Here is a 71,994-nt window from a genome sequence, read left to right as displayed (position 1 = left end):
AAAAAAAAAAAAAACACAACCCCCCCACCCCCACCTCAATCTCTTCCTCCACCCCTCAAGATATCCTTTCTAATCCTATAAAAGCATCTGTCTTTGATTTCAAGTGGAGTACCTGCTGTGCAGGATGCAATGCCAATCCAATTTGCGTGCAACAAAACCAAATGGGTTGAAATGAACTCTGCATTTTAAAGATGTTTTTGTTTAATCATTACCGTTACTCCTCTTTAATGAATGCATTAATCAAGCAAAACTTCAAGCAAAAACGGAAAGGCTCATCTCAAGAAATGAAAAAACAAACCACTCCCCCCCATTTCACAATATCCGCTACTGTCAAACACTGTTACACTTTCCTTTGGCAGAACTTCAAATGCATACTATTGTAGGTTGTTTGGAGATGCTAAGTATAAGCAGCAGCTCCCTCAAGAAAAAAGTGAAGGAGGAAACAGGTGAGCTGGCTTGTAGTCTTAGTTCTGCTACTGAACTGATTTATGATCCGGTACAGAGAATGTATAGCCCTGAGTTTTCCTAAGCAGCCCTTCAGATACCCTAGAATTTTATTCTATTTTAAAGGAATAATGAAAACAGTCAATACTGCTTTGTCAGCAACATGTAAAACCTGTGTACATAAAATTTTTTCAGCCTTTAGAAATTAGTTTATTTCAAGGGTGGTTGTCAGTAAGAACAATCCAATATTCAGATGATTTCTATAGGACAATAATAAGCATATGGCTGGCCTAAAGAGAATGGTGTTTTTAGAAATTAAGGTAGGTATGTATGTGCTCATTCCTTACATAAATTCAGCCACTTCCATTATTTATCTTACTATGTTTATCCAACTTTTTGAGACAGGGATTGAGATGAATTTGCATGGGAAAACATGGACAAAGAACAAAAAAAAAAGGGGGGGGGGAGAACACCACAATTTTTTCAACCTTGCATTCCCATCTTCTCCATCACCCAGGCAGAATTAAGGATTTGCTGAAGCTTGACCATCACGATACACTGGCACAAGGCAAATACCACTTCACAAATAAACTGGAGATAATTCAATGCAACTCATTCACATGACAAATGCATTTTATATAAATGCTTTTCCTTTATATGGATTTTCCCTGCTTGTCATCCTAATCTCTCATCAATCTCATGTTTAAATTCACTATTGCCTTCTTGCTTCAGTTGTGCATTATATTTCTTTCACACATTTAAGGTATTAATACTGGTCCCTGCCACCAAGGTGCAACATGCAAGCCTGATGAAAAGTTGTCGAGAGATGCACCAGAACTCCCTTTTAAAGTGTTCATTACAGAATTAGATCCTTTCTGAAGAAATTATCCAAAAGCACTCCACTTAAAGGATCATAAAATTTTAAAATAAATTTTATAATTTTTWAAAAATATTTATTTTATTTAAAAAAAATTAAGATAAATTTTATGATTAGGTCAGAAGCCTATGCACAAATTTCTTCCATTGCTTCCATCAATTTTATCTCAACATGGAAACAAAAAACTGCAGAGGAACAATCAGATTTTATTTCACTTAATTTGCAGTTTGGCAATGAAAAACATCACATTCTCCAGTACCAAATGGAGTAAGTGGAATATAGGAATATTACTGCAAATTATTATAAATTAATCTTTGCTTTTTCTAAAAGAAAAAAAAAGCAGATTTTCATGTATTCTCTTGATTCCAAGGTGTTCCTATTCTTTTTTCATATTTCTGAACAAAGCCAGGAAGTAAAGTTGGCAATACTGTTGCACAGCAGATAGTAGCATCAGTGCAACAAAATGTCTAACTACAAGATCAGTCAGTGCCATTTCTGGAATTGAGTGGGTGAAGGACTCATCTGCACAATCATACAACATGCAGCCATTAAACAGAACTGGGCAGGAAACTTCTTCCATCCTATGAAGTAAATGCCTGAAATTCATTGGTGTTCTTATTCTATCTTATGACAACTACATAACAGCTCAAAGAATTATTATTTTTTATCTAACCTGTTGAAAATTATTCCAGAAGAGCCCACTCAGTCAGTAAAATGGAAGATTCAGATCCCCTAATGAGCAGGGCCTGAGTTTGATCACCACCAGAATCAGAGAGAAAAGGGAATGACACAACTTGTTTCAGTCTCACTACAGACTCCAGATGAACCAACGTATGTGAGTCTTGCACAAGATAATTTGAAAGAGTTGTATAAAAAGTTTCAGTTGTGATTATTTCCCAACAATTTTTTTTTCTGAAAAACCCCTTATTACCCCTAACAATAACATTTATTCACAAATTATTCCAGTGTTATGCATTCAAAATGATGGCTAATATTTTCCTTACTCTTTCTCCCACCTTCTCCTTTTGAAATGTAACTAAAAGATATTCCCATTTTCTTCTGAGAAAGACCCATTTTCCTGATTTCAGCTGTTGATAGGTATGAAACAACATGACATGGGGGGGGAAAGGGGGGGAGAAAAGGAAAAGAGAGAAAAGTCATCCCAACCTTCTGTCAGGCACTTTACAGCATAATGAGCTATGATGAAAAACAAGTCAAACACTGAGAAAAAAGAAAGCTTGGAAATCTGATCTTACTGACGGGATCCGGAGTAATTAATTATAACCCATGTGACCACTGGATGTCCCCACCGTTCCTCAAATGCAGCAGCGACATCATCTAACTGGCAGTTGCAAAAACAGAGAATTTGACAAAGAGCAGTGAGCATGCAAGGACACAGGTAGTGATGATTCCCACAGAAATATGTAATCAAATCCCCACTGAATGCAAGCATGCACACCTGCATGTGCATAAGCAAACTGGAGAGTAGTTCACAAATATTGAAAAGAAACACTCTTTGAAAACAGTTTCCACCAAGTTCTTAGTTTCTAGACAATGCTTAATAATGCAACGGTGAGCAAGGCTGGGTGACAGCTCCTCTCAGGGAGCCGGGAAAGCAGAAGTGCTTTTGATGAGATGTGCAGGAAGCCTCAGTTGGAGAGCAGAGTACAACAGAGCAAATGGAAAAAACTCTTGTGCCATAAAAGGTGAGGGGAAAGGGGAGCAAGAACTGGGATGCTGACAAAAGACTGCCGAGCGCCAATCAAAAGGATGCAAAAGAGCTGAACTAACAACAGAACAACTGAAATGCCATGSGGTGTTCTTCAAAACAAAGGTTTGAAGGCATTAGTGAGGTGGAAGCTGGAGGAGGCAAGGAGAAAAAAAAAGGAGGGGGGAAGACTACTTCACATACCCTTTTCAAGGTTAGGTCAGATGAGAGTTTTAAGTTCGTGTGAAGGTATAGGAAATTGAGGTGTTAGCATCAACTCATCTTTATTTATTGCTTTGTCATGTGACAAAAGGTCAGTCCCAATTTCTGCTCAGAAAAACAGCAAGTGCCTTGCTTTACTGAAATAAGGAGGAACAAGATTGTACTATTTGTTAGGGAAAGAATTTCCTACTAATAGATTCAAAAGCAAATTTCAAGTCAACTAGGTGACTTTTCTGCAGACTTAGGAAAACTCAAGCTCTGAAAGCATGTGACTTACCCCACACTTGTACTGAGAGGCTGCATCTTGAAAAGCTCTGAATACCTCCTCTGTCCCCACCTCCTTTTGTTAGCACAGCTCACTGATGTTAATTGTTAAACTACAAACCTATGGGAAAGGCAGCAGTTGCTCATGAAAAATAATATATGAAGAGTTTTCACCCTGTGAAGTTAAGTGTTTTGTTACTCCTTCCTCTTCATCCTTTCTGCCCTTCCTCCTATTTCTAGAAGTCTGATCAGTGAAAGTCTAGGCCACAGCTGACTTCATCTTAGACGACAAAGGAAGGCATAAAAACCTGCAAGAGCACAAGTACTAGCAGAGATATGCTGAACACAAATACAAACAGAATACAAATATCTAAACTGCACATTTAACTGTAACATGCTAAACTGGCTAAACTTCTGTAATATTTAGTTACAAAAGCTATTCAGACAAACAGAAACACAGAACTCAAGATAAATTCTAACGCCTAAATGTCTGGAAGGGTTTACCAGAAGGATATAGTGTTCTGTTCTATATTTTTCCCTTACATACTGTAAAAAGGATTACTGGTCTGTCTACAGCATGGCTATTCTTTTGTTCAGATTTCAGATGTTCACAAAACAGAGCCGCACTGAAAAGGCAGATTTTTAGGGGGAAAGCCCTGGGGGAGAGAAATGCATGAATATATTTGAATAATAAATTAATTTGAGAATTTCATGGTTTGCAATTAAATTAATTAGGTACTCTGAATTATTGGCCAGCGACTCTTCAAGCTTGTTCTACTCTGTTTGAAGCAATGTATATATATGTGTGCCAGAAAACCTAGATAGCTTTCGGTCCCTCCGCTAGATCTCTTCTATGCTTTTAAATCAGCAATTGACCCTAATGCATATGCTTTGTATGAAGAATAAAATGGCTAAAGTGATTTGCTGAGATTTAATGATAATAATAAAAATCAATACCTGTTAGGCTGACTTCTCATAGTTAATATTCTTTTTTTAGGCACATTATCTGACAGAGAGAATTCATTGTGTATATTTCAGTGTTCCAAAAATTAGAGTTACTATCATGACTCTTCATCCAAAGATCTGAGATTGCTTAAAAATGTCAGGGCTGCTTTATGACAGCTGTTCAAATTCTGAGCAGTTTCTTTACAGCTTCTGGCTCTCAAGGAGGATAAGTAAAATYTCTATTCCCAAGACCTGATTACTTTCCCAGTTTTAAATGGAGACTGTGTACTCTCATTTTTAGACTCTTTGTTGGAAAGCTAGTTCTCTGGCTCCTCCTATACTTGCAAGATGTTACATTTCCACTTAACTCCAAACTGAAGTCAAGTAAGAGTGCTCTGCACTCTCCAGTGCAGAGTTTTTGCATTTTATTATCAGATTTTACAATTGGAAGTTAGCCAAAATTAAGACCTATGTAAGTTTAAATAAATCCCAACAAACAATTGAAGTCCATTAGGTCAGACACTTTGGAGCCCAAAAGTTCAAGCTGTCTTCAAAGTTCATGATCCCATTCACTCTGTTTGCCCAAGAACCCAGAGGAGAAAGAGTTTAGCTATTAGTCTTAAGGCTGTGAAACTAAGACAGACCCTTCATATCCTGCCTGATTTCTCCAATTTTAATATTATCATAGTCTGAAAATTCTAAGGCCCACCCTAAATTAAATCTTTTGCCACTGAAGATACAACTAAACCCTGTTAGTGTTTACAGAGAATTACCAGAATCATGCCTTAAGTCTACTTATGAAAATATAACAAAGAAAAAATCAGAACTTTGCTAAGTTCCTCCCTAGTGCCTCCACAGAAAAGATTTTTCCCCGCAATCTGAAAGACAACTGATTGCAAAAGTATTCAGGTGTCCACAGAAGTAAAAATGTCTTAGGCCAAGTTCGCTCATACCTTATTTCTACGGCATTTGTTCCATATTTACGGTTAGCTTGGAAGAGAAGAATTTGGCCCATAGTTGCTCCAGTTAGCTCTGATTAAGGCAGTTTTGGCTAGATTTATGTGATAAAAATGCATCCTGAAATCACTGTGTAGTCCAGCCTGAAACATTTGCAATGCCTTGATAGAGCCCTTTAAGCATGATAAACTAGAAGAAGACTACAGAGTAAATCCTGTATTGCACTAAAGAGTCTCACAAATTCAGTTTTAATTTTTATAAACAGATTGCTTCTTGGGTTGTTATTATTAGTGTGAGCTGGACAGCTTGAATTAGAGAATAATTTATTCCCTGTGCATTTCTAATTACAGAAAAGAGGTTCACTCATTGACACACTTGTCCGTCTTGTTCTTTCCTGTCTTTCAGGCATGGCTGATTGCAGTTAAATAGACAGACCAGCACAAACTGCATAAGAAACACAACTCTGTCAAAAAAGGACTGAAGTGTTACCATTAATTATTCTGGACCATGTGCTCATTTACAACAGATCTAACATGAGAAATATTCTCAGAGGTGTCAAACAGCCTCAGTTTCATAGGTGCATGGGGGTAGCACTGACTAAATGTTTGAGTGACTGGTAGGACGTGACCTGCCAGAGACCCTAGAAGCTTGGGGATTTCATGTGCAATTTGTGTTTCAGCATTCAATAGATAATTTAAATTGGGCCACTCTCTCTGAGCATTTCTGAAGGATCTACATGCCTGAGTCTGCATTGGAACGGTGTGAGGATCTCTAAAAAAAAAAAAAAAAAAAAAAAAAAAAAAAAAAAAAAAAAAAAGCGCATTTATAAGCATCTGCCCAACTGATTATTTGGGACTCACTGCTTCTTACAAACACTTAAAGAAAATGAAAACATTGTTTTGTAAAGAATGTCAAAAGGTAGGCGTAGCAATTGCTGAATACATAGGAAGATGTCTTGAAAATACTATYGGGACTGGGGGAAAGAGCCAAAACAATACTACCATGATTTAGTTAACTACCTCTGCAACATGAGTTATTTTAAATAACAGGGCAGAAAATAGTCCATTAATCGAAAGAACAAATTTTGCAAAGGCAAGGATTAGTTGACAGTTAATTCAGACTGGAGCTGAAAAGAGAGCACTGGAATTGTTATATAGGTTTTACCCTACAAATATTTCAGCCTGAAATTTCCCCCGCAAAGTCATAGACATTCCCTGGTCCTTTTTCACAGGATACACATGCAGACCTTTTGTCATACAAGGCTTTATGAGATATTCCCACCATTAAATTTTAGTTTACAAACAGTCTAAGTCTAAAGAGCATTTGCACTAAGTAACAACTCTTTACAAACAATGACAAAACTTGCTTAAGGGGTTATCATCTGTCAGCAAGATATTGGAAAAAAAAAAAGATCATAGTTTAAAATCTCTCAGGTTTCTACATTTGTCACCAGATATATTCAATATTTAAAAAGCAACAATTCAAGACAGTAGGAAATCACCATGAACCAATGTAAAAAAATTCAGAATTGCAAGTAATGCTGGATTAGCAGCTTACAGTACCATTTTCTTCCAACCTTCAGTTTACTGTTCAACACTTGTTTTGAATTTATACTTTTGTTTAGTATCAAAGATTTCCTCTTTCTGCTAGCTAGCTAAATAGACAGGATCTTCATATCTTCTATTCATCGACCATCTGAAGAGCAAAGCTGAGAGAATTTACAGTGCCTTTTTACTAAGTGATACTTTAACTACTATCCCCAACCCCATCAAAAATCTTGCTTCTGAAGTTCAGATAACATGACAACAATGAAAACATTCAGGATTTTGTTTCAAAAAGATGCTTTTTACTAGGCTACAAAGCTGATACAACCAAAAGTTGACTGCTTTAGGGTTTGGTTTTTTTTGTCTGTTTAAGTGTTTTGGGTTTCAAAACATTTCCTCTCCTGATTTGAACATAGAAAAAAAAAATCTTTATAATTTTTTTCATGAAACAGACGTGTGTCAAGAAAACACGTGCACACTTGTCTTCAATCTCCATCCAGTCAGGATACTCTGCTGAGAAGAGTACAAGAGACTCGCTTTCAAACCTCAGCTCAGTTTTTCCACGCTAAGTTATTCCAGATGTGGTAAAGAAAGCACTTAAACATGCGTTTCCCATATTACAAGAAAGGATCCTAGCCGTACAGTTAATATCTAAAATATTTTCTAAAACACTTTGAAGTGTTTTAGATAATTGGAATGAATGTATTTTGGCTATATACCAAATTGTGGGTCTTTGAAGGGGGTAGAGTACGCTCCTGTCAATCTCTAGGTAGAATAACTCTACTTTTTTGTTTTAATCTAAAAAGTATGAAAAGATACCAGTCATACGATATTTAATGAAACTTTCCGTTGCCTTCTTTCTGAGGGCATACGCACCCCAACCAAACATGCAGACTGTATCTACCATTTGGCAGCCGTCATGTGCACTATCCAGTACTCTGCAGAGATGAAGTGTCTCCAGAACATAGAAAAATATATCAGATAAATTCCTTTTAGACTGGCTACCACTGTACATAGAAACCAAATAACTAACTTTACAAAGTTAACCTGCACCAGTATTAGTAGACTGCAAATGGTTCAAATGTCAGCCTTCTCTGAATCCAGGAAACTTATATTTAGGGATACAGACAGAGACTGAATCTAAAAAAAAAAAAAAAAGTAAAGTACTGAACAAAACATTACTTCTATGGTGAGATTTCCTAGAGACTAGATAGGTATAAAAGATGATACTTTTTTTATTCTATTGAAAACAGAGACACGGTGAGAAGACTGGTGGATCTAGGTTTTAAAAAAAGATTAAATAAAAACACCCTTTCAAAACTTTGTGGAAGGTTATGTTTGCCCTTGCTAAGGTAACCATACGTTAGAACGAGCAGACACCAAGCTGAAGTCTAAAAGCTTTAGTTCTGTTCCTCGCTTCTGTTCCAGGGCTCCACAGAAGACTTTCTTCTATGTAATCTTTCCAACTCAGATCTCCTGCAGATGATGACCAAGACTGAGGAGCCGAACAAGACTGATTTTCACATAAAATGGGTCACTCACCTCATTCTTCTGTCAGTGGAACAAAGCAAGTGATTTTAGAAAATTTACAAGAACTTTCAAGATAGTAGCAATGGTTGGAATAGTAGCTTAGTTGGAGCAATAGTAGTTCCAACTAAAAGAAGGAAAAAGAAAGCCAACACAGAATCAGAGAGTTCAGTTTAATGCTGTAAAATTACTTGCAAGGTATTTTAATCTGACACATTCATGGTTCTTTATAAAAATAAATATATAAATAAATAGAGTTTTGAATGTTATTCTTCCTTTCACAGGCAGGGAAACTGACTCAGATTAAATAACTTGCACAAGGACACTCATGAAATCTCTGTAATGTCTGATCTGGGTTCTATCTTCTGACTACTACTGCTGAGTCTTAACAACTCCCTCTTTCCTCTGCAAAGCTGCAGGCTTCAGCAAACAAAGCATTCCTTATAGCTAATTGGTATTACATGGAAACTCAACTGCTCTTATTTACAAAACTACAGATTTATGTCAAGCAAAGCCAATTATATTTAATGTTTAAACTATTGCAGGTGCTCAATGACATTGTTGCTAGGCAGTAGAAGTGAAATTGCTCTTTTCATGCATCTTGTTCCAACTGGGAGCATGTGTTTTATCATGAGTGCAAACTTAACAGATGGAGATCTTAATCCTTACCAGTGAGCTCTTTTTACCCCCGCCCCTCTCAAAATGGTGTCCTGTGCATTTAAACTTAACTGAGGTGCTCAGTGAATTGTCTGGGACAGAACTTGTCTTTCTGTATGTGCATACAAGAATGCACATACATAAAACATGTTTTGGTTTTAATTTAGTTTTGTTTTTTTTAGGGTTAAACAAACCCATACAAAACCAGCAGTAACCAGTGATACACATGGCTATTCAAGTTTAGTAATGACCTCCTCACAGCACAGAACATACCCAAATAGTTTGGGCAAGAGTTGGTCAGCTGGTAGACAGCTGGGAGCATGCAACTGAACCAGGATGTTTGTGTTTACTCACGGCCTGGGAACCTTGCTTAGGAAGCAATTTTTTCCACAAGCTACTTAAAAACTATAATTCTTTATGATAAGAGTGAAAACATGCATTAACTTGTGCAATGCAACACAAATAGGTGATCTGAAACACAGGCAAACAGATCTGAATATTTTGTTATCTCCTATGCAAATTGTCACAGATCAACAAAATGCTGAACACAAGGCGGCTATCCTAATGTTTTGCAGCTGCTTGTTACATTGTTTCATATGCACGCACATCTCATTTATTCTGTCCCTCCATTTTTTCTAATGTATTAACCAAGATGCTTGAAAAAGCTTCTTTTCAAAGTCAAGACTGAATCTACAGAATACTTTATATTAATTTCATTGTGTGCTGGGACAAGATTTAGAAAAATTAGGCAAAGCYGCAGAAATCTAGACATCAGTCATCCTTTCCTTTTGCCATCCATCCAAAAGTCCATATACATAACTAAGTCTGATAGGAAAAGCTTTTCTCCAGTCAACATGGGGAAGGTAGAAAGTTTTCTGTAGTCAAATAATCATCCCAAAGCCCATTCTAACTCTCCTTATCATCCAAAGTACCTCTTTATGATGGCTGCCCAATTGCTTCTTTCTTCATGGCTGAAAGCCTTTGTTGCATGATTGCATGACAGGGAAGTCTTCCCTAACAGGAGTCAATTAATCCTTTCTTTTTTGCAGAATGAAAGATCTACATCAGACAGCAAAATAGCAGTAGTTGCATTATGTTCTATGCAGCCACCAACCCCCAGATTTTGATTTCTGTTAAAGAACAACGTTAGGTAGTTTGAGTTCACTCAGTCTGAGCATGCATCAGATGAAATATATCCACAGCTAAGTTCACTGCATGCAGAATTGGGAACTGAATCCAGGATCACCAGAACCACAAGTTTTTACAAGTTGATTTTATCATCACAAAAACTAAATAAGTTTTGTCTCCAGTCACTAGCTGGACAAAAGTTACCAGGCCAGCACATTACGAGGCCATGCCCTTTCCCTCTAACATTCAACACTAAAATGAACATAAGCAGGACAGGTTCCAAAGACTTAAGAAGTCTACTGCTTTGGAAAGCTCTCTGTCCTCAGAGAAACCTGGTCAAAACAGTGAGAGAGCAGAACAGCCCACTAAGAGTCACGGTAGACAGATTTTATATCATAAAGTGCTAAACTAATGAACGTGATTATGTGGCACACATATTTTCACCAACCAGGGACCTGACTTGATGACCAAGGAAATCCTTCTATTCTCATATGCTAAGAGAATCAAACATCATCAGGTTTTAGAATTTAATTCTCTACTGAGCTAAGTAAAAAATTAATACAGACTATTTTCCTTAAACTCCTATTATGTGAATTCATCTTCTCTATCCTCAACCATTTAAAAATGCAAGTCAGRCCCAATCTCATACAGTTGACCAGAAAAAAATTAAATCTAGAAAATTATATTTGGGCTCTTCATCTCAGATCCAATGATATTTGGGCCTTCAGCTTTCATATTTTCAAAAAAATTTTTTTTCAAGTGCTACAAATGATAGGCCAGCCTCTGACTCCAGAGACCAAGGGACAGGCAGCCATTTAAAAAAAAAAAAAGTGTACCAAGGCCTGGCTGCAAGTTGTACTCAGCACAGGTGTGTAACTGCTAAGAACCTGAGAAAGAAATTTCCTTGCCAGTGGCAAATACACCAAATAAGACTCCAATTTTAATAAGTTCAACTTTTATCTAGGTTTTTTGTTCTCCTATTGTTCTAAACTCACGTAATTTTTGTATTTTGGAAAAAATAAACAAACAACCCCCCCCCCAAAAAAAAAAACCCCAAGCCCCCCACAACCCTCATCTCCTCCATCTTTACTCATTATTTCCCATGGGACATATGTCAAATGCTTTACTGAAATGAAGGCATGTTATCTCTGCCACATTTTGTTTAGAAAATGAGTTCTCATTAAACACAAGCATTAAGGTAGTCTGGCAAATTACCTTTGATACATTTGATGCATTTTATTCCATTTTCCTTTTATCAAATGACTTCAAATATTCTCTTTTAAATTTACAAAAACCTTAAACGCTAGTGAGATCAAACTAACAGCTCTGAGCTGTCCTGACAGCCTTCCTTCCTCTTAGATATAGTTACTACATTTTGCTTTCCCCTGCCTCGGTTCTATAGCTGCACCATTGAACACAGTTAACAGCAGAGAGGCTATTTCCTTTACTGTCTCTTTCATAGTTTCAGCACACAAGTTACCTCTATGTCACTTTAATGCATTATATTCCTTAAATGTAGTTTTCCCTTTGGTACAGCATTCCTCATATCAGTAAGCTTTCTGACTTCACTTCCATTTTCAGTACAATCACCTTTACATTAAAGTGTTCCTTTGGTTTTGGGGTTCAATATGTACCCTTATTGCATAAGGACCCCACTTCTTTCCTTATGCTCTTTTTAGTAATACGACTTAAAAAAAAAAAAAAACATTAATTACTAGATTAGCATGACTTACAATGGCCAGGTCAGCTAATTTTGGCAGTTTAACACTATTTAGACAGAACTCTTTTTGCTAATCATTTTTTCCCGCACTTGCGACTGCATCTACCCTTTCCCACTCTTCCCTTCACCCTCTTCAACTGGGCTACCGCTAGTAATTTTTATGTAAAAATATTTTAGTCTCCAGTTCTCCTACTAGCACTTCTCTGTATGTCATCCTTCAGTGATGACAAATCCATGGTGCTTCTGCCAAAAGAAAGACTAGATGCCTCAGCATAAACATCTCAAGCCAGACTTTATGGGTTTGTTCCCACTACATAGTTTCTAGTATATTTTTTGATAAATCTCAAAGCAATTTGCAAGGAATGTTAGTCTGGTTGTGCCTGTTTCACTGAAGGGGAAATTAAAGTAAAGTGACCTGCTGAAGTTTGGATAGCAGATAAGTAACAGAGCCAGGAAGACCATACAAGTATCCCACATTTGCAAGTATCAACCAGCCAATACTGCCTGAAAAATTATTTTTAAATGATGCTGTCACAAAATAATTTGCTAAACAAACATATACAAGAGTTTATTCATTCTGAACCATTATTAAGTACAAACACATGTGGATACCTATCTTCCTATACAGATTAAAAACCTCTTTCCATGAGTCATGCTAAGCAGTGAGCTCTCATTGTCCCCAACRTGCATTATGACAGTGCAGCATCCTACAAGAGCAAATTCTATGATGCTAATATTACTTTGTAAACTTATAAATAACATTATTATTGCTAAAGTAATTCATAAATATCATAAATACATTGGCAGTTCCACTGAAGTATGCCAGGTAATATAGTGTTAGAAAGCTGGTAGACTAAATTTTGATTGTATTTCCTAACAGAGTGAAATTTTATCAGGTTGTCTCCATAGGAGACAAAATGGAAGAATGGTCCAGGACACTGTCATAAAACTTGATGGCTTTTTCATGCTGCAAAAGTTTTTCTTCAGGAAGACTTCCTCTGAACTCTTTGGTGTACTCCTGATTCAGATTGTTGTATCTGGGAGGGGGGATAGGGAAGAAAAATGGTAAAACAATTATCCTTTCTGTGACTGATTTCACCCATTGCTTTATTAGGTAATATTTTGCAAGTTGCTGTGTCTTTTGGGTCCTGGGTTTCTAGCAGCCAAGAAAATAGGGTAGCAATATGGACTTTCCTGAAGGATTCTAGGATTTAAGGATGAAAAGTGCCAAATTGGATGCATGTATTAATAATAGTAGTATTGTGCAGTTTTAATAAATTTAAAAAAGAAACAGGAATTAATATCTGGGATAATGTTCAAAAATACTCAGCGCTTTGCAACCATGGTTTTCTCCGAGAAGTTTGGTAAACTTTTTCTAATTCAAAGTTCTGAAGGCTGATTTTTCCCCCCTAAGTTAGTGTTTACCTGATAACCCCTCATCCTTTTTCCCCCCCTATGCAAAATGACAGGCAGGAGAATTTTATTTGGCACAGAGTGAAACAATTACATTTGACCTCAAACAATATATTTCACATTAGTTTTGGTTGCCTTCTTGAAAAAAAAGCTACATTGATTTTGAAGTGAAATGTCATTTTGAATTTTTTTCTTTTTAATTTGTCTAGGAAGACTTAAGAGGAAATTTGGTGACTTTCAAAAACCTGTTAATTTGTGGCAAAATTATTTGTTGAATTCAACCTAATTTCATGACCACTTTTTGACAAGCCAAAACTTCAGCTTTCATCAGGAAGCAACAGTTTACAGAAGAATGAAATGCCATTGTATAAAAGGAAAACAAAAAGTACATGGAGGAGAAACAGTTCCAACCACGGCTCAAGTCACAGTTAAAACAAGAAAAACAGAACAACCCCCCCCACACACCAGAATTGAGAACTAACCACTAGAATAAATGGACAGCTGTGTTTTGTGCTACGCTCGAAAGATTGACAAGATACTATGGTAATCTTCGACGTTGCAAAGTTAAAGCAATATGTAATAGAAAAGAAAAAATCTTTTTCTCAAAATTCTAATCAAATATTGCCCTTAGAAATCTTCCATTACTGTCATTGTCAATTCACGACTCCATCAAAGTTTCTGAAAATATTTTCAGAGAACTGCAGCACAGCGCCGAAGAGACAGAGTGCTTCTTGCACATGTCCCTTCCCCCTTGCAATGATATGGGTTGCTTTCCATTCCGTTATTGAGTAAGAGTATTGCGTACAAAACTGATAAGAATTAGCTGTGATTTATATTCTAGAATACAGTAGGCAGGCCAACTCTCAAACCATCCTGGATGCAAAGCTGATCGCAAATGTGAATCTGTGCATTATACAGTTTAAGCTCTATAGGTGGCTCAAAATTGCTTCCCACACGGAAGCTAACTGAACAATCATATTGTTTCCACCAGAAAGTTGCATTTATCTTATTGCCCAGTACTGCATCAGGAAATATTTGAGCATTATCCTGTTGAGACCACTGCATACAGTGTTGACCAGTAGTCTTCTTGCAACCCCCTCACCTGCTATCCTATGATCAAGATATATGCTCTTGGGGACAATAGCAATGTTTACCATGTATTTGTACAAAGCCAAGTGCAGTGGAGTTCAATACCATGAGTAAGATATCTTGGTGCTACGGTCTTAATTCCACGCCAACATATTTATGGACTTGTGCAAAATCCTCTTCTTTCTTCAAGACATTTTTGTATTAATAAAACCCTTTAAATATTTAAGGCTTTTTTTTTTTTTAATCTTACCATATCATTTTTACTGTGCAATTTCTCTTTTCAAGGCAGAAGAAAAATACTGAAGTCTGAAGCCTGAATGATAATGTATGATCTACTACTACCAATTCTTCATTACACACTAGCTTACAGATTTTACAAGAATTTCTTTCCATACCTGCTAATGAAACATCAAACTTTCATTTTCTCACACATACCTGTGTGCAATTGTCCAGAACCCCAGGGTGTTCACCATCATTAAGGAAGCCAAGAAGAAGAAGAATCTCTCCAATTTACCTTCATGCAACAAGTGTGGAAACCAGTTGCCTGGTAAAGCAGACATTTGAAGCAGAATAGTTTACCTTGCAGGATGAGACATGGCTCACATGAAAGACATGAAGATAAATTTGTGTAAGACAACCCCAGCAGGTGGTTGCGACACGACCCCAGCCCCATAGCTATTCATACAGACTTCATTCTCACAGCATCTGTGTTTTCTGAGTCCACAGTGTACTATGCTCCTGCTTTGCAGACAGGCAATAGAGATCCAGAAAAACAAAAGAACCTTCCTAACAAATGTGAAGCATAGTGGAAGACCTAGATTGGCACAGATAACACTTTAATGATGGTGCYGTCTTTCCTCTTCATTATCCTGTGCACATAAGTAGATGAATATCAAAAGTGTAAATTTTAGGAAGAGCCAGAATTAAGGTCACCTGTAGAAATCCTTAGCCACTCTCCTCATGCTTTTAATAGGCTCTTAAAAAAAAAAAAAATTTTTTTTCACTGCCTTGGATGGTACTCAATTACCAAGATGCTACCTTGTTCACTTTACCTTCCTTTATGGCCTTCCTTAGCCAAGTCATTATCTTGTACACTACATTCCTTTGCATGAATCACAGACTTTTTACTACCAAGGCTTTTGCCAATAGAGCATCTGAGACATTTTGGCAGCTTAAACTCTACTCAGTAGAGGGTATTGCCACCCATAAACACCCAGAATCTTTCATGCCTATATTCTTGTGTGTTTCAGTTTGCTACTATACTGCTTTCAATGCTGTTCACTGCAAACCCTCTACAAATAATAAGCTCAGGTGGTAAATACCTATGGAAATCAAGATGCTTAACAGGAAAGCAAGCCCCAGTTCCTTTGTGTCTGAAGACTCAGTACTTGAAGTACCACAATCTACTACAGAAACACATAAAACCAAGAGGAAAAAGAAATTACAGTGGATATAAAATATCATTGTCAGCTCTACAGCAAGATAACAAGCTCTTACACTATTTGGGAATACAGGTTGTATATTGCCTTGAAGAAAATAGAAATAGTGTCTACACAGCAAGTAGTGAAGTGCAAGTATGTAGAGTGAAAAAGCTGGTGCTGAGAATCCAATGCCAGACTCTATACTACTCAAGGGGGGGTTATGTCAGATTAGTTCCCATTAACAGCTGGAACACATCAGGCACAGGCATTTTTTTTGTTTAGTTTCATCCAAAATGAATGCAGTTTTTGTGCATGAAGATCACACTGTGATGCAAACTGATATACAAATATGCGGAGATGTTTGGGAGGTTCAATTCAAAAGCACATTTCTAGTCTGAACTAAAATACTAACATAGATGAGCCCAAAAGCACTTTCCTTTGCTCCCTGAAACTTCAGCATCAAATCCTCCCCCATCTGAATAGGGTAGCTATTCACCACTTGGATGGGCTAAAAGAAAGGGGAGGAGAAATAGCCTTCTTTGGCAAAGCTGTATGGTACAAACCTGATAGTCTTAACTAATCATTAATTGACCACAAGTGCCATCCATTGCTATTCTTAGCTCATCAACTTTTTTCTAATTAGATTTAGAGAGAAGAAACAGTTCTGCAACTCAGGAGGGCCACCAGTCAAAGGATCACCCCCAAGACATTTACATTTTTCTTTTTCCTCCACATCTCAGAGTTGTAAACACATTTCTTTTCAAAGTGGTTACCTTTAGCTCTCCTGGGATCAACAGGTAACAACTGCCATCAGTGCAGTAGTTTTCCTCAACTCCTCCACAGTTTGCTCCATGCCATGCTATCTTCCTGCCTGTCACCAAACAGCACCACCTCACCTCTGCATGTGCCGTTCCTTTTGTAGCATTATCTCAGAGAGAGTTTTAAAACGTATCATTTAACATTGTCAGTTGACTGAGCTCCTAGGTACTATAACTTCATTTTAGTAGCTTATAAACTTTTACTGTCATAATTCACAATCAGGTAGTTTTTCATTTTACATCCCCCAGTGGCCGATAGAACTCAAGGAGAGAGAAAGAGTGTATCTGATGAAAGAGAAAGCAAGCATGGGGCTCTGTACTACAGCTTGTCAAAGCAGAGTTCACACTGTCTGTTAGATTATTTACATCGGCTAGTCTAACTATATGAGCAGCAGGAGTTTCATAATGGAACTCAGTTTACAATGGAATCTGAACAGAAAATATGTACTTAAAATAGTACAGAGCTGTAGAAAAAAAAAGAATCTATCAGCTTCTAAGAGAACAGAGTAAAACAGACCTTTGAAACTGGCTTAATGCTAAGAAAGATAACATATTCAAGCATTGAAAGTGGGAATTGTTGATTTTATCAAGGTGAAATGCTAGCCTGGGAATCGGGAGATCTACTCCCTACTTTTACCACCAGCCTCCTCCATGACCTAGGTCAAAGATCATTGTTCTGTTTCCTCTCTTTTTTAAAAAAATTGTCGGTGTTTAAATATTAAAACCAAGACAATCACACAAAGCCTTTGAAAAATCCAGTATTACAAATCAGCAACAGTGTAGGCAGCAGCAAAGATTTACTTGAGCCAGAATTAGAGCGGGCATGATAAGATTCCAGCTCTATGTCTAGATTATTGCCCTAGTCAAAGCAAAAGGCAGAAGCAGGGCTTTCTTTTCCCTTCTGTGAGGGATAACGCTGTGGTGGTGGGGGCTCCTTCCTCTACACACAAGCAAGGGTGGCAGCATCCAGATTCTTCTCCTACTGCCAAAAATGTATTTTCATGAATGGGTACAGCAAAGAAATTTAACCATTTCCTAGTTTCAATCAAAAATATTTAGTTCTYGCTATTTTTTTAATGGAAGTTGGAGTTTTTCATGGAAGCGGGGAAGACGCGAACTATATTTTCTTCTGTTTACTTCTGTGGCACAGAGAATCCTCCACTGGCATGAAGTTTATAGGATAACAGCCACTGGTGCTGAAACTTCAGCCACAGGTTTCAGGCAGTGAAACTCCCTTTAGACACTTTAACACCTTATCCCACTAAAAGACAAGCTGTCTGCAGATTCCAGCATCTTGCATTGATTGGGTTTGGTTCATATTTTCAGGTTTTTACTCTCAGCCATGAACGCTAGGAACTTATCGGGCCAGTTTGGTTTTGATGGAATAAGATGCCCTGGGCACTACTGTTTTGAAGAGTTCAGAACTTTCTCWTCCTTTAATCAGCATGCAATATGCTAACAATTCAGTTTTCCCCAAAAGACACTGCCTTTGGGTTCTGTCAGTCCTTTACTTTTCTATGGAGATTGCCAACGGAAGTGCCAATTACAAGGTTGGTTTGTCACGCAGATAATTGCTCACTGGGAATTAACTTTCTAAAACAAGATCCTGATTTCCATTTTTATTCCAACAATGGAAATACTGCATGAATCACCACAGGGAATCAGAAGTTTCCTTTAGCTGTGTATATTTTAAAAGAGCCTTTAAAAAGCCTTTTTGGTTAGAGGTGAATTGACTATGCTTTTCATGGCAAATTTAGAACAGATTAAGAGACAAAGACCAGGAACAGTCCGAGGTCTTCTTCCAGCCTGCTGCCACACACTGCTGAAATGAAGCATCTGGTGAACTTTCACAGACGTTCTGCAGTCCTATCAATTTTGCATCAAAGATGCTCGGGTAGTATGAGAAGGAGCAATATTATAAAACACCCAGAGAAAACACCTGATCCTATAAACACAGGGAGAAAGGTAGGTGAAGCAGTGATCGAGACATGGGCAAAAACACCTTCCTGTGCTGCTCCTGGGGGATGACTGACAATGACAAAAAGATAGTGACACTAGCCATAAAAGAAGATGTGGAAAGGACTGTAAGCCAATGTTTGCACATATATTAGTGCACAGAAGGTATCTACTACTATGTGGCATCCTTAGAGTTCTCAAAGGATTCACAATGAAGCCCAAAGTTGCACAGGTAGGTATTCAGTTCGTTTACTGCTACCACCATAGAATTTTACTTTTGGGAAAATACAGAAGGAGCACAGGAAGAACATCCTACAGGTAAGCTTATTCTGTGTGAAACCCACATTTTATAGCTAATCTGCAACTATAGACCATGATTAGAAAAAAATTGTAATTCAGACCTTAGAAAAGGATTGTATCTCCTTCAGTCATTTCATCAAGTTAGGGGATACATGAGTGTTTAATCATCTCCAAATTAAAAGTCTCAGTCTGCCTCTAATCCTTATTAGCTAAGTAAGCACTGGTGGACACTACCATCTGGACTGCAAGAAATATCTTTTAGCTTTATCATCTTTGGTATTTAAAAATCACACAAGGCTCCAAACTGGARGGGGGAGAAAAAACCCTCACAAAAAAAGACAGTTCCCTGAAAACAAGCAGGAAAATTGCATCTGGGGCAGTTTCCTTCCTCTGACTTTTTTTTTTCCTCCTCATATATTTACATTAATATTTTTAGAGAAACATGTTCTGCAATGATTGGCATAGGAGGACAGGTTTTGCCTTGCATCTTCCTCAGTTAAAATGTTAGGAGAGGTAAAAGAACTAAAAGAAAGCAGTTTCCCAGCTTGTACTGAAAATATCACTGTCACCCATCATCTGTTTGCACTCGTCAGATTTCAAAAAAAAGCCTTATTTTATCATATTCACACCACCCTCCATAGATGCGTTAAAAGTGATTAATGCAGCTTAGACTGTGACTGATATCTGATCAACTTTGCCAATAAAAAAAACCAACAAAATTTAAGCTAGTGACATGAAACAGGATATAAAGGGGTTTAAATAATTTTGTCAACACCCTCCATGCTTCAGCACTTCACAATACACTTTGGAGGGTACTGTATCCTGAATTGCTTCATGGTAATCACGGTCCCATTGCTTAGAGATGGGAGAACCAGAAATAGTCTTGGCTCAAGTTCTAGAGAAACAAGAATCAGGGAACAAGCCAAAAGCACCATAGCCAAAGAGCCACACATTGAACCTTGCTATATTTTACAAAAGCATTGCTTAAACACTGCCTTCTTGTTTCAGCAAAACAGAAGGAATTTTGATTTCGGGTCTAATTAAAGAGAGTTCAGCTTTTTCTGGGGGGGGGGGGGAAGAGACATTCCTCCCTCCCCCCAGCACAGTTCAGGTTGCTTTGCTTTCCCCCCAGTTCCATAAATTGTCCAGATACTGAGCGTTTTAAAAGCTCCTTAAATAGAGTTGAAAAAAACCCAAACATGAGTGATGACAGCTTAATTTGTGTCACTACCTAAGAGATGTCACCATTCTATTCTCTCAAGCACTGTCATCTTTAGAAGGTTCAATAGGTAACCACCCAGGTTTTATCAATTAGAAAAGGATTATGTTGCTGATCTTTGTTTTTTTTCATCACAAGAACACCACAAGAAGTATAGTGAAAAATTTGGAAGAAATATAGTATTTGATACTACTTACAGAAGGGACATAACAACACAGAACAAGAGAATTTTGTACAGCRTTTCTCTTCAAACTAGGAAAAAAACCTAACAAACCAAATCCATTTTTTTGTTTTAAATAACCTATACCCAACTTCAGAAGTCTGATCCCAAGCCTACTTTGGTTTATGAAACTGCGGGACTAAAGTCTGGCAAGGGTGGATAGAGGAGAGGAGTATTCTAAATCTTCAGTCTGAGGGGTTATTTAAAAGCCGTGAATTGTGTCAATTGTGGTAATTTTTAATAATTCATCTAGTTCTAGCAGCAAAAACTGGGAAAGAGAAAGCCAGTGAGATGCTACATATTTGTAAAAATAAACTGTGGGGACCCAATAATATACTGTTTACATGCAAATACAGAAAGTAATCCCTAAGGGTTCTAACTAGATAATATGTTAAATATTTTTCGCTACATTTTCACTACAGCTTTTCAAGCTTTGCATAGGAATTCCTCTACATAAGGACTTAATCAGGCCAATCAAAAAAAATCAGACTGTCACCAAATCACTTCTGAAATTGCCATCTGGAGCAAAAGTCACTGTTACAGTGTGGTCAGCTCCACGTACAGGAATGATAGTTCTGATGATGTAAGGAAAGACATAAATTAGATCTTCTTTCGGAACTAAGTAGACACAGCTTTTTAAAAGTGAGAAGTACTTTAGCCAGAAAACTTTTTTTACTTAAGAATCTTAAGCAAAATAGGAGAGAACATGGCAACCCCAGTTTGGGTGGAACTGGGAGAGTTCAGTGGGGTTTTTTTGGTCCCAGCATGGATGAGAATCTGAAGCCTTCAATAAAACAGTATTTCTAGTAAGAAACAAATATTTTCTTTTTGGTCAATTAAATATTTTCATCCAGATCAGAAAAGAAATTCACTTTGATATAAAATTAGACAAAAGCTAATAAGTTACTGAATTGCAAACAAAGCAAAAATCAATTTCCTATTGTACTTTGTATAAAACAATGCTATAACGGAATAAGTGATATATATATAGCGGCATGACATAGTCAAAATGTTTTGATGCTGACATTATGATAGATTATTTAGCAAAAACAATAAAAATAGCAGTACAGGTCAAAAGACATTCATTTGTTCAGATCTTGGGAGCTTGTATTAAAATTTCTCGTCATACTTTTACTTTCCCTTGTTTTTCTGCTGCATGTTTTTTTATATAGAAAAAAGAAAAATAGAAGAACTGAAACCGAACTGTGAGCAGTTCCAAATTCCTGCAGCAATTGTAATTGCAGCTGTCTTGCATTACAACCAGCAGTTGTGCTCTGTAAGAAAACAGTTCTCTGTAAGGCAGTAACAATGAAGCTTATGTCTGTCAAGCATCTTTAGAAGTAGTGCTTCAACCAGGAGAACTGTATTTTACATACATAAACATATGGATTCTGGTCCTTTGCTTAAAGGAATCCAGTGCCTTTTTTTTTTTTTTTTAAACTTACTTACAAAATGTATCTTTTATGTATTGAACAAACATTTGTCGGCAGAGGAAAAAAAAAAAGAGAGAGAGTTAAACAGAGGAAAAGCAGACTGACCTCTCTTCAAAGTTACCAATCTAAAGAAATCTCCAGGTCTGGGCTTACACTAGATACTCCTCAACAGACTGAATCTGAAAAACTTGTTTTAAAAGATAGCAGGTTCCCTGGGAACTGCAGTATTTTTCTGGAAAGAGTAAAAATACAGTACAAGTATATTGTCACAGAAACTGAATGTAGGATTTTGGGTTCTTCCAGCAGCTAGGCAAAGGGGGAAGGGTAAAGAAGAGGAGAGAAAACAAGGGGGTCTGGGAGAGTAAACCCCTTTGACAGCTTTGAAACTCTCAGTCCAACCTCCTTTCCCTTAAGACAAGGAAAAGTATGTTTTTCATTCTTTTTCGCGTTCTTTGAAACACTAATMTTGCTCTCAAGGCCAGAGGATTCCATGTAAATGTGGATAAGGCACATGTATGTGTATGTGTGTATTAGATGTTTTAATGAGCAAAAGGTACTTCTTGTCTTTCAGAACAGAAGTACAGAGATTGGAGGTGAGGGCTTCCTACAAGATGCCTTTCTAATTACTCCACCTATCAAAAGTGAGAAGACTCATTAAAATTAGATGAATACAGCTGCAAGTCTTCTTCCTATCTTAATTCTATCTTAATTGTGAAAGCAAATAAATAAAACGTTGGCATCTCCTCTTATTCTACTGTATTCTTCTCCGAATCAATAATCGATAGGATTAGAAAACAGCTCAGGATCACAGCACATGAGCACATTCTTACCTTGAGTGCTCATGTGGACTGTCTGAACAATGAAAGCTCCCATAAAGCAGCCAGCTCCATTGAAGAGGGTTAAAAAATGCATGGAAATCCCTCGAATTCTTTCTGGCACAAGCCGGAACGATAGTAAGGAACCTGTAGGAAACAGATACAGTTACTTTTTTTTTTTTTTTTTTTTTTTTTTAAGTTAGGCATGGCAGAAGACATTATATAGAAAAGAAAACCCAAGTGTCTCTGTAATAGGAACTTTCCATATTTTAAACATAACCTACTTGCTGCAGAAGGGTAATCACACTTGTTAGTATTCACCTTATTAACAATGAATTCTCTAAACTATTTGAACAAATCTCTGTAAAAAAAAAAACCTACATAAAACTAGTAATATTCCACAAGTATGTAATATTCTTCCATCCAGACAGTTGCTTTCACCTTTTAAAACCTCAGGCATAACAAGACAAGAAAAACACTGTAGCCATGAAGTGTGAAGAAAGCAGATGTGATGTTTAACACCTGCAGAACAGCAGGACCTCATATGCCAAAGTCAGTACAGCAAGGCCACTAATATATACTTCTGAAGTTCAGAACACTGCCTTAATTTGTTTCAGGTTGGACAATGCTCCTCTTTCCTAGAAGGCAACCCTCAAAATCACTAGCTAATATTGAAGACTCTTTGTCCCCCACTTTCTTGCCAGAAGACTAAACCAGAAAAAGCAAAAACACAGGAAAAAAGGAAGATGAAGCTGTGCTTGTAGTACTGATAACTATAATCCTACCAGTCGTAATTTAGCTAAATTATGCTACAGTAACAGTAAGTATTTATAATAGGAAAGTAACCCCCCAAAATGACAGCTGAGTTATCAAAATCTCATTTTCCTAATCTTGCATCTTGAGCTCTCATCCACACTAGTTCTCCAAGCTCCAGTGTCTCCCAATCTGCTATATTAGCTGAGCTAGAATGACCTCCACATTGAGAAACTTGTCAGCAGAGAATCCCACAGGGATACTGAGTTGCATGAAGCATCACTGAATACCAGTGAAAGTCCACAATAACCATCTCCCACTCTTTTTAATTTGGAGGTCCAAATGAGGGCTTTGGAACCATATTAAAGAAATAAGAAAAAACAAACAAACAACCCCACAGTCGGTGCTTTTTCCTCATTCACAGTAGGAACCAAAAGCCTGGTGGCAATAGAAAGGAGGTGATCACACTATAGATAGAACAGTACAGTTTGAAGAGCTGCAAAGTGAAACATTGTACAGCCAGCGTCCTAACCTCTTTGAGTCACTAAGGGCCTGTAAAATCTTCTTTTTCTAAAAACAGGGGTGGAAAGCATGCATGTTGACCAAATTCAGCCTGGGTAATTGTATCCTACTTACCTAAATTATCCCTGCTGTTTCAGCTGCATACTCTGTTCCTCACYTCTCCCGAAGTGCTGCTGTGAACTATTAAACAGCTGCTGCATTTCACCCTGGAGACTACTGCATTTCACTGGTGGGTGAAGTGATCCCCAATATATCCTTTAACTAACAGAGCTGTTTGTTACAAGGCTTCTCATTTCTAAGTGCTTTGAGACATTTTGATGGGCAGAGAACATTCTTGCAATGCTTTAACAAACACTGCAAATCTGCTAACCCTTTGTAGGGCAAAGCAGTTACATTATATCAGATCATTTGTTCACCAGCAGTGTAACAAACCTGTGGCTGGTAGGCTGGCTTCCCATCACCCACAAATTCATGCATTATGGGGGCATATGTCTGCTATTATTACCCCACAGAATGGATTTTTATTTTTATTTTTTTAAGCATTGGGCTTTTAAGGAGTAATTTCCTACTTTAAAGCAAGCTAGGGTTACATATTCAAGCTGTCAAAGGCCTGTGCATTCTTATATTGACCTTCAGTTACATTGTAACATTGTGGGGAGAGCAGTTATTTTATTATTATATATATATTTTTTAAACAAGACCTCATTCAGTGCCTGGGGAATGGTAAATGTTGCTATTAATTATTTTTTAAGAGATGCTCATACCACCTGAAGCAGATGATTCTGTAAAAACTCTAGTAAAGAGATAATGAAATACACTGTATAAATACAAGTATCAGGGCCCAAATGTAGATAAAGAGTTCAGTATGACAAATCTAGCTCTTCTAACCACGCACTCCAGAAATGAGATACCTCCTTCTCTTCCCTCCCACAAGTGTGAACACTTCTGTCTTCAACTCAGATCATGTACTTTCCTGTCAAGTAAATTACGATAATTTAGTTTGACCTTCTGCATAACACAGACAGTAGAATATCAGCAAAGGTGAAACAACTATTTAGGTGTCCAGATAGTTTATATATTTAGGTTTAAACATCTACTTGTCTTTACAGATGATGAAGATCCACTGAACTGTTCCTGATAAGCAATTCAGTTCAAACTGAAGTAGAAACCTAGAGCTCAATTCAGTAGCCTAAATACAGATGCCCAGTGCTGCTTGAAATGCTCTAGTGCACCTGCATGGGGCTGACTGATAAGGGTGAAGGACCTATGGGAGAACTTCACTCTTCTATAGCAGCGGCCAGAGGTCAAGCAGGCAACCTGCAGTCTGGAGTGCCCTCTCTGCCCTGAGTATCTTAGATAGTCCATCACAAAAGGTGCCAGACACCAAAGTGCGGGCAAATGGAGGTGCAGATCTCCATTGATTACAGCAGGAACCTGCTCTTTTTGATACCTACTTTTAGTTCTCTACATGCAAATCAAGCTTAGGCTTAGCTCCACTTCCCTGGGTTCTTGAGTCATGCCTGTTACTACAGCTCTTAATAAGACACTTAGTCTTTATTTTAATGTGGTAAATAATGGAGAGGACACTCTTCTTCCTCAGGTATTCTAATGATAATCCTTCTTCAAGGAAACAAAAACAAAGTTGAGTTTCATTTCTTTTTTAAAGACTAATATCATCTTCCAGTCAGTGAACTTCCATTGTGTCTCAGTGTACTAAATTAAACAGCCTTATTCTATCAGAAATATTCTTCTCATACAGARGCATAAGAAGGCTGTAAGCAAGCCACCTCTTAACCTTTTTTTGTTGCTGTTTTTGTTGTTAAACAGAGATGGTCACAGTTTTCTGTTACACTTAGCCTGTAACCTAGAAACCACATAACTGAGAYGGGTTTCTAGGCAGGTTAAGTACTTGAGAGCTATCAGATGAAGAGGCATTATGAAAGTGCTAAGTATTTAAAAGTAGGGAAAAATTACCTTTTTTGTGACAGACCATGACCGACAGCTCTTAATAGTCTTAGAGTGTAAGCATGAAAGTTGAGACACTAAAGTTGTTTCCTGCTCTTAAATGCTGGAGTTGTATTTGAACAACAGACACTTCAACCCGTAGAATTAAGTGCTTGTAGAGATCAGCTAGTCAACTACTTTACTTGTATTTCTTTAAATGAATGTTGATTTGATTATTTTTCTAATACTAACATTTTTTTAAGCTCTGGAAGGTAAAATGCAGGTAAACACTTTGTGTGCTCCTCACAAGAAAATAAGCCTATAGAAGTGGAAAGGTAAATTATGGAAGGGACAAAAGGTTCAGACTCACAATCAAGAGTGTGTCCTTATGGATGTCCTTATGGTGTCACTTATGGATGGCAGACATGAGCTGAGCTCTGCCTGTGCTCTGAGAAACAGGAGTTTTTATCTCCAGCTCTGTGCCACAAGTTAAGGCATAACACTCTGTGCAGGCATGTTCACATGACTCCTGATTGGAGCACAATCTACCTGCAATATTCTTCAAATTAGCATGTCAGTTGAACTGTGCTAACTGCATGCATATGTTCTGAGTCACTGATAAACATGCTGTAATTTTATTCAGCTGGACCCAATATAAAAAGGGTTAAGCTAAATTGCCTCACCTTGTTTTGGTTATTGCCTAAAAAAGTGTTCATTGACTGTGATTGTCACATGTGTATTTGTTTAGTTTCAAGAAAATCATCATAGAATTGTAGAATAGTTCAGATTAGAAAGGACCTCAGGAGCCCATCAGGTCCAGACTCCTGCGGGAAGCAGGTTCAACATCAACGTCAACCATGCATCTGTGCCCAGAACCCCACTGGTTTGATAATCCCCTCCCCTGCTGAATGGTGGATTACTGAACCAGGTCATCTGACTGGGCTATTTCATGTTCTAGTTAATCTAGGACAACATCATTGTCACTGTGCATTACAGCCAACAAGACCTGCTCCTCTGAAGCAGGTAAAACATAGATCTGCTCATTAATCCTGTGGAAAAGAGCCAGGGATAAAACATCAGATGACAGTCTAACTATTTTTAGGAAGCCAATATCATTCTGTGCAACTCAGGATGCTCTCACTTTAGCCTATTAAATTTTACTTACAGGAGGGAGTTACCAAGGCTTCAGCCACTCCAAGTAAAATGTACTGAGGAGCTAAGTGGAAACAAGGCATGGAGGAGACCAGGAGAACCTCCTTGGAAAGGATCTGTTCCACCTGAGGAAAATGCTTTCGGTGTATTTCAGAGAAGCCAGCAACCATCACAGAAAGTGCAGCAGATAATTGACCTACAACTGGGTAGACAGCATAGACAGTATTCATCAAGGTTGTAGTTAAAGGATTACAATGTATTTAGAAAAAAAATGAAGCAGAGTCTCAGTACATGCAAAATGCACCCTATCAAAATGCACCCTTTCTGCACACATAAAGATGGATAAAAAGTACGTCCTACCCCGCAAGCTTAACTCTAAATAATACAATGGCAAAGAGAGAACAGCTCAGCACAGGAAGAATTTAGGGATGAAGAATACATGAGAGAGAAAAGTTTTTCAGAAGAAGAAATTCATAAACAAGAACTTTTTTGCGGGGGGAGTGGGGAGAGGCGAGGAGGGAGAGAAAAGGCAGCAACTCTTCTAAAGAGTGCAAGAGATCAAGTAGGAATAATACTACTGAGGCCAGAAGGAAATACTCCTGTACAACCACCAATAAGATCCTGAAATACACAGATGCGCTTCATGCTTTACCTGTTTGTTTTCTATGCAAGGAAAAGCACGTGACCCAGCAACAACCACTGGACTTCTAACGTGAATTTAACATCTCTTATGAATCAGGTGACATCAGTAACTGTCATTAAGACTGCACTGAGCAAAAGCAGAGTGTTTAATCCAGTCATGAATCATGACAGCTGATCCCCTGCAATTGTAGGCAACTGTACTGGCTCCAACTGTAAAGCAATGATCTGTCCTTACCCACTGAACTGAGGAACAAGGACTTTTCTTGGATTGGGAATTTTTAGCACTTTAAGTTTTTATAGGCAGGTTTACATCCCTCAGTCTCAGATAGCATGCCAGACTGGCATACTGTTACTACTCAGTGCAAGTCATGGGAAAGAAAGAGAGATCACCACTTAAGATCACACCTTAGTAGATGAAGCCTTCCTATATTTTTTCTTTTTCCTTTACTATAGAATAATCCTGACCTACTTTTAAAAGTTCATTTGCTAGATAGTAGCATTTGCTAGATTGTTTAACATTTTAGAATTAGATGAGCTGCATTACTGGAAGAGATAATCTTCTCCTTAAATGATTTTTTTTTTTTGGCAATAGAGAAACAGGATTCTCATTAAAAAACAGATCTTAATTTTCCTCTCAGTTCCTGATGAGGGATAAATGGCATAAAAGCCATGCTGTGGACTTTGGAAGTTTGCAGATACACTTCTAAGTGCTTCACATATGCCATTGGATGATTACAGTGGCCTCCTGCATGTCCTGAAGAAGTATCACTGCACGATTCATAAGTCACTGCTCTATATATTCTGGCATATACAACACCTGCCTGCCCAAGTCTATACAGGAACACAGGGCTGTGAGAAAAAAAAAGTCTGTGTCTAGCCTTATCATGCAAGAAAAAGTTTCTAATAAACTTAACTGTGTTTTAAATACCATAGACTTCACCAAACACCATTGCGTGAGGAACACTATTTAAATGTATTATTTTATGCTTTTTGATATGAAGAAGCGATCATAATTTCTCAGAAAGGCAAAGAACCCAGAATTTCCAAATAAGTCTCTATTGAATTTGAAACATTTCTACACATTTTGAGCTCCCATTGATTTTGACTAGGTTGTGATTCCTCAGCATTTCTAAGCTATAATGTATAATGTACAGGTGTGAGAACAACAGGTGGGTAAGTACAGGTGTGGTTTCTTTTGACAGCTTTGGCTCAAATACCTGGACCATGCACTGTTTTCTCCTTGTCTTAAGCAGCTTCATCTTACTTCATGACTGGCAATTGCTTCACTTATTAGATTTGACATACAGTCACAGGGTTTTGGGTTTTTTATATATATATATATATATATATATATATATATATATATATACACACACACACACACACACACCCCACCTGTGACAACAGAACTGAACTTGTGCAGATATCATAGACAAAAGCTCCGCTGGAAAACACATCACCTATCTTTGTGCTATCAGAAAGCCAGAGCAGTGCTTGTATCTGGCTACTGTCTAGCAGAAAGAATACATTTTATACTCCTTCCAGCCTGGTGCAGTTGCAGGCAATAAATATGAATGTATGTGCATACATGTGTAATGTGTCAATACATTATACTCTCATTAAAAAAAAGTTTCTACCTCCACTTTAAAACCAGACTGAATTTCTTGTGTTCCCACTGAGATCTTTCTAGAATTTTATTGCTCTGACCATTAAAAACCTTCTGTTTTCTATGTATTAAAGTGGTCAGGGTATACCCATTATTCTGTATCAGTATCACTCTTGGGTTAGAAAAGCTCTTTTGCTTTCCTATATGTATCCTTGAAGGTATTCATAAGCAGCAACTACAACCTTTCTGAGCCTCTACTTTGTTATCCTAAATAAATCAAGTTTTCCCTCATAAGTTTCCTTATGTGCATCCAGTGATATCTGAATCCTTCTGATCATGACTGGAAGCTTGGGAACAGCTTATTACAGGAGAGTTTACCAGTTCCTCAAGAAATTATGTTTATATTCCTTATTGTAGCTGAAAATACCTCATTTAATACATATGCTCTTTGATCACATTTTTTCCTTGATAGTCAAAGTAACTAAGATTATCATGCAAATAGTTTAGATTTGTAGGTTTCTTTCTTTTTCTCTCATTTCCAGCTGACAAAGCCCATAGTTCCCATAACAGAAATTACATAAGACTTCTCACTTTGTACTATTACATTTCATCCCCCTGCCTTCCCCCCCCCTTTTTTTCCTCCTTTTTTCTTCCTCCCCATTTTTCTTTTTAACTGTCCAGCTTCATAGTCAGCCAGCCATTCCTGCCTGCTACTCAGGGAACATCTGTGTCCTCACCTATCTCACAGTCCTAAATTAATCCCTCTTTTCACTTATAATTTCAGTAACAATTATCTCTTCCTGTAACTAGCTTCCCATGCTGTCACATGAGCACAAATGCTGGTTGAAGGGAAGGGATGAAAGGCTCAGCTGTAGGGAGAGCAAAGATGAAGCAGCCCAGGCTTCAGTGGTCTTGAGCTGCAGACAAACACTTTCTGACTGTATTTTCTAAGTAACCTCACTGCAAGTGAGGGACAACTATCCAGTCAGCATGAATGTGCAATCCTCTTCTGAATCTTCTGTATTCTTGATTAAATCAAGCAGCACAAACAAGTATTAAACTGGAAAAAACTCTCTTTAAATTTATCAAATGTTCACTTTTTTTCTTTTTTTGTAAAGTGGCCCAGACAATATATTTGGGACACAATTTAAATTCACTTTAAGATTCTCATATATGTTACATCATACCTAGTTTACAAATAAACCAACAATTATAGAAGAAGCAATATAGATTATGGTTTTCATGTAAATCCTTACTATAGAGTGATCACAGATATTATAGTTCAACATGGTCTATATGGTTTGTCTTTGAAAACTGATATTCTCAACACACTGAAAATTACCAGAAAATGATTTAAACTTTCTCCTGTTACAAGACTTGCATTAAAATATAGCTAGAGGCTGGCTTAACACCAACAGCCTATTTATACCTTCATTTTTGTTCCTGAAAATAATTGTGAACCTAATTAACCGTTGGCAAAAATATTGGTACTTAGAGGTCTACCATATTTGCAGGTGCAGTCATATACTTGGATATCTAAAGCCATCGTCTGTACTCACAGGTATTTTTGTGCCTTAGGTAATTTATCACCCCTAACAGGAGGCTATTTTCATAAATGAAGCTATTAAGAATAAACCACTGCATATATTCTACTGCTGTTCAACATAACAGGATAGAACATTAATACTAACTTGAAATTTCCATGGTTTTAAGGAAAAGTATTATCTGAATGCGTTTTTTGTGTTTTAATGCAGATGTTATTTTAAAAATTAGGGTAATTGCAACCTGCTGCGTTATATGCATCTGGTTTGTATAAAACTTAATAACACTCTTAATTAGGCTAATTTAGTCAGATTAATACCTCTGTGTGTGTCAGTACTTACTGTGCTGCTTGCCATGGGGCACTGAATTAATAGTAGCACACGGAGAAAATAGTCGTTTATAAATATTTTGTCTGAGGTTTGTAATGCAGGCTGGATGATACAACATATATGAAGAGTAATTCACTTTTCTAATGGGAATATCTGTGAAATGAAGTAGTTGTAAATGAATATAGAATGGAAGCTGCTTTTCTGGTGCTACTACATGTTGCTGGTATCAGAAAAGGGTTGCAGAGAATCCCTCTAGATCCCAAGACATAGGAGGTCTGGAAGACTTTGGGGGAGGGTGATGGGGGTGGGCAGGGAGGAAGTGATACCAATGGAAGACCTCTAACTTCATGAGGCCCAATACCTGCTAAACCCATCATTGCTTCTAGGCTATGAATTTGTGAGATGAGCCCCAATCTGCAAGCCTGAAATCACATGCTTACTGATGAAAGTGTTCAAACTCATGACGGAGAAGACTCGTTTGTACCAATTCTATGAGAAAGAAAAAATACTTCAGTTTTGGAGATCCCTCTTGGCTTCATTTTGTGTAAGTGAACATATGCTAAGGCACTTTTCACTTTAGAATTTTAGTAAATAAGATAATTGTGCAGGTGTTTGTTAATTTTATATTAGATATTCAATTTAAAAATCTAATACTAGAGAAGAAACCTGCACCTCTCAAAGTAATCTACTTGTGTTCAGCCTGCTCACTGAGAATAGTGGTCCTGTGATATACATCTGTGCTTTACATAGCTGTATACATGTTTCCTTTTGCTCGTTGTCAGTTCTAGAAACACCTATTGCAGACAGAAATGGACCACATCATACTTTTATTTCACTTGGGTTGCAACTGCAGAGTCTGAATAAACAATACTACGGATAATACAGTAATCCTCTTACAAGCTGCAGTCCTAATATAGATGTAATTAGAGCATACAGTTATGAAAAAAAGCATGGTCTCTATTTATAACCTAAGCATTTAAATACAAACCCAGTATTTTTAGCAACAGAACATTTCTCCAGTATCAGAGAGCCACTAACTGGAGGACTCTCCCATCCTAAAAAGATTTCTGAATTAGATCAACTTTGAAAAAGTTACTTGGTAAACAAACACGTAAAAGATAACCAAGTCAACAAAAGTCTCTAGCCTAAGTGGTTAGCACTATTTCTCTAATTCCTCAGCATCCTCCTAGTTATTTGTGAGCATTTGTCTCCGTATCTTTTATCGGACAGAAGAGGCTCAATTTCTGTCCTAAATAAATACCCTAAACAAATGTTGCTCATTTTTTCATGGCATCTAAACTAGTATTTCAGGACTGCCTTTCCTTTGAATCATATCCAACTCTGAGAATCATTCCAAAACAAGTTCTTCTTAATATTTATAGTTTAGAATAATTATATAGGATTACCCAACATCTACTTAAGTTTCTCTTTCAAAAACAGAATACATATTAAAACTATGTGAACACATGTATTTTATACTTACCAATGTAAATTGTCGGAGAATGTCTACTTTCCTTGGAGCTAAAGAGACATGAGTTAATGCATTCCAAAATAGGAACAAGAATTAATAACGGTACAATGCTTATCACATTCATTGCTGCAATTGGCAAGACGAATCCACTGAAGTTCAAGTTGGAATTCATGGTTTGGAGATAATATCCTGAAGGAATCTGCATTATGGAAAAAGATCCATTTCATTAGTATACCAGTTATACTTAATGGATGAAATTTTACTATATTTGGCAACTTCTCCAACTTTTTTCCTTCTGCTTTCCTTTTGAAGAAGTCGCAGTAAATCAAATACCAGCTGACCTAAAGGAAATGGCTATTCATTATAAAAGCCTTTTGGATTGTGACATTCTCTGCCAAGATTTAGCATTTTCCTTCTATTTTATTTGCTTCTCAATTTAACAAATCTAAGCAACAACCTGGTAGTTTGCACTAGTTTAGTTGACCATCCCTAGTTAGGGCTATGAGTTAACATACTGAGTAATTCTGTTTAATACTTTAATCACTTCTTATACTTCTTTACAGATAGTGTTTAACAGAACAGAATTACCTTTCCATTTTAGAATAGCAAGATGCAGAGTTATTTTGAATTTCTAATTGTGCGCTCTAAACAGGAGTAATTTTTAAAAGATAGTCTTGTCAGCACATGGCTTTAAAAACTATACAGAATGAGGATTTGGCCACAGCCTTAGAACCAGCTTAAATGGGACCAACAGCTTTAGCAGTATATAAAGGACTACTTTGTACTTCTGGAAACAGAAAGCAGAAGAAAACCAACAATCAAAAGATGAGCAGCCCACCAATGGCAGTCATCTAGGTATGAAATTAAAGTAGATTTATAAGACTGTCTCTCAATTCAATAGCAAATAATTCTTCCTCCTTGTGTTAGGCACTACAAAAAAATATATATATTAAATGTATTTACTTAAAAAACAGACAAAAGCAGCCCTCATCACAGTAGCTTCCACCAATAGGTTTTCCTGTCTTTTTTTTTTTTGAGAAATCTTTGATGAATTAAGTATTGCAATTTTATGTACAACAGGAAGTTATAATCCATTCCATTTTACAGACTGACAGGAAGAGAAACAGGTAACTTGAGCAATTCACAAAAAGCAGTCATGACAGAGCTGGATGTAGAATTGATTTCTTAAGTCTTATTTCTGCACATGAATCTTATGTTTTTAGAGAGTTCTGGGTTCCTGCAGTACTCCACATGGCTCTTTAATGTGGCTGGCAATGCTAAATCCAGGTAGAATGTTATTGTTTTTCAGTTGTCCAAAAAAACCTAAAGCACAGTTAGAAACCCAACTCACAGGTTACTCATCGAAGGTTATAATTAATCCTATTCATCAAAAATCTGTTCAGCCCTTAAGAACTACTCAGAAATCTAGTTCTTAGTAGAGATGTTTTCACCTATATTTCACCTCCAAATGAGGATATAAATTGCAAAAGGGTGAATAAATGGTAAGTGAACTATGAAAGATCAGAACTGAACCAATTTTGTTAGTTTCTGGTTTCCACTGCCTATCGCAAATCAGAACTGATTTATTAATAGGAATTAAGTTATCGCTAACACAAATCACAAGCACTGAAACCTGTTAACTTAATATGGATAAAATACTATGAATCTTTAAATATATATATACACACACACACCCCTCTATAAATCTGTCTATATATTTATATATCTATTATCTAGTCTTAAAAAAAAAGCCCTAGACTTATTGAAGCTTCTGCTGAAGGAATAAAAGTCATCCCTTTCAGAAGCACAAATACTTTTCTCTCTTATGGATATATACCTGAATATTACAACTCTGATTAATGGCACCTGATTCATTTTTCATTTCCATCTGGTAATTAATGCCTAGCATCAGCTACCTTTCTTTCAGGGTTGGGGGGGGGGGGGGAAGGTGGGAAATGAGCCAGAGATGGAAATGTAGAAGGATATCAAGAGGGAGTGTTAATAAAAGAAATACACTTAAGTTACCTACTTGCAAGAATTTCCTCAAGCAGACTCTGCACTCATTTTAACACCAATAAGTAAAAATGAATTTCCAAGCTAGTTCATAATTTTATGTTATGGCAGTTGCCAAAGGGTAAGCTACCTCAAAGTCCTGCTCAACCAGGATCATCCAGTCAGAAATGAATTTGAAGGAATCATGTCAGCTTAAGTAGCTTTTTGACACATTTACATTTATATAACATACACAAACTCAGAAGCAGAAAGAACTGTGTCGTCTGATAGAGAGGCTATGAAAGGACTGCTTCTTTCCACAAAGAACGTGTAGGTACACCAGCCACATAACCCTGCTAAATCAATAGAAGGAATATGCAACTAAAACAGCAAAGAAAGATTTTCTACCTCTCCCCACAAGTGAGTGACCATTTAAGAAATTGGAAAATTATATTTTTTTCAAAAAGAAAGCTGAGCCTGAGCTTCCAGTAAGGATGACATACCAGCTTGAGGAGCACAGGATTCCCTGGCACTAGATTTTTCAACCAGTAAGGATTCAGAGAAATGAGTAGCAAGCAGTCACGCAAGCTCCTTCACAAGTCTTGACCAAGCCAATTTCACTTATTTGATGAGATGAGATCACAAGGTATATTCTCATGCAATTAAAACTACTCAGCCATGTTGCTCTGCTGGTAAAGCAACTGTTAAAAATCATGCCTAGAAACACAGTAGTAAACACATCACAATATTTTTCAAGATTTTCATTTAAAAGCTGATTACTCACCTGCATGATACATGTTCTATATAGAATTTGGAAAGCAAACAATGGAAAGAGCCTGGCAAGTGATTTTGTGCTTTCCACCTGAGTCTCACTGTACCGACCACCATAGTTTTCCTTGGCATGATCTAACCAGTTTGTCACACCTCCACTAAAGTAGCGATATCGGACACAGCATGTTTTCAGTGCACTAGCAATTACCCCAAAAGTTGTCAGCAGGGAACTGTCTGCAAACAATCAGAGACATTAGGCATTGGTACATTTTTACTTGCTGCCAAAATTAACGAGCCAAGACAAATCACTTTGGAAAGGAAAACCACAACCTGATATGATCACCCTTATTTCCTTTCCCCTCCCCCCAAAGGACAAAACAGGCTAGACTTACTCAAAACTATTTTTTTGGAGGCCAACTGGTACACAACTTAATTGTTACAAAAGCAATCCAACTGAACTTTCACAGAAAGAGGTATCTTTTGCTACCAGTTATTTAACATACTCTGAGAATTTGTTGCTGTAGTTGAGCAGATAAAGTATTGTTTTCCTTTGCTTTTGCTTTCTGATCACTGAATGAGGATAGTTTTCAATTCAGGACAGTAATGAAATCTTCCATGTCTGTTGAAGTCCAGGAAAGGAAGGGGAGTAATGAGGTGAGAATAGAAGCAAGCCCAGAAGAGGGCTGCTGTGTTAGAGAATTTTCATGACTGAGTTTCAAAGCCAGAAATATTATCTTAGGACTCATCTCTCACAGCACACCACTGAAAGTTTTCAGTCTAGTTTTTGGCATATTAAAACTCACCTACTGATTGTTGGGTTCCAGAATTGAAAACTTGTTTCTCAAAATCAGATGAAACAAAAATAAAGCAAGGATAGAAAGAACAGGCTTAGGGCTTGGAGATGTAGGTTCATTTATCTTTGGTAAGGTGCTCATCCACGAAAATAGGGGTTATAGCACTTCTCTGCTTTTCTGAAGGGTTGAAGAACCGCAATAATAGGGAATTTCGTAAACAGACACTGTCCAAAAGCTAAAGTGAACTGAGAAGACAGTAGAGGGGAAGTTTGTCTCTCTACTGTCTCTGGTATGGAAAGTATTTTCAAGAATTGTCTACCAGATACCTATTGCAAGTGCCTACTGCAGAGAGAAAACTAAGAAAGGACATTTTATTAGATAACTGCCATTTAAAATTCTCCACTGACTATTTAGCATTGACCTGTAAACTGTTGGCACTGCTGAATAAATTCTCAAATATTATATATCCATCATTGCAAATACAGAAATCGGGTAGTTTTAAGTGTTCTCTTTGACTGAACTAGGTAGACATTCCTACCATATACCACAGGTGATGTTTAAGTCTGGATCTAGAATATTTCAAGACCAAATCTGAAGGCTAAAAAGAAAAGTTTGCAGACTTCCAGAGTGAATTCACTAAAAAAATTAACCAGAAAAGAAAGTATAATTTGGGGCTCTCTTGTGAAAGGTGAGTTATTTTTAAAAGTTAAAAAAAAAAAGTGGCAGAAAACTCAAGTCAGTATCAACTCACAGGAAGAGCTAGTAATCACATGTTTTAAATCAGAGAAGTGGTAATACCTCACTTTTTCCTGCAGGAGAGCCTGGACTTTCACAAGAAAGGAATTAACAGCAGTTATGTGGTGTTATTACCACTCTGCAGGGGTTTGGAAACCAGTCAGTGTTGAAATAAGTTCTTCAGGAGTTGCTCAAAATACACCAGGATCAAACCACTGGATAGCTCAAAGTGATGACATGGATGCATTCTGATTTATATGACCTTTTCCTTGAATATAGCCATGGCCATCTCCTTTCCTTTGGAATGTAAGATGTAGGACAGACTCTTTTTGCTTATTCCTCATTAAAAGAAAGACTAAAATAACAATAAAAAAGTCCTGACATTTCAGTTCCTTTCCTAATGGATTAACTGATGCCTTCTTTAATATAATCTCCACCCGTTACCTACAAAAATGTCATTTTGTACTAAGCAAAACAGGCAAATACATCATTTAGTTGTGTTTCTCAGCATGGAATTCCAAGCAGATTATAAGCTCTAGCAAATTGGGAAGAAAATGCTGCTTGAATTTGTAGTTTTAGAAACATCTTGGGTGATACATAGACCTAATTGATATCAAGAGAATTTTGCCAATGATATAGTTAGAATAAAGATCTCATGCCTTCTTTAAAAGCAAACTAACAAAGAAAACCCACACAACCATCCTGGGGAATTCTTCAGATTGCAAATCTGATCAGTTAGTAAGTGACATATTTAAAAAACAAATATTATTATTGGGACACATTGTATGGATCAACATCATATACTCTATACTTTTTTTTTTTAAACATTTTCTTAAAAACATCTATCTGTATAGATAGATATCTACAACTTTCAGAAAGCAATTCTTCCTTTCCTTTATACTGCAGTCCTTGGCGCTAATGTTCTGCTATTTGACCTTGATCTAATCATGAATATCTATGTTATTTAATTATAATAAAAAAGCCTACATTGCACCCTAGATGGTAGATACACATTTCTCCTCATCTGTGGTCACCTGCCAGTCCTCAAAATTATAGCAGTGGGAAGAAATGCAAATGAAGTCCATGCTTGACAGCTAAGCATAATTGAATACATGATCCACATTTGAAGAATTACCTTAAAATAAAAAGGTATCATATATAAAAATAATTTCTTTAAGGTCACCTATGGATTTGAATTACAGTTCTGAAGAATTTCCAATTTAGCCATCTCATTGGAAGGTACAAAGTATATTATCATTTATTTTGACTAAGGAGATGAAAAACTTTGCAGATATTAGCCTAGAGACTTGCATTCTGCAAAGACTTGGAAAATGTATGTTAAAAAGAATATCAAACAACACTCATAGGGAAAACACTTAATGATACAAAAAAAAATTCTGCTAGTTTTGTGGAACGGCCAATATTAACATAAATGTGCAGATTATGTCTATTTACTTAGTTTAATTAAACCAGTTATATGATAAACTGCTACAGATTTAGCCCGTATAAAACAGTCCAGCTCAGGGGTGAATATGGAGGAACATTTTCAGGTTCTTAAAATCTGTAGTGAGCTCCACTGAGCCAGTCAACCACCATTCTCTATATGAAGAGCTAGCTAATCTGATGCCAGTCTTTGCAGACCTCAGTGAAACATTAATATGATGTTTTGGGGGATGCATGGAAGGGATGTACTTTGGTTCCGTTTGTTTTTACCTTATCACTATGATATTCCTAGGCATCTGGCTTAGGCATTCATCTCCTCAGCGCTAATATATTTTTGCTCAAGTTACATTTATAATAAAAATACCAAAATAATAAAAAAATTGCTTTCAACTTCTGGAGTCTACTGGAAAAAAGAACTGCAAGGTTTGGGCACTTATAGCCTTATGCAGATCATCTAGGCTCCACCTACATTTCTGTGCTTGGTCAATTGAGAGAGGTAATTGCCATCAAAAGATTTTGGAGAGCTAAGTAAGGTACTAACTGGCGAGATTCCAGAAGTGTAAGAACTTCTGCTTTAAGATATTTCCATAGTCCACACAGCCAAACACTATTTAGAGCTATTCAGAATTTCTAACTATTTTCAGTTATGTACAAATGCTTGATGTTGTATTGGCAAGCACTCCAAACTAAAAATATGCAGCAGACATTCTGCAAGATAAAGGATATTATAAAACAGCTTTGCTACTAGCTTATCTACACTAGCAATTAAGTTTAATTCCTGTCTTGTTTACCAACCACATTGCTTGGTTGCTTGGTGCAAGCTCAGGCCAAGCTCTGGAGCACACAAAGGAGAAAACACAAATGTGCTTGGTGACTTAGCATAGGCCCAAGCTCTGCTTCAATTGAGCTAAACACACTGGGCATAGGTTGAACCAAATGTGCTATAGTAAAGACCTCCAGCAAGCACACATATGGTACATCTTCATGCATAGGCAAATGCTTTGACCTAGGAACATGACAGAGGATATTTGTAAGCTTACCAAAGGCTGCTTTCAATTTTTCAGCCTATCCAGAATCTACAGGTCTGACCCCACAGAAGATGTTCCATTTTACACAGACACCCCATAGAGCTAAAACCCCAAGTATTGCCAACAAAACAGGGGTTGTGTTGTGGAAAAAACTTGTTTAGATGTGCAAGTTGATCTCTTTCGTGAAAATAATCTTTAAAGACATTTCCTAAGTCATTGCTTCTTACCTGTTTTGGGTTTGTAAATCATTTCACCACGCACCATGTGAATTGTGATCATAGCCATAAGCACAGATACAAATGGGATAAGAAAACCAAGGTTCCTGGCCACAGATTGCTGGATATAAGAAATGCTGACAAAGACAACTGCTGAATTTAAGTTAACCAGCCAATAAAACCTAATACAAATAGACAAGAGAGAAAACAGTGGAGAAGCTGAATAATACAAATTCTTTACAAGAGATATAATTTAAAACATTATGAATTTAAAAGCATGGTAAGCATGGTCAGCATCAATATCATGCACACATCGACACAGCAATTAACATCAAATTTCACTTGGATGTCTCAGCTCCAAGAGGTATAGCATTAAACTAACTCTACTAAGGCAGTAGAGCTGAACAAATCATCAATCTAGTACCAGAAATATACTGTGAATTGGAGCAATTAAGAACTTCAACATTTATAGTTTACACATTTAATATATGAAAGCATAAGTTTTGTGAGCTATAATCAAACCACATACTTTAAGCTTAACAGAAAAATGTCTTACTGCTACCATCAGTTTTTAAAGGCTGTTAGAATTAGATTTATTAGAAGAGATGGCATTTCCATTAGCTGCATGGCCTGTTGGTTTGGCTGGAATTTTTGTTGGCTCTGCAAATGTCTTGATAAGGTGGATCCCAGACATAATTTGCTCTGAGACCACTTCTAGCAACAGAGGTGTTTCCCAAATAAGTGCTGAGCCCTTCCTATGCACAGAAAACATTAAAATGAAATTCATATACTCTTGGAAGCAGCTGATGTATCACTAGTGGCAGGCCTAGCACAGTTTGAAACCCTTAATAATAGCACATTAGATATGCTTAAAGGAATTATAAGGAGAGTAAAAAGCAAAACAAAACCCACCAAAACAATGCATGTCGCCATTAGAATGAAAAAGGATAAATAGTTTGTTACTTTACCCTAGCAAATCAGTTTATACCTGCACAATTAGGATTATACTGTCACCATATCTTTTTTTATTGGAATCTGACTCCTTACATATCCCATTAATTAGTACTTCTTCTAAAATCCACTTTTCCCTAGAAGTTAGTTAACAGCATAGGTGTTCATGATAAAGTGAAACAAAAAATGTACTGCTCGTTCTTCTACTGCATAGTCCGCGTCCCTCTTCTTATGACTGTTCAATTTTTACTGTACTATCCATAATTATAAGCATTTCAGCTACAACCCCTCTAACTCATTTTACATTCTGACGTGTTCCCTACACACTGTTCTTCAGGCCATTTGCATTTTCTTTCCTCTTCAGCAGAGCTTTAACTGATATTTCCTTTAAAACACAAGTCTCAAAAAACCAGGGGTTTGAGGCTACAGACCAGACTCAGTGAATATTTGGTGAGCATCTCAATGTAGAGAAACCAGAGTTAGGGAGGACCTGCCTTGGTAGAGTCACAGTTTCAAAAAAATTTTAATCTATCAGGGATCAGTATGAGAATTCATTTGAATCTCTTGTGTAATACAAACCAGAGACTCTCATTCAGCAATCTTTGCTTCAACTTGAATCTCACTTCCAAAGGCTGCCTGGTTAGCCTTTGAAATTTTACATTAAGACTTTTAAATTGATGAAACTTCTAACTTTCAAGCTGGCTTTAAATGCAACAATTGTATTTTAAACAAACAGGAGCTATCAATAATACAATAATACTATCTCAAGATATCATAGCTTAGATTTGTAAGTTATATAAGATTTTGTAAGATATTGTAACTACAACAGGAGATTCCTTCACCTTTAAAAAAAACAAGAAAAACTCAGTTTCATTCAAGGGTGAAATATRCATTGATACATATGTATATACCTCAATATACATTGCTTGAGGAAGCAAGAAAGCTTTCTTTCTTGTCTTGTATCACTTCTGTCTCATGTATGGTATTGAACTTGAGTCTCTATGTCTCCCAATTAGTACAGAAATCACTTCTCAACATTTAGAAAAGTCTTAAAGTTTTAGAAGACCAGTAATTCTTTAACAATTCAACTCTTGGCTTTCTAGCTTGTTATCTCAACCACAAATCAGCTGGTAGGGGAGGAGCTAGGTATCAGTCTTCCATCACAGTCCCCTGTATCAACAATAACAGGAAAATATTTTGAGCTGCAAACCTTAAGAGGGGAATTGCAAGTCTCTCTTGACACCAAGGACCCTTCACCAACCCTGTTTCATCCATTTAAAGTGACTTCTAGCTGGTCTGCTGTAATTGCCAAGAAAATCATGATCATATGACAAGTTACAGTGTTGAAATCATTACTTTGCTACTTCTGACTGTTCTGCCATTGCCCTTTACATTGTATCTAGCTAGAGCCAAGATAGTAAAGTCTTTATCATGTCAGAAGCAAGGACCTTGTAAGTGAACAAACTTTGTTAGTGTTACCAACTCAATGATCTCTCACTTTACTAAGGAGGGGAAGATTATCACAGAGGCTGTGCAGCAGCAGACGTGAGCATGGCTAAGCAGCTCAGCTAACAGAACAGGGAGGGCAAGGAGTGAAAGAGTAACAACATACTCCATTTGGGTAAACTCAGTGCTGCTGAGAGTCACAAAGCAGCTCTCATGGAGCTGGCAAATTAAGCACAGCAGTCAGCAGGTGTTCTCTGCCTTCATGTATTTCTCTGAAGTCACACCAAAACATGTCTGAAGTTTCAAGATCAATCGCTGTTTCCTTTAAATCATTTATGTTTCCAAGGGATGATACCCATCCAAAAATGACAAGCTTTTCCCCTCCCACAGAAAGCCATCTCTAGGCACTTTTGAATGATGCTATTATGGAACAATGATAGAGTTGGAGGGATTTCGTACATAGATGCGTTGACCCCTGTTCTGCTAAAGCTTCTTAAAAAAAAAAAATTACACAACTGGGTCAGCTATAACTTGCGTAGATGTTTTAGAAGTTATTAGTTAGAAATTGTTCCAAGTTAGAAGTTTCAGCCCCTGTTTTCTAAATTTTCTACAAAATGTGCCTGAGCTACCTAAAAGGCCTGGAACTCCTTATGACTATGACTCTGTTTTACTAGAAGGAGGAGCCTCCAAAGAAAGCCCTTGAGTGCAGGAGAGTGCTTTGAGTTTTCAGCAGCTGGAGTTCATAATAATAAAATACCTTGACTGTTGTATAGCAAATCACTGTAAGACTGAATTGTAAAGCTCCTGTCCACTTGCAGAAATAAGAAGAAAAAAACCCAACATGTTCCAGCAACCTCTATGGACTAAAAAAGAAAGATAAACTAATCTTGGTGCACACATGAGAATTCTGGGAGTTGCTCATATCATACTGGCTGTACCAGATCAGAACCCATACAAACAGGAATACATCTTACTGGCTCTGACACAGCACGGATATTTAATATTGAAATATTTGGAGTAAAGCATCTAAAATATCCCAGTAAGGCAGAGCTGAATGCTTTGAATACATCAAACTGAATATCATGTTCAACTTCACAGTTCACAGCTCCTTCCTGGTGTTTGGACACCAGCTGTATTGCTTCAATGAAGGTGAGTGAGAAGTGAAAGATTCTGAAGGATACAAACTTGGTTGCTACTCAGCATCTCCTCACATTTCAAGTTCTAAACTGGAAAGCATAATCGTCTCTTGATAGCGTGATTAATCACAACAGGGTAATAAAACCAACCAACTAATCACCAAAACCTAGACAAGATCTATAAGGCTGTATCAAGCTAGACTCAAATATGTAGTGTGAATGCAGCAGACTGAAAGCTCAACCTCAACATCATGAGATAACTAAGACCATTAGCTGTTAAGAAAGGAAATGTTTTGTTTATGCAACATTAAAAACTTACCGTGTATAACAACTCTCAATTATTTCCTCTGGTGTGAAATCAAACTAAATATTTTATCCTAATTCCTAAAGAGTATTTGTACAAATAATGTTCACTGAAGCAAACAACCAAGATCTCCCACTTTCCAAGTAAATGCCTTGGACAAAGGGCTTATTAAGATAATGGAGTTGTCTTTCTGTGGCCTAAAAAATATTTTAATAGAGTTTAAATAAAAGAGATTAAAAAGCCCATTTAGAGTGGCCAATGAGCCATTCTAGTGTCCAGGCAACTTACCTGGGGCATGAATTCCTGTGTAGTTCTAGTTTAGTCACCTAGATTATGCAGAGTAGAGTACTGAACTCGGTACCTTAACTTGGTTGAGTGGCCATACTGGGCAAGTGGTGTAATCACTAAGGAATAGTCTTTCATCTTTAACCTGAGAAATCTTGCCCTATGGAGGGCTTTCATTAAAGTCGCATGTTCTCCTGAAAAGCTTCTGTTTTGAGGAAATCCCTCTTCAAATGAGACACTTTTTTTTCCCTTGGAAAATTTTCAGGTGTTACTTCTACTTTAGCAGCTAGAACAGTGCAAGAGACCTGTAGAGTAATATAGCTTGCGTTGAGGACCTACTGTCCACATAATATACACTGAGGATTTTACTTCACAGTGGTTCTAGTCTGGTCTTATAAGCCGCTAGTGGCTTGTGACTCAAGCCCATTGATGGTTTGAGTGTATCAAATATGTATCTGTCATTCATTTTTGGGTTTAGATACTCTAAAAGGAACCCCGCTTATGCACTTTGAGGTCTCTCCCCAATGAGAGCCAAATGCAGACAATTGGGAGGTTAATTTCAGGAACACAGTCCTAATATAAACTGAAATGCTATTGTGACACACACTAAAATATTCTAATAAGACTACTGAATTTTTCTTAGGGATGTATTCATTATGATCACTTTTAAGAAAATAACAACTAGATGACTTCTCCTTTAAAAATATTATTGATGCTTACATAGTACTTGAAGTGTTTTTACTTAGAGTAATCATCAAAATGCAAAATGAACTTGCTGGATGAAACAATGTGTGTTCCAAACAAAATCCTGAAAATATTCTAATGTTGACCTTTTGTTACTTTTTGGATTAATTCTGAAGAGTCAGTAGATTTCCTATCTCTTGAGAAATTATTTGCTCTTATTTTTTAAGCACATCTAGCTCTGATAATTCAAATTCTGATTTTAACCAAGCTCAGATCCAGATATTCTGAGTATATAAGAATGGACCAGTCTCCACACTATATCTATATACTTTTCTGTACTACAGCTTTGTAWCAGGAGGTAAAGTTTTTCAGAATATCTACAGAGTTCAGCTCTGGTTCTCTGCAAAGACAAGGTATTAAAAAAATAATAATAATAAAAAAATTAAAAAAACCAAACAGAGTCAGAAAATTGTGTCCAGGATAATAGTTGAAGCTTATTTGCAGTAAACAGAAAGGAAAATGATTAGAAGAAATGTAAGATACAGAGGAAGGAAGGAAGAGAAATACTATTGTATTATTCCATGTTCTCTTCAATTTTACAGCAGAACAGTAAGACAAGATACAAGTTAACACTGCTAACTGCCATGCTTAGTCTGGATTCTACCCTTTGCTCTTATCCTCCACTCCCTTGGACAGAATTTATTTCTCAAGCTGCAAAAACAGTACCAGTCTGTAGCCTTAGCCTCCATAAAGCACAAGTCCTTAAGAAAATTTAGATCAGCAGAATCCAATTCCTTTCTTCGTTTAACATTGGTATATTCTGTTTATCTAAATGGTCACAGTCATAGTCATGCTAGAGGCTAGAATGCGGCCCTAGATGTGCAAAGAAGCCTTCTTCATGGGTTGAATTAGACCTCAGGTAGCTACAATGTTATATCTGGCAACTTTTTAATCATCATCCTTCCTTAACCCAACAAGTCTGATTATTTAAATAGAACTTGGCCAAGAATGCAGACTTTCATACACCAGGAGTATGCCACCATCTATTTTAATACATTATTTTGAAATTCATTCCTGGGACAAAAACCTACCAGGAGAAAATGATTATATTTTCAGAGGTTGTAACAAGATTAATAGTGCTAAGAATGAAACCTCATTTTTAAGTCTTAAGATTGCAATCAAAAAGTCCCTCCCTGCATGCCATTGCAGAAATTATTTAATTGCACATGTGCCTTTCTTGACACTTCCAAAGCCCCAAGAACTGACCCATCTGGATACCCCCAAGGAACTGTTTTATTCGTATTATTTCTCCTTTGTAATCAACACTGAGAAATGTCATTTTGATTAAACACAATTCTGAATGGCTAATACCACAGTACAATAAATTCTCCAGAGCTATCTTTCAGAACAACTGATTGCTCTCCAGTCTTAATCCCCCAGAGTCTTATTTAATCAAAATGATGTTGCTAATTAAGGATTAAAACTCAGAATAGGAGAGAAGAAAAAATCCTTCCTTTTTATTCTATGGGCAGGTCAAGGAGGCAGAATCTGCTCTAAGGAACTAAACAGTTTCATCCACCTTTCGCAAAGCTGCCTTATTCACTGAAGTTCGGATTTAATTCAAAACTCTTTGATATTAACATAATTGGAGGAAAAAAAAGAATAGCCAGGAAAGCCATTCCTAAAGGAACAGAGATCTGATTCACTAAGATCTTAATTGATTTTTCAGCACTGCATTGTCAATATGTTTTGATTTTAATAACTGGCGTGTGTGTGTGTAGGGAAGGGAGAGGAAAGAGGGCAGTTTAGAGTTTATTCCACCTTGCCTTGAAGCAGCAATTTGGAGGTTTCCACTGATATTTCTACAATCCTTGGTATTACCAAGAGTTTAACCAGAAATGTATAAGGTTTAACCAGAAACATATAAGTGAACATACATAGCGCTCCTTATAGTGCTATAGAGTGGTAAATAAAGGCAAATATATAATCAAAATCACCCCTTGACACACTGAAGGAGAAATAGTTCATATGAAAAATATTTGAATTTTAGGAACCTTTCTCCCCCACCCCCCAAAGTTGTTCTGAAAGATATGTAAATATTTAAACTGAAGCACAAAGGTCAAGTGGTTTATCTGAGGCACCAACTGACAGTGATAGAACTGAAACAATACAGAAGATCCCTGCCTTTAAGATCAGCACTTAGATGCCACCAGTAAACCCTAGCTCTAACAAACTAGCAGACTCTTCTGCCTGTCATTTCTAAAACTCTGTTCTGATGTTAACATATTATTGAATTTTTGTCACCTTTAAGTAGCAAAAGCAAAATATCCTCAAGGCATATCTTTGCTAAAGGTAATAAAACAATTGAAATATGTTGTTCTAACAGCAACTAGGTTATTAATTCTACAAGCATTTAGGTAGATCAGTTGATGCTAATTCTGACTGAAGATTTCTGCAGGAGGCCAACATAGGTTATCACCAATTGGTCATAGCGAATTTGGGAAAAGGTTTTACAGAAAGAGCAATTCTTGGAAACTCTTCTAAAATCTGAATGTTACATAAAAAAAAAAAAAAAAAAAAACAAGAAACCCCCTAACTGTTGAATCTGCCTTGTAAAATAACAGTGCAATAACATTGTAAAATAACAATGTTCTATGATCCCCAACAGATACTTAGTAGATACCAAGTTACTAACCAGTTGAAAAAAGAAAGAAGTTCCTTTAGTCCACAGTCCTCAAGGTTGTATGCACTCAGTGGACAAACTACAGCCCTTATGCCTCCAATTCCCAGGCTAGCTGTTAATAGTGCAAAGTAGAATACTATTTTCTGCTCCTTTTTGGTCAGCGTGTGAAGAATATGGCGTCTGTCAACGTAAATATCTTCAAAGGGGAATGCAACAACAGGTAGCAGGGCTGTTCCTGGAATGGGGAAGAAAATTGACATTTGAAATGGGTTAGAATCAGGCCATTGAATAATTTAATTCAAAACTCTGATATTAACATAATTGGAGGAAGAAAAGAATAGCCAGGAAAGCCATTCTGGGCTTTGAGTTTTTTTTTTTTAAGCAACTATGTTGAGATGACCGACAAGGAATCAAAGATCCATGGCATGGATGCGTGCAAAGAGGGGCTTCTTGACACTCTAGAGAGCTAGAACCTTTTTGAATGTTGCTATAGGAAAGAAAGACCAGTAAATGCCTCTCAGAAAGTGTAATTTTGCTTTGAAATCCTTGTAAGGATTTGGGTCCTTCAATCACCTGAAGGGCTCACACCTGAAACCTAGCTTCGTTCACTGTGCCTTCCCCATTTCCTGGGTCTAGAGGGCAGTAGCTCACCATGTGCCTAAGGGCACGGGCTAAGGCATGTAAATTTGCCTGAGGAACAACCGATCAACCAAAAATAAGAAGTCCCCAGTGTAGAGTACGGTCTTTTTTTGTATCATCTTTAAATCCCAGCCTAATGAGAACGATAATTTAGCAACTAAATTTGGAGCCAAAGTTTTTTTGTGGAGAAGTTTCTTGTTTTCTGCTGCAGATCTGTGTAAAACATATGCTTTTCAGAACTTCACCTTGCCATGAATTGCATTTACCAGATCTAGACCGCAAAGCAAGTCTTTCAGATTTGATCAGCTGCTCCAAGTTGAACTGGAGACTAAAACCAAAATATATTTTTGTATGTACAACATCAACCTTAGCCTTTGGTGAGGCTATGATTGAGCCTCAAACCAGAACAGATCAGGAATGCTTAATGATCTTTCCCCCCAAAAGAGTCCTTTTGTACTGTATTCATGTAAGAGCCACATGCAATACTGAATACAAAAGCAGTGTTCAGCCATGATTCCAACAAAGTTATCTAAATTCCTCTTTGGCAATTGTTTTGTGATACTGCCAGTAGTTATTAAGGCAAGATCTAGCCATTTGATCTGGTAAAATGAACAGGTATTTGATGACTGGTTAAAACAACACCCAAACACATAAAATTCAGTTTGTGTCACCTGTGTCCCACTGCAAAATCTGCATTGAAAGGACAAATGGCAGAAGGAGATTCCAAACTACAAGTCCATGGGGAAAACAATGGAACATAATAGTAATCATTTTCCAGGCTGTTTGCACAGTAGTTTTGCAGTCAATTCAAGAATGTTTGGGAAGCTAAAGAAGATAATTTCATACATGACTAATTTTTCCTTATTTTGTTACACGTCTAAATAACAACCTGTCTGGCTACTACAGAAAGCAGACTTGCTTATGCTCAGCTCAAATGCTGCTAAAAAATAAAAAAAATACTTCTATTCACTTGATTTAAGTGGGAAAAAGTAATCCCCACCTGTGAAATTCACTGATTATTGCACAACAGTCATACTTAGCCTGAGCAGTGCTTGTATATAACAGATTTCCAGAATAACAGGTTGTGAAAGTGTCAGAATGTGCTAACAGAAAGCAGGCTCTGAGAATTAGGACATAGCTTTTGTACTTAAGGCAAACATTCTTTATACCGATATGTACTTAACTACATTTTCCCCATTTGTCCAAATATAAGTCACACACCTTTACATATAATAAACTCTTACTACCAACAGCTAGGAAACAGTTTCCAAATTATTCCACAAAAATGGCTAAAATCTCACATTTCCCCCAAACACTAATAACTTCAGATGCTTGTTAAAGGGACCAGCTCCAAGAAGGAGCTGAGCATCTGTCTTCTGAATCACTGAGCCACTTAACAGGAGTAAGTTTTGGGCACTAAATATCCATAAGTTGTAGCATGCAAGAGTACCTTAGTTTTGTTCACAGAACCACTTTACAAAACTACATAGGCAAACATACTGCAGTACATTTTGTAGAAGATAAACTAAAGTAATAAGCTATTAGAGAAGTTGGCCACAAAGTTAGGGAAAATTGACAGTTTTCCAACAAATGTTCAGAAACGCATTTCCATAATGGAATTATTAAAACATAACTGCACATGAAATAGTCACCAGGGTGTCACCTACCTACGAAGTGTAGAAACATGCAGATGCACACAAGCTTGATCCTCCCCACAAGACACTCCGCAAGCCAGCCGACCAGTACTGGTGTTAACATGGAGGTGCCCACAAAGCACATATTGACAATAGCTGCCTGGTAGCTGCGATAGCCAAGTTTGACAGTACAGAAGAGGATCATGTTGCAGACAATGCCAAAGAATGTGAACCTCTCACACAGCTCCACCAGCAGCAGACAAATAGCCGCTTGGAGTTTCTTCTCAGACTGAGACATGTTTCCAGTATGATTGCTTCTCCTGGGTAACAGTCTTTGCTCCTTGTCATCAGCATGGATCAGAAGTTGCTTCTCTTGCACGTCTTTTTTGTCTGCTGCCATGCTTGACTTTTTGGAGTAAGATTGGGTAGAGCAGCTTAAGTTACAGGTATACTTCTGTTATCCCACACTGTAATTAGCAAACTGGTAAGACTCTCACTTTGAATTCCACACTTCACTACTACAATTTCTCAGGGCACCTGCCACTTTTGTGCTACTACACAGAGGATCAAAGAGTATCAAAAATCAAAGGAATACATCAACATTTCAACTTCTGACTTTAGCAACAGTCAGAAACTCAGTCTGGGTTTTTTATTTTATTTGTCCATTTGGTGATGAACAAGATTTTCCTCTAAAATTACATTACCTATTAGATTATGTGCATCCAATACAATATGTGCAACTGTATTTGTATGTTAAAGATAAAGGTTTAAATACACAGGAAGGCTAAGCATTTTCCAGCAGAATTCAACTAATAGATCAAGAAAATAATTTGGGGAAAATAATCTGATACTTTAATTAAGCAACAAGTGAAAAACTGCAAACAGAGATAAAGAGAAAGATTTTTTTTTAAGGTTAATAATTTTCTAACCATTATTACATTTCTTGTTATTTTTGGTTGAAATTCAGATAAGAAAGTTAATTATAAAGGTAAGTAATGCTTGTACATTTAAGTTAGAGAAGCAAATTTTGTAAGAAAGTAACTCAAGTGTACTAACAAAGACGAAAAAGTGATCAGAATGCACCCTAAACCAGAACTGTTTCTCTAAACAGATCTTGTGCCATAGCTACAATGCATCATGAGGGGCAGGAATATAGATGATGCGTTCTCTCATATCAACCAAAAGCAATCAACAACTTGAAAAAAAAATCATGAGAAGTCAAAATTATACTGCTTTATATTGCCCTGGCTGATACTTTATCTACAGAGAAGTTTACAGATTTCCCAGACCAATTTCTCTATTTTGTGGAGCTCACTGCAATTAATAACAGCTGTCCAAAATACTGCCAAATAAAAATGAGAAGTATTCTGCATTTATTTTGCACAAATGTAAATGTACACATGTTAGAAAGTAGTGGCAAATCAGGCCTACTTTCTAAATAGAACTCTCAGTGCATCTGATGGCTTTTCCTGAGATACAGGCTCTGATGTTTGTTTCCATCTGTCCATATAATTACTCAAATTATATCTCTTCAAATCTATTTCCTATATGAGAACTACTATATCCTAAACCAAATGCACAACAGTATATAACTAATATGGATAAACGTAGATTCCAAGATTACCTCCCAAATCCTACAAATGCTGCTAGCAAGTCTGGAGTTACTTCCCTCACTTGTTTCTAAAGCAACTATTGCTGAACCCAAAACCTAGAAGCTCTGAAACCTAGGTCTAAGTAGCAACAAGAGTGTTGCCTAAAATAATTCATATATAAATAAATAAATAAATATATATATAATCTAGTAAGAATCTAAAGCCAGAACTCAGACATCAAAGAACTTCTATTTTTCAGAGAGGTCCACTTGGGGATGAAAATGGCCATGCCTTATAGCATACCAAGGACTCCTTCTGTCTTCTTATCTAGGATGGGCTAAAGTGATCTTCATTTGGAGCATTTGACCAGCAAAATCCAAACTGGAAATCACTTATAACTCAGTTTCTGCATCAAAGCCTAGTGAAGGCAACCACAAATCAAGCCAGGAAAGAAGACAGTGCTTTGACTAAGAAAAGCACATACACCTTCTGTTTCATGAAGCTACTCTTATCTAAATGTTAATGAACAAATTTACCTTTCCTAATTTTTTTAAAGGAAATATATCTTAGAATCAGATAGAAAACATCAGGATAACTACAATCTTACTCCTATCAACATTTCAACATGAAATAATCTCTGTCTTCCTATGAATTATTTTTCTTTAAAGAGTGCACACAAAGTTTACCTGTTCTCATGGGTGCTAGCAATTGAAAGTGAATCATATCATGGAAACTGGTAGAGCAAGCAGGGTTACTAACTGCGAAGGCTGTATCTGAATCCTCATGTGGTTTCAATTACCCTAATTTCAGGTAGCAAGCTAGTGAAAAGCAATAATTGATTGTACCTTATAAATGCTATAGAGAAGGAGGAGGTGGGTGATTTTCATTGTTGTTTCTTTTAAATTGCCTTTGCATGTGACTACTATAGGTGTGGTGGTTTTGATGATCACAGACCACAATCAGTAAATGAGTTAACATGCTCAGTGCTAAGAGCATATACAACTTCATATAACAATGTGGCCTTTATTGATTTTTCTTAAAATCACTTCTGCTGCAATTATATATTTTCTATCTAATTCCTTGACATAGTTTTAGTTGAATTTGAGTTGAATCAACTTGTGTTCCCTCAGCTTACCATTAAAAAAAAAAAAGGTGACAGGACTGCATAATCCCTGATGAAAAACTCTATTATTTTTATTAATATGTTCAGTGTCTTACACATATTGAAGCAGCTGCAAACTAGTTGCACCAAATAACTACTAAAAGAGTTTTGATATCAGGCCCTTCTTCTGGCAGTACCTCTCAAAATGGGAAAGTGAGATCTTGCAGAGAGGTTTATAAAAACACTTGCTCTCTAACATGACAGTGTCAGAGCACTGGTCATTAATAAAAGGATTGTTATCTGATAACTCATCAGCCAAGGCAGAAGGTTACTTCTACTCATACTGGAACCTATAAATTAGCATAGGCAAATGAATTAAGTTGGACAGGCTGGCACTGAATTACTCTCCTATTCTCTCTCACTCAAATGACAGTTGTGAGTGTTTTTATTGTGGGGTAGTTTATTGAAATTGAAGAGTTAGAACTTCAGTGTCCAGTGCAACAGTTCCTCTGGCTAAAAGGTAATGGCTCTAGACCTCTATTTATATGCTAGAAGGGCCAGGTGCTCTAATGTTTTAGCAAGTTTAATTGAGCTCATCTTAATCTTTTAAAAAACATGCGAGGAGTGTTGTCAAAGCAGCAGCTGTAGTTCCTGCTAAATACCTTTGGGGGGACAATGTAATTGTTATGGACAGATTGACAATGAAACACAACAATTTTGACATTGTAAATAAAAAATTACATGGGTCAAATCTTTCTAGTCAGTGCCTGAGTTCCCATTGATTTCCCTAGGTTGAGAAGCTGGCTCAGTGATCAGTGACCTAGGGACTGCAACTTCCAAGCCAGAACAAAGGCAGGGCAGAAGTTCTGGGCACTGCTCCGTGGGCACTGAACACAGGAGCAAATATGTCTGGGGTTTGCTGCCTGATGGCATGAACACAGGTCTACAGTGGTAGGCTGAGCAGGCAGCCAAGGGAAATAAATACAGCCCAAAGCTGGATGGCAGAGGGAGAAAAGTAGGAAAATGCTGCAGAGATGAGTTTGGAGAAGTGCTCCAGGCACCAAAGTGTCTTGCTATAGCTCCATGTGACTAATTAGAAGAGTTACAACTTCTGTGACAGAAAATAGAGATGTGGTAAAAGCAAAGGCTAAAACTTCCTGTTTTTCAAAGGCTTCATGTTTTGCAAAACTGCCACTTTAATTTATTGCTCTCTTACGCTTATGAGAAGTGCTTAATTTAACACAAATAATTGCAGTGACCAGCCCACCCTGCTGCCATTGCAAGTCTGATCCCTACGGGACATGCTTTGGCAAGGGTAGCTGACTAACCACAGCTTCCTGCAGGCGCTGCTGAGGCCTGCTTTGGTCTAGGGCAGCACGTGCAGCCTCAGAGAAAGGGTCAGTCACTCTGTTATTAGGTATATCTATCTCTCTCTCTGTCTCTCTCTTTCTCCCCCCCTGCAGTTACATCAACAATAGGGGAAAAATCAAGACAGGCAAATTCCAAGTCTTTCAGCCACAAATAACTGCTGGAAGCAATGTTCTTGTACAAGTTGAAGAAGACCTGCTACTTGTGAATGTGCTTTACGGGACTTCAAAATCGCTATGAGTATAGAGTTTAATTACAGATAGGGTAAAGCAGAGGCTCATATTCAAAACAATAGATTTTACTTTCAAACTTTTTTGTCTTTTGCTGTCACCCTTTTTTGTAGCTTTTTTATCTTTTGGTGTCACTTTGGACAACATCATATAACCCTAGCCTCTCCTTTTGCTAAACAAGAGTGATAATTCTACCCTATTTCATGGGGGAATAATGAAACTTCATTTGTAAAAAAAATTATTATGACAACTCCCGAGGAAAGGAAATAACATAGGTTAGGCCAATTAGCAAAATTAACATCTTCAAAGTCTTACCTTTGGCAACCATTTTAGAGATTTCTGCACTGCCTATCGCTGCAGTCTCTCAGTACTCCAGCTGCTTTGCAGACAGCCTTGAATCAGGACTGTGATGAACTGGAATAAATTCTAGAGCATGATGGTGTTTCTTTTGGTATTCACACCATTTGAAACACGTATCTGAAGTTTCTGAAAGAACTTTGTCAGCATCAGTAAACATGCTGACTAATATTTGTCTGACTGCAAGCCAGAAGATCAAATACACACAAAACCTAAGTGCTTTGTAAATAATGTAAAAGGTCAATTAAGAAACTGAAATGCAATCATCAGGAAGTTGAGAAAGCTTATTTGTGAAATCTGTTAGATTAGCAAATCTACTCAAAAAAATTGTTTTCTAGTCTATAAACACCTTTTAAATGTGATAAAAGTACACTTTGAAAGCTGGAAAACAGCAGCTACAAAATAACCTGTTATTAAAATTCTTGACTATATGAGAAATTCTCTGGGAAGTTCTGGGACTATGGTACCACATCATGTTTTAATAACTTTATTCTCCCTTTGGTAAGTATTCTTGCAAAACTTTCAAAACTTTAGCCAGGGTTTTTTCAAAACTCCAGCCCAGTTCTGCCTTGCAGCAGGAATAGATGCAACACTTACTGTCTTGTGCCATGGAAACTTTTGTCTCTGAAAGTGCAAGGCCAGGGTGAGAATTTTAATTTGGGGAAAACCTATATTTTAAGAAATATATTTGTTTATTTTTCCTTTTGTAGTCATATATTAAAAGGAGATGGGAAAGCCAAATTCTTTTTCATTCTTCTAAAAGGAAACATACAAAGAAGCAGAATCAGATCGTTCTCTCAAGAATACCTAGGAACTGCCAGTGGGGACTGCAAACAGAAGTTCTTTAGCAAAAAGCTTTCTGTTCTCTGTTTGTTCTATGAAATAGCGGTGTAGCCATTTATTCCTGAGATCTGCTTTTTCCTCTGTGCAATTTTTTCTCACTCTTCCTCCTATTCAAATGGTAAGCATGGCTAAAGCATAGAACAGTATTCCCACAGATTGCCTTTGTGATAGTTTGTGTAAAGTTTGCTTGGATGTTTCTCTCTCCATCTTGAAAATAGGAATAATATTGAATTAGTTCACAGGAGTGTTGAGAGATTAATTCACTAAAATGCATAATGGTCTTCTCATTCTCAGATAAAAAGCATTACGGAAAGACAACATATTTTCATCAACAGACACACTTAGGTCTAAGTTGCAAAGGTACTAAAATGAAGGAGAATGCATAACATTAAGTACCTAAGCAAGTATAAGAAAGTACAAGACAACGACATACTGGAGTGAGTCCAGTGAAGGGCCACAAAGATGATAAGGGATCAAACCACCTATGATATGAGAAGAGGCTGAAAGAGCTGGGATCGCTTAGCCTTGAGAAGGTTCAGGGGGATCTTATCAATGTGTATAAATACCTGAAGCGGGGAGTAAAGAAGACAGAGCCAGACTCTTCTCAGTGGTGCCCAAGGAAAAGGCAAGAGGCAATGGGCACAAACTGAATTACAGGAAATTCCATTTGAGAAAAAATTCCATTTGTAAGAAAAAACTGTTTTACCTTGAAGGTCATCAGACACTGGAACAGGTTGCCCCAAGAGGCTGGGAGTGTCCCTCTTGGAGACATTCAAATCCTGACTGGACACAGCCTGAGAAACCTGCTCTGGCTGACCCTGCTTTCAGCAGGGGGGTTGGCTCTCCAGAGGTGCCTTCCAACCTTAATTATTCTGTTATTCTAAGCAGCAACATGAAGTACCTTGCTAAAGCAAAATCTAAGCAAGAAGGCAATAGAGGAAAGAAAGTAGTTTCTTGTCTTGTTGTCAGATATGCCCTCTATGAATAGTTGGAGAGAAAGGTCTGCTAATTTAYTGTTATATTTTTTTTCTCATGGAGATGATTTTTAAATTGCTGATCCCCAAACCTTTGCTATAAATGAAAATTATTTTGGCATGATTACTTTGTTCCTTCAAAATGTACATTTTATTTTGGGGGTTCTGTTCAAACATATGTAATTATCTATGCTAAGCAGTTTTTCATATGTTCTAAGGTTCTTATCTTATTGCACCTATTTGACGGTTTTATAATTCAGGAGTAATTGAATTGCAATTATTTTTCATGATGCATGATACAGTTTTATATCATGTTGTTGGCAGAATTCTTTATGATGTCGTTTGGTCTAATAGGAAAATTAAAAGTAGTTTATCATATAGAAAGATGGCTTTTTTGTGTCATGTTATAGTTTGTAGATGGCACTCAGGATATTTTCTTTTGACATACAGATTTTTAGGTAGAGATTGAAATGAGATTCTAAAGCAGGGTTCACAGTTGAGACAATATTATCTGTACATCCAAGATGATTTCAACTATTCTCCCATGGTGACAGTTCATTTATATTCAAGTCCATTTAGTAGACTGTGTTTTGTTTTCTAAAATACATACAATTTTTCTGTTCTGGGGGAGCTTCTGCTCTAAAGCAGATCCTTGATGCAACTTAACAAGTTTCAGAGAGGTCAGCATCTTTTTCAGAAGCAAATATTCATCACAACAGGGGACTGACAGTAGATGTCCCTCCTCACTGAAGAGCCTTCCAACCACCRCACTAACCATAGTTAATTCTGTCTATGAAACAGATAGTCCTCAACAGATAGGAGTGAGAAAGCACTATGTGCAATGATCATATGAAACACCCAGCTCATCCATCAACCTGAAATTCTCACAAACAGAAGATCACATAAAAGTCAGTAAGTTCCAGATAGCCATCTTGAAACCTTTTTGATATCCCTCCTCTGTCTGTACACATTCCAGCTTTGTAAGCTGGCACAGGAAAGAATGTCACATAACTTATTTATTCAAGTGCAAACTTGAATGTCCAGAAGCTGAAGACTGTGTGATTTACTACAGACCCTGTCTACAGTACCTTGTGTAGCTTGCTTGAGGGAGAAACCGGCAGGGTTGAAAATGCCTCTCATTGTATTGGCCAGCACTTTCTTACTAAAATTGTTTTGGAGAAACAAAAAGTTTTCAATTATTTTTAAAGATGTCAATTCTGAAGCAGAATGTGACATTTTGAGTCTGCAGTTGCAACTCAACAGGGTAACAAAGCTGTGCTCTCTCTTTTTCCTCCACTCTCTTTTATGTTCTCAGTTTCCTAGAGGTCTTCAACTCCAGAGTAACTTTTTGTCACTTTGCAGTAACAGCCTGTTCAATTGATTTGCGATAATTTACTAAAACACAAAGTTTAAAACCTTATCTCAGTCCTCTTGGACAATATTCTTGCTGGAATGCAACTTCTCCATGTTGTATAAACTCTTTTGAAAAGATAGGTTCCCTGGACAAGAACTTCTTAGTGAACAACTGGTCATATTTTCATTCTGTTTTCCCAGTTCAAACCCCTGTGATTTCTTTTCTACAGAGCAATTTTGTTAAAATAATCTATTTTAAGCTTTATTGTAAACTCAGACTAGATGATGGACCTCATTTTGTTCCTACAGACAAACACATTGTTTCAGATAACTCAAAGTGTTCAGACTTACATCTCAGCTTTAGCACTTAAGATGTTCTCCATTGTCAGAAATTGTTTCAAAATTAGCTCTAATTCTTATCTCTACATTATTTAAGTTAGTTATATAGGTTAGTTATATAGTTAAGATATATAGTTAAGGAAAAGGCAGGCAGGTTGAAATTTTGTACCAAGCATGATCCAAACACTGATATCTTTTGCCAAGGGTTTCAAGATATATTGAGATGTGGATCTGAACTGAAACCATGAATCTGAACAGCTCTGGGCAAGCTTGGACCCTGATGTGATCTCCCAAGTGTAGGTACTTTAAGCCTTCTCTCAGGTTTGACATTTAGTGTAGAAGCCACATGCTTATTCTGAAGTAAGAATGTCTCTGTAGGTACATTTCTTTGTTTCTGAGGCATACAATCATGCCAGGGCCTCCAGTACACCTGCCTTTAACTTTTGTAATGACATTTGGCTGATGCTAATTGGTGCACCCAATTAGTAGGCTACAACTGGTACAAAATGCTACTGCTACTGCTCAGATCTAGCAGAAACAAGGGTTAATCTGTAGCTGCAGTTAATCATGAAATAAGAAACTAAAAGACATATCAGGATACTCCAGTCAATTCAGTCCAGGTTTAGCCATTACTGTATGCTTTTTCACTTTTCACAAAAGCACTATAACCAGTGCTTTTGAAACCTTTGTGAAGAAAAATGAGCCTCAATAAAAATCCACAGTCTAACAACCCTCAAAGGCTGGGAGTGAGGTCCACTGCTTATTTGGATGGAAACTCCTCATCAGGAGCTTCTCCATTTGCTGAGGAGGATTGTATCACATTACCTCCATGTGGTTAGATGTAGATGTATATGCTTTCTAATAGCCAGCCTTCTTTCCATTTGTTTTCATCCTGTATGTTCTCACACTGAGAACATAAAAGTGACAAAAAGTCACCCTCATCATATGGCAGTTTGAAGGATATTTGTCTGCAGACTTGTACATGTTTTGGCCTCAACTCACAATTTTGTTTCAATCAGCTCTTGAATTCTGACAATCAGCATTTTCAAATACAGATACCTAAGAGTCAATATTTTAATAATAATTCTGGAGAATTCTATGCAAAGCTTCTGAAAGCATAGTCTACGTGTAGTAGCAGGCCAAATAAACTGCTTTATTCCATTTCCAAAGAAGACAGTCGGAGCTTGGGATGGGACACAATATTCAGACAGTGCTATGTGCCATAAGTTTCCCATCTTCTCTTCCCAGTCCCCTGGCACCAAAGTCTGATAAAGGCGCCATATAGAGGCCTAGAAAATCTCACCATATCTGCCTCTAGGGTTTTTGCAACCTCCAGATGTCAGTCCAATAGCATATAGGGATCTTAACAAAAGGCAGAATCCTTGATCCAAACATCAGTATCAAAGCAAAAATGGCTGGACTTGTCAGAAGTGCTCAGCACTTCCAATTTTTACATAAATCAGCAAAAGCTAGAGTGCTTGGTGCCCATGAAAAGGCACAGGGGTAGACACCTAGCTTTTGGCACCAACATCTCCAGATTTCAACAAAATCCAAGTCATCAGTTGATTGTTTATGAGTTTCACTAATTCTGTAATACTTGCTGTCACTGAATCCATCTACTACTTTMTTCCCACAGTCCGCCAAAGAGATATGATAGAGAAGGTGAGTCCACTGTATGTAGGCAAAAATAGAAGAAAATCCTGGATTCACTTGTATTCTCCGGCTTTCATTATTTAGCTGGAGTAAAACACAGCATTAAACCACTGTACAACTTTTAATAAAGCACCTTGGGTTTTCTTTTAGTATGATAAGGCAGAATGTATGCTACTGATTACTAGAGACAAGACAAATTAATTGTTGTTATACGTTCTAAGTGATTTGGTCAGCATTTCAAACAAAGCATGCTTTTCATTAAAGTTCAGTTCCTTATTTTAAAACCACCAACAAATAGAAAAAGGAGAAGGATATCAGGCAGCAAGTTAGCAGAGAGAGGGAAAATACTATGCTGCTATCCAAAAATATATATTTTTAAGAGCATGGCTGAGAAATCATTATTCCAGAACTATGATTTTAAAGGCCCATTGACACTTTCAACAGAGGGTGCTCAGCTCAGACAGGACAGGCACTCTTAAAAAACAATGGACATTATGATATTCAGAATATGTTCAATGGCCTGTAGTGATGACCTGTCAGAGTAAGGAAATATATTTTGTTAAATTGTAAGTATAGGTGGCTTTTATATTTAACTTCTCTGGATGGATTACCATTGAACATGGCAAGTGAAAAAACCTGATAATTAATTTCAACCTAAATATAGTGGATTAACTTTTTCAACTTCAGCTGCCGTTTAACCTGAATGATTTTGACTAAAGCAGTTTAAAAATGGCTCACATAATCCTTTCCACTGATGGAACTGGTGGGTGCTGTGATGTCTGTCCCCAGGTAGTGATGTCTTCAACTGCAAAGGTTTATGAAGAGAATATCTGCCAAAGCCTAAAATGCTGAGATAAACAGTTCATGTAACTCTATAGCAGGCTGTACTTCTGGACTTCTGCTATCTGATGATCTGTGTGCATTTTCTTCCTGAAAACTAATGGCAGTTAAAAGATCTCACTGAATTTCTGAAAGTATAGTTATTTTCCACCTAAATTCCAGTCTAGGAGATCTGAATTTGTATTTGGAAATATTTTTTCATTTCCTGCTTTAAAAAGATATTACAACCATCAGCGCTTGTTACACCTGCTATTAAATGCTCATACAAAATGCTTTTCATATCTAAGCACTGCCTGCAATATCCATCTGTGCAGTCTTTAATGCATAGAAGCAATCTGGGAGAATGAAAATCAGAGAAATTCTTATTAACCTTCTTTTTATTTGATATATCCTTAAGATTAAAGGTTGTTGATTTTTAATCATTGGAATTTAAATTTCACTCTTAATTGCTGATGTGTGAATTTCAGGATAGAAATAAAATTGCTTACATGGAATTACACAGTATTTAAAAATAATCCCCCCACCACCACCCATTTGAGACATGCAATATACCGCATTTTGAAATTTTCCTTTTTTCAGAGAGGTATGCTTGAATGTGCAATTCCAAAACAATATAATCAGACCAAATAGCTTTATCATAGATAGCAATTCAAAGCTTTTAGTACAAATGCATCACAAATGCTTACACTTAGAAATTCTCTTTGTAAGATTGTGTTTACAGACTCTGCCACAATAGGTAAAGACACAAAAACATCTTTGATGATTTAGCAGAGAAAAGGGTAGTACTGAAAAAGAGATGAGAAAGTGTGGAATGTAAGACTGTTGAAATATAATTGACACTGTCACAGGAAGAAAGACTAAAGTGAAAAGAAGGACAAAGAGGGGATAATAATGAAATAAATTTGGTATTAGGTGTTCAAATTTTACAATTAGATACCATAAGCATTTGTGCATCAGTAAAGCTTTGTCACAGTCATACTACAGGTTGACCTAAAACTGCATTTGAGGTTCTCAAATTTTCTCCCTGTTACTTTCTCCTTGACAGACTTTTTGAAGATCTTACGTATGAAATCTCTTAACTAAGACACACATCAAGTAATTATATTTGCAGCAGAACAGATGAAGGTAGAGGGATGAAAACCAGGTTTTGGTTATCATGCCAGGATCTGACAAGAAAAGAAAAACAAAGAGACACCCTAGCAGCTTCATCCAGTTCCTCTGGCCAAGCAAGAAAAGTGAAGGAGACACTTAAGTGCAGTATGATGCACAAAGGAACTACATAGGCTGCACCATTTAACAATGATACAGCCATATCACTAAAACGATTTCCTTTCTCCACGTGTACCAGTGGGCATGAATTGTGGAGGAAAGACCACAGGTGGTAAGACAAAATAATCTGGAAGTGGCTCAAGAAATCAGTCTGCACACATGCAAAAAGGAACTGATTCCACAGCATCTTTGCAAACACAGCCTTAGCAAAGATCATACTTAGTTCTACCAGCATGGTATCTCTCCATCTGCAATACATAATTCCTTTCCCCCTGCCCCCAAACAAAACACCACAATACAATTGAGAGAACAATAAGTCTTCAAGGTAAGTGCTTTTAAAATAGTAAAAGTGCTAAACTTTAGATGACTTGTGCAAAATCTGATTTTTTTTCTCCTGAATTGTGAATAGTATTTTATTAAAAAATAAAATTTGTTAATAATGTCAATGCACAAGATGGATATACTCTGAGAATAACTGGTGTGAAATGAGACTTTCTATAAAACTCACCTTTATTTTATACAGACTGTGAAAGGGTTGAGTGGCTGAAGTACAGGGGTACAGATGACTACTAACCCCAAGTGCTAAACTAAAGAGATCATGCTGACTTCCATCTTTTCCCTGCACTCTCCATCTTCTTTCCTCTTGCTATAATTTCTACCCATCCTTTCCATTCCTCTGCCCTTATCTCCAATTTAACCTGGCCTTTGTTTATTTTTCTCTATCCTTGCACATTTTTATTATTCCTCTGCAAAGAGCAGCAGGAGCTTTCAATATCATTATTCTTCTTTGGACCATTCCCAGACTCCTTCTCCTTGTTTTCTGTACCTGTTTCTTCAGTCTGCCTTCATTAGGCCCAGTATTGCTGCCTTTTCTTTCAGAGGGATGAGAGGTAAAAAAGAGGTAATAAACCTGGAACAGAAGTTGGTGAGAATTTATTTCTGTTAGAATATGCCTTTTTTAAAAAAAAAATTGAACAATTATACCACATAGGTCCTTATTAGCTAAAATCTGTCAGAACCCTGCTTTTCACGCAAGACTCCACCCAAAATGTGCCAGTCCTCCTGTCCACCACTCCTTTGGTAGCCTGCTGGCTGGACTGCCTTCAAGTCAGGAATGACAGAAGCTCCAGAGCTGACATCTCTTGGGAAACTCAGGCCAACAGCTGGATACCGAACAGCTGGAACACCCCAGAACCAGATCGCTATTTCCATCTGTGAGAACTTAGAGTTGTTTGTCTTGACTCAAGCTGTCACAAACAAAACTATGGAGCACCTCCTTGAAGTTGAACATGAAGTTGAATTATTATATTTKTTTAACCCCTCCCCACACTGCAGGCTGCATGGGACAGTTGAGAAACGTTTTTTTTTCTCCTCTGTATTCCAGTATCCAGAAGCCCAGCAATTTCTGATGGCCAGAAGCACTAAAACCAGCAAAAAGGTATGCAGTTGCTATATGTGATTTTGTACATGCTTAGGAGCAGGAGGGGATGGAGTATGTGTTTTGCAAATGGAATCATCTGAAGATGCAGGTGCTACAAATCTGGTAAGTCCTTATGGGGCATATGAAACGGAGATTTCAGAGGAATATAAACTTATTAAATAGTCACAAGTTTAGCATATTTGGCAAGTATGTCAAGGATGAGAAAGGCACCTTTGATTCCAGTGCCATTCTGTAATTTCAAGTCCATGTTCCAAAGCATGGTATAGAAGACTTAGAAAGAGCCTGTATCTCCCAGATTATCATACCTCACTACATCAAAACAAACACTGAATTCAGATTGGATTTTTCATTTACTTTTGTTATTATTAATAGAGCACACTGGTTTGGCTCCTTCCAAGAGAAAAGAATCAGGCTTCTTGCTGAAAAAATGGCAGAGAGACGTTTAATATGATTGCAAGTAATGGGTAATATTCAGAGAGCTGATGGATAAAAAAGTAGCATAGTTATATAGCCTCACCGTGGAGACATTACATTTGTAAAATAATCTCCAATACAGCTTGCAGCTCATGTTTGTTCACATACTTTAGAGGAATGTTTTCTAATCACCCAAAAAAGTTTACACTGTTGTGTTGAGTTGACACTAGTTGAAATCAGGTCAGCAAGCAAGAGAACCATAATGAAAACAGCTGTATTGCACTTGTATGTGCTGTGCAAGTAGCTGCTGCTTCCAGTTTTGTAATGAAATCATTACGTGATGCATTTTATTCAAAATGAAAAACTCTGACAGTCACACAAGCATGCTTTCATAGACTTGTCAAGTCCTGAGAAGATCTAAGACTGAATTTTAAGTTTTACAACTTTTTCTCTCGTAGTCAGTGGTTTATTTCATTTCTGGATTTTGCAGGTTATCCTCAGTAGGTTTGGCAGAGTTTGCCCTCTGCAACAAAAGACGGAGAAAATGGGATAAATCAACCAAGAGTAGGTAGGGTTGTAAGTCTTTGGCACTGAGTAAGGGAAAGAATAATAGGTGTTAGAACACGTGTATGAAAGTAGCCATTAATCTCTTTGCCACAGTATATAGTAGTGTGTTTAAAACACATCTTATCAGAGCACCAACTGCTTTTCAACAACTTGCTTGTGAATTTTCAAGTGTGAATGTGTGTCCAGAGGCTCAACCTGATAGTCTTTAAGAGCCTTAATTTTCACAGGATGTCTCTAACTAGTCACTTTTGAAAACATCGTTTGCTGCTAATTAAGTCTGGCATGTTTCTGTCAGACAGGCAGGGAATGTCATTTCCCTCACTATAGATGGGTCAACTATGATACAGAGAATTTGTGGAGCTTGTCCAAAGTCCCCTTGCAAATCAACAGCAGTGCCAAATATATAAATGAAGAATTGTAAATAACATCAGAGGAGAAACTAAGATTCTAAATAATCGTTCTACTTTGCATGAAGATGAAATCAAAGTCATCCCAAATTTAACATGGTAGGGAGAAAAATGAAGCCTTTTCAAAATATCCAACAGCTTGGTAATCAGACCATGTACTTGATGGGCTGGACACACAGTTGAAAGCCTTCCTGCCTCTGATGCAGAGCGTTATGTTCATGTCTCTCATCAGGAGAATAAATTCTGTCTTGAACCAACAAAGCTTTTCCAGGTGGAGTTTTTCTCTCAGTTGGTCTGCCTTGTGAAATTTTATTTTAGTGAATCTGTATTTTCCAAAATTAGATATTAAAATAAGTCTTAGCTAGCTGTAATCCTTACTGGAAACCTTGTCAAACTGTTTTTCAGTACCGATTTGAAACTGGAAAATAAATACTATCTTCAAAGCATTGCAAGCTATTCAGCAATTTTTACAGTGGCATGAACTTCTCTTCAGTTCTGAGGAATGACTTTTCAACATAGTAACACTGTAACTTCTGATAGTTGCAGGTGTAAATGATCTCATCCTGTATATCTTGATGTATGAGAGTTGGATCTTGAGAAATTCTTCCTACTCACAGTCTTTCTGATTTGGGCCTTATCTGCATTTAAGAACTTGGCCAGTATAACATTTTGGTTAAGAGCAGGACCTTTTTCCTTTTAGCTGTTACAGTAACACAAATAAAAACTTGAGTGCACATGCGGTATAAATCCATGACAGTTATGTTTCCCCAGCTACATAGGGACACCTACATGACTAAATGCTGTTTTACAGGGCAGTAACAACAACCAAAGGGCTATGTTACTTTAACTATGGTGCTATATTTAAAGTGGCACAATTTTGGAGCACAGACAAGGCCGTATTTACTACTTTTGGTATAACAGCTGCATAAGAATTATACTCTATACATAAATCATCACATGATGATGTCAAAATACTGCATCTAGTATCTCTCTGTGCCAATAAAGAGACCCAATAAAGCTTCAGGCCCTTGATGATGGAAAATGGAGAAACTGCCTATTTTTATTATTACCTTCAGAGTTTTGGATTCTAAGCTTGATATTTCTCAGGAATTACTGCATTTTTTTTCCTTGTGGAAACCCAAACTTTGCTGAAAAACAAAGAAAAAGCTATTCCAGTGTTATCCCCATTTTTCAGCCAGCTCTCTTACTCAGCTTTTGTATACCCTAATCCAAAGCTGCGCTGGCCATATCTCAGGAAACAATATTGTGGAAAGAAATCTCAAGCTATATTGTCTGCACTGAGTGGGCATTTTGTGCCCCAGAGGGACAGGGTCCTTGTCACCTGGCTGCTGCTCCCTGAGCATTAGGTCAGGGAGGTTCCATGTCCAGGCTGGTTCCCAGAGTAAATAAGAACCTCCTAAAGCTGAGTAGTGTCTGCCATTTGGGAACAGCTAGAGTATAGGAGTATCCGGACACACTCCCTTTTCTGGAAGACTCACASAGGATATTGGGGTTTGCTGGAGATCCAGCTATTTTATCTACAGTCTGTGCCATCATTTGCGTATCTAAGCAGCTCAGGCTTAAGAAAATACTGGCCCACCATGGTTTTTTTTGTTTTTTTTTGATACCTGCATAGACTACACTTTATTTCTCAAAACGCATTAAGGTGGGCTGCAATCATGGACCACACTGGGAACACAATTTAGCTTTTGCTCTACACTTTCCTATTCTAAATTCTTTAAATCTTCAGGCTATTTAGTACTTATCTGTAAATACACAGAATATGTGTGAGAAGGAGAAATAAGTGGAATTGAACTAACATCGCTACTATTTATAGAACTTCAACATGGCAGGAATTTATTTCACAGTAAGCAAGTGCATGACAATGGCTTGTATTCACATTCTGCGAAACTCAGCCTCACTGTATCAAACCAACAGGAAGGATTTTTTTGACTTTTCATACATTCAATATTGCTTCCATGTCTTAAGTATTCAACTGATGTCCCCCTGAAAAAATCCCACTCATCCATTTAGCAGGAGTTTGCCACATATACATCATCCCTTTCTATACCTGGATAGGGAGGGGTGGATCCCTACAGAAGAAGCCACCATGGAGTCCTGGGATTCCATGAGACACCACTACAATGCTTCCAACTGGGCCACATATCCAGAAACTAGTGCTTTAAAATGATGTACGCCTTCAGAAAGTGAAGCTAATAAACAGAACTACTCTAAGTTCTATTAAAGTTTTGTTAAAGTTTTAGTTCACTATACTTTTCTACTCAGCTGATTCTTCCTAAGTCAGCTGATAGCAGGATCCAGTGCAACTCTAGCCTTGAGACAGAAAGATACTGACCAGACAATGAAAAGCTATCAGCCTCAGCAAACCTGCAGATCCCATGGTTCACTGGCTATCTAAATTGCATTCATACAGCTCTTGTCATGAGAAATATGCTGGGTAAGTTCAGGGACAGGTTAACTTACCATTGATTTATAAACTTTACAAATTTTTTTTTTCCTGAAACAGTTTCTAAATAGGGGTCTGTTTTTATTTTTTTAAGCAGTTCTGAAGTAAGCTAGATATCAATAGATGCTGTCAAATACACAGTAATGGGATTTTTTTTTTTTTTTTAACAGAATGGTAAAGAAATAAGTTCTCTGATAAAGCCCCATTTGGTGTATCTAAATGCTGGTCAGGACAAGCCCTCTCCGAGAGTTTAAATTTCTGTAGTCCATTCAGTTTTTTGCCTGTTGGCTGCAGCAACCAACAAAGGCTTATTTAATGAGTGCCAATTGTGACAGTACATTTTGCAATGCTGAAGGACCAAAGGGTGCAAAACTTGTTCTGAGAAAAATGTCTAGTCTCACTCAGGGAGAGTGTGAATGCAGAAAAAGAAAAAAAAGGCATTGAGGAACTTCTGCCTGATGAAAATTGAAAAATATTTTAAATCTCATTAGAAAAATAAAGTTTGCCTGTTTCTCCTGTTTCATACACCATGCAGGCAATGAACACATATGCTGTCACATTCATATTTTACGGGCTCTTTTTTCCCCCCAAACCTTTGTACCTCAGACTTGAACTTTAAACTTGTGACAGTGTTATGTTCATTAGAATAAGAATCACTTGCTATTTCCATCACAAAGCTCCCCCCCAGAGGTTATCTTAGCTGTTTTATAAATCATATCAGGAGGAAAGCTGGCATAAAGGTTGACAGCTCACTCTAGATAATCATTTCTCCTTCTTTTAAGTGACTTAAAGGAGAAAGGAGCGTGTAGTTTTCCAGTTCAGTTTTTAGTGGTCAAACATCCACATCTAATGACCACCAACATACTGACTAAATTAACTTCAACTATTTTACTCATCAATCATCAAGCTTTATTTTCTCTGTACTCATGGTGCAGAGCTCATTACTCCAAGCCCCTTTGACATAGGCTCTTGAATGGAGGCTGGGGCTCAAATTTACTGTTGATTTATCAGCTATCTTAGAGTCAGACTGATTAGATTAATGGCTTAGATGGGATATCATCTGAGTAGAAAAATCCTGTATCATGGGGGAAGACAAATAAAGCAAGTTAGTTCATGGAGGAAATAGAAGCTACATCTCAGGCTAACAGACCATTAAGTAGAAACTTAAAGGGAATTAACAGGCACTGAAAGGATGCTGGTTTTAGGAGAAAAGGTTACCTTATGTATTATACTTCTTCTATGTAAATTAATAAAACTAAATACTGGGCAGAGAGACTGAAGCAGAGTCTGGAGACAGTGCCAATTCTTCCCAGGCTGAATTAGGGGGAAAAAAAAAAAAAAAAAAGCCAGTAGTCTGTCCCTTTAAAACTGTACTTCACCATGACCTGATTCCAAGCTGTCTGAAATCAACGGGAATCTTTCCACAATTTCTACTGGACTTTGGAGCCAGTTGCATTGGAAGAGAAAGGCTCACTACAGCAGGGGTCAGTGACAGTAGATCTAAAGCTTTCCTTGCAAGTTGGGAGTGATAGTAGCAAATAAAGGAAGAATGAAAACCGACAGTATTAATTTAAATGTAAGTGTGATTCGCCTGTTAATCACTGTACCTCTCCCTGAAATTGTTATCTCTTGTTTCAATAAGGAAAATAACTGTCCTTTATAAGATGGATAATCTTGAAAGTGTGTCCCAGTAACTAAGATAGAGGGAGCTTATTTTCTCACTGTCTCGTAATACAAAATAAGAAGAAAATGTCAATTCAATGACATTAGGAAGAGTAAAATCCAACCCTGATTAAAAACAATACCTTTTTATACAGCATATAATTGGACTTTGAAATTAATTTCTCTTGAAAGCCAAGAACTTTACAAGATACAAAAAAAGGGCTGGACATTTACGCAGACAATGAAAATATACAGAATTATCAGTTATGAGTAACAAATGTTTGGAAAAGATGTTAAACTTTATAGTTTAGATATTTAACAACTGTAAATTGACCAGTCCAAACTGACAGAGACAGTAAGTAGTTCAATTTGGTTAGCCACAAATAAATAGTTAATTGCCCTGGTGAAGAAATAAAGGAACTTACAAAAGTAGAACAGAATCTGAATGTTATGCAATAACTTGAATGGAATATAGCCAATTAAAGAGATATTACATAAAGGTCACAGATATTACTGAGTATTCTCGTACCTTTATTAAGCTGACCTCACCTACTGCAATAGCCCCAGGAACCAGATTAACCTTGTATCTAATAGATGGTAGTAACACATGGTAGTTACAGGCGTTGGCAGCCTATTTACATTGAAAGAAAAGTTTACTATTATTACGTAGTTAATATCTTCTTACACAGCTAGATCTTAAAATTCAAAGGATTACATGAAATGCCACCATGTAAGTGGGTCAGAGCTAAAGGCATGTTTGTGCATTGACAGGACACTGAATAGCTTCCACTATCAACTGCTTGCTACATGGTACTGGGTCTTTAGTTTCCAGACCTGTAAAGTTCCCATCTTTAAGTCCCTATGAAGAAGATGTTTCAAAATGCACTGATTCCTAGTCTCATACAAAACAACTGAAGAGCGTTTACCTGATCTTTTTTCCTTTGCTAATGACACAAGGAGTTTTCATTACCAGTGGCAGAGAGGTGTGTGCTTTCTGTTAAGCCGGTATTATTCCTAGCTCTCACCTGTCACCAGGTTAAATGCTGAGAAACAGAACTCAGAGACAAATCCAAAATCAACACTGTGTTTGCTCTAAAGGAACTAAGGAGGCCAGGAAATTCTGAGCTAAAGCTGCTGCATGGTGTCTTGGACTTAACTTTTTTTCAGTGTTGTAACATATACTGCACTAACTGGTAAATATAACTGTATAGTTATACATAAAGGTCACTTCATGCTCATTTAAAGCAGCTTCTCTGGATGGAAAAAGGGAACTGCTAAACTGCACCCCATGATTTGGGCCAGGAAGTGACAAATCTAACTTCTAGTGAAACTACCTTAAGAAGATAAGCAGCAAGAACTGGCTCCGTTTTTTGTATACTCCATAGACAGAGATTCATTAAATTTAATGAGAATTTGCTCGAATAAACATGCAACTATTCCAGAAGCTGGCCAAAAGTCATTACTGCAATTAAGACTGAGGTGTGCTATTAGCTTGCTCATTGTGATAGAAGAAAGTTGTTGCATCAGTAGGAGCTCCCGGTAATACTTCTGTAGACTCCTAGAGATTAGCTCACTGTTGCCTTGTGACCATGTAGTCAGAGAGAACAAGGCAGTATGTATGCACCATGCTCACTGATTGGAGCAGTAAGACTGTACACCCAGCTGGGCGCTGAGGTCAGTGACAAGTTTAGGATGCAAAATTATAATTGCTTAGACCCATTGTTCCCTGGAGCACAAGTGAAGTAAAGCATGTTTCAGGAAGAAGCAGTATCCTTCTCCCACTTCTCCCAGAAACCAATTTCTGCCTGCTATGCTGCATATTTTTAGCTCTGGTCAGAGACATGAAAAGGCTGGGGTGGTAGTCGCTTCCTCCTTTGAACCTTCCTGAAGGTTTCTAAGGACATAGTTTCATTTCACCTGTGTATGCTTCCTGAGAGAGAAGCAGATAAAGAAAGATCATTCAAATGTGTTAGTAACTTTTGGGGACAAGAAATGCTTGTGAAAGGGGTGTATGTATGGAGGTCTATTTCAATTAGAATTAAATATCAATGCATCTAGAAGGCCATTTATATTTTGCCTTTGATTTGGACACTGGAGATAATCTTATTATTATAAAAACATAGTTTATGCAGAATTCATAACAATATCTGATACAGTTGGAGTTACATCTCAGCATTCTGAAAGCACTGGGGTGTGGTGTGGGAGGAAAATACTGCCTTGTTTACTCCTGACTTACCTTAAACCCCAACACAGATTTTACATAGCCTTTTTGCATTTTGCTATTATAGATGCCAAGCCACTACTATACCTTCCCTCTTCTACTAAGTTGAAATTAATAAATTAAATGTTTATTATTATGACTGTATTTCATTGTTTCTTGAACGGGGATAGTTCAATACAATTTCTAACCTGCACATGCTTGCAGCCTCGGGGCTATGAATCATGTTTGTTTTAAAAGAGGCAGCGCTCACAGACTGTCAGTCACCTGGGTTATTAGAAACAGAGCACTTTAAGAATTACTCTGCCACCTTCTCGCCTCTAAATATAGCTAGTGTGTGTGGGTCTAAGTGAGTTAGCTAGTCTGAGAAAAGGCCTCATTCCAAATAATCAATTAAAAATCCATCATTTTAAGAACTATGTGGGCCTCAGCCCAAATGTATCTTGGATGTAATACCTTTGACTGTTTAATACTGGTATTAATTATTTGTATTACAACTCCACTGAAAGGTCCTAACTAAGAATAAGATTTCTTTGCACTAGCGAGTAGCAAGATCTGTTCCAAAGAGCTAACTGTTTAAATAGGCATGATAGACAAAGGGTGGAAGAAAAAAATCATCTCTAACCCCTGCTTCACGGATGGGAAACTGAAAGACAGATTCACTGACCTGCCAAGGGTCACATAGGAGAAAACTAATTCATAAATTCCAGCACAAGGTCTTAAGCCACAAGATCTCCTCTCGTTCTTTAATCAATAACAAAACATCACAGATGTCTAAGAATCTAATATCTACAAAATTGCTCCAAGGCCTATAGGTGCGATGCAATTAACTTCCATTAAAAACAATGGGATGTGAGGGTACTCTGTACTGACCAGAAAAGTAGGCTTTGCAGAATTTGAAATCTTTTAATGYTCTTTTAATAGAGACTATAAAAATCAGGGATGGTCTAATTAAAAACGAGGAGAAACAGTTGCCAAACCTTTGACCCATGCTAAAATCAAAGTGACTGATTCAGGAAGCAAACCAATTTAAAAAATTTTTCAGGCCTAGAAAAAGCAAACTCTGAGAGTAAAAATATTTATAACACATTTTCCTTTTTTAAAATTAGATAGTGTTTTTTTAGTTTTATTTTATGTATTTTGTTGGCCTGTGCTTTTAGGCTGTATTTGTTCACATTTTTAAGCTCCCTGTTCCTCCATTAGCACAAAAGACTACCAAGAGAAATTCTCACCGAATCACCTGCCTGTAGGATTTGGACTTCAGAAGAAACATCAAATATCAAAGAACTTGCAACATGATCACAAGAATCAATAACATTGAATTGCTTAAGTCAATACCTGCAGGTTGTAAGGAAGAGGTTAAGCATTGTGGGAAAAGTTCACCCCTACCAGCCCCCAAAAGGCCAACACAGGAAGCTTCTATGAATAACTGAACTGCTTATGTCCAAATCTCTCTCTAATCTCTTTGAGATTTTTCCACAAATGTAATAGGAATCATCATTATGTTGTTCTGTACATAG

The 71,994-nt window shown here is 37.2% G+C and overlaps 1 protein-coding gene across 3 annotated transcripts; it reads right to left on the bottom strand.

The window, feature by feature from the left end:
* Positions 1-12,544: 12,544 nt before the first annotated feature.
* On the bottom strand, positions 12,545-54,215 carry SLC15A5 (solute carrier family 15 member 5). 3 transcript variants are annotated; one of them, XM_026070460.1, is made up of 10 exons: positions 53,986-54,215; positions 49,412-49,812; positions 47,118-47,340; positions 39,629-39,798; positions 35,415-35,635; positions 32,651-32,837; positions 27,062-27,250; positions 22,693-22,824; positions 14,931-15,039; positions 12,545-13,030 (listed from the first exon to the last, which is right to left on the bottom strand). In XM_026070460.1, the coding sequence occupies exons 2-10, from the start codon at positions 49,776-49,778 to the stop codon at positions 12,886-12,888; spliced, it is 1,743 nt and encodes a 580-aa protein (XP_025926245.1). In that variant the 5' UTR covers positions 49,779-49,812; positions 53,986-54,215; the 3' UTR covers positions 12,545-12,885. The 3 variants fall into 3 exon arrangements, with proteins under 3 accessions (XP_025926245.1, XP_025926244.1, XP_025926246.1); XM_026070459.1 differs by having other exon boundaries at positions 49,412-49,784; XM_026070461.1 differs by lacking the exon at positions 27,062-27,250 and having other exon boundaries at positions 49,412-49,784.
* Positions 54,216-71,994: the final 17,779 nt, after the last annotated feature.

Source organism: Apteryx rowi, unplaced genomic scaffold (genome assembly GCF_003343035.1).
Source record: "Apteryx rowi isolate R43461 unplaced genomic scaffold, aptRow1 scaffold_31, whole genome shotgun sequence".
NCBI lineage: Eukaryota > Metazoa > Chordata > Aves > Apterygiformes > Apterygidae > Apteryx > Apteryx rowi.
This window is presented reverse-complemented; position numbering and strand designations above follow the sequence as displayed.

Bases quoted from the DNA above. Each gene is read 5' to 3' on its own strand.
- SLC15A5 (XM_026070460.1), bottom strand. From the start codon at position 49,778: ATGGCAGCAGACAAAAAAGACGTGCAAGAGAAGCAACTTCTGATCCAT. The intron at 35,636-39,628 runs GTAAGAAGCAAT...GATTGTTTGCAG, and splicing joins GATTTACAAACCCAAAACAG to ACAGTTCCCTGCTGACAACT. The intron at 15,040-22,692 runs GTAAGAATGTGC...CTGCTTTACCAG, and splicing joins AGTCCACATGAGCACTCAAG to GCAACTGGTTTCCACACTTG.